The sequence below is a fragment of the Elaeis guineensis genome, chromosome 6 (genome assembly GCF_000442705.2).
Source record: "Elaeis guineensis isolate ETL-2024a chromosome 6, EG11, whole genome shotgun sequence".
NCBI lineage: Eukaryota > Viridiplantae > Streptophyta > Magnoliopsida > Arecales > Arecaceae > Elaeis > Elaeis guineensis.
This window is the reverse complement of record NC_025998.2, coordinates 21,355,716-21,427,804: the sequence shown is the minus strand read 5'-3', so window position 1 is coordinate 21,427,804 and position 72,089 is coordinate 21,355,716. Positions and strand designations below refer to the sequence as shown.

The window sequence follows — 72,089 nt, the reverse complement described above, 5'->3', positions numbered from 1 at the left end:
GGTGCATGATAAACGATGGCAAACCGAATATCCTTCGACCGATCGTAACCAAGTCAGTTTGTCGTAAGTCGAATACCCGTTGTCCGAACCTTGGTCGGATGGATAAGTCGAGGTGCATGATAAATGGTGGCAAGCTGAATATCCTTCGACCGATTGTAACCAAGTCAGTTTGTCGTAAGTCGAATACCCATTAACCAGACCTTGATCGGACGGATACGTCACGTTGCATGATAAAGGGTGGTAAGCCAAATATCCTTCGACTGGTCGTAACCAAGTTGGCATGTCGTAAGTCGAATACCCATTGCTCGGACCTTGGTCGGGCAGGTACATCGCGGTTGTCTTGGCATTTTGCCCTTCTTAGTCGAAGCTAAGTCGGTAAGTTAGCCTGCCGCATTGCTCGAGAGTCGACTGTGGAAGGAGTGCGGCTTCAACTTAGAGAGGCTTCATCGCTAGCACTGGCCTTCCGTTAGTGTAGACAGAACGGTTCTCGTAAGAGTCACGTGTCGTTGGCGATCGAGCCGTAGATTCAACAATCGAGTCGTAGATTCGGCAATCGAGTCATAGATTCCCAACGAGACGTGGGGCTCAAGTCGGGACGTCGAGGCTCGTACTTCTGACGAGGGCCGACCCTCGACAGAGAGTCAAACTTTGTAGACTCTGGAGTTTTGAAATTGTATTGTATTCTGAGCAAGAAGGGCATACAGAATTCATTGATAATACAATTTTAGGTTGTCAGCATTCCAAGTCCGGAGAGTGGCCGTCCCTTTCAGGATTTCAAGTCGGTAGATGCCCGGCCTGCAGGTGTCTGCTATCTTGTAGGGTCCTTCCCAGTTTGGGGATAGTTTCCCTTGATCCTGAGGCTTCGAGACTTCTGCCTTCTTTAAAACCAGATCTCCGGGTCTGAAAGACTTTGGCCTAACTTTAGTGTTGTAGTATCGGGCCACTCTTTGTCGGTAAGAAGCCATGCGGAGTTGAGCCTCGCGTCGGAGTTCGGGTAGGAGGTCCAAGTCAGCTCTCCGACACTCGGAGTTGCCCGGTTCACAGTATTGCTCAACTCTAGTTGATGGCAGCCCAATCTCTAGTGGGATCATTGCCTCCGTCCCACAGGCCAGGTTGAAGGGAGATTCCTCGGTCGGGACCCGGGGTGTCGTTCGATATGCCCACAGGATCGAGTGCAACTCTTCGACCCAGAGGCCTCTGGCTTCATTCAGTCGAGTCTTCAACCCATGCAGAATGGTTCGGTTGATTACTTTGACTTCTCCGTTGGAGTACGGATGACCAACCGAGGTCAGCCGGTGCGTGATATGAAATCTCACACAGAACTCTCTGAAATCATTGTTGTCGAACTGTCGTCCATTGTCGGTGATGATGGTGTACGGTAGTCTGAACCTAGAAATGATGAATTTATGGACAAAGTCTTCTATCTTGCGCTCGGTGATTTGCGCCAGAGGTTCGGCCTCCACCCACTTAGTGAAGTAGTCGATTGCGACAACTATAAACTTCCTTTGGCCAGACGTCGAAGGGAAAGGGCCAAGTATGTCGATCCCCCATTAGGCCAAGGGCCATGGGGCGACAATGAAAGTCAGTAAGCTAGCAGGCCAGTGTTGTAAGTTGGCATACTTCTGGTATGGCTCATACCTCCGAACCAAGTCAGCCGCATCTTTTTTCATGGTGGGCCAGTAGTAACCTTGCCGTAGGATTTTGTAGGCCAAGGATTTGCCCCTCAGGTGACTCTCGCAGATCCCTTCATGCACCTCTCTGAGTGCATAGTCCGCATCCATCGGTCCCAGGCACCGTAGCAAGGGAAGGGAGAACGACCTTTTGTAGAGTCGTCCGTCCATCATTACATACTGGGAGGCCGCCCACCGGAGTCGCTTAGCTTCCATGAGATTTTTGGGGCTGGTCCCATTAGCCAAATACTGAACGATCGGGTCCATCGAGCTTGGCTCGATCGTCAGTTGTAGTACCTCCTCAGCCCTATTGATGCTCGGTTGCTCGAGACTCTCCATGAGTGTCCGGCCCAAAGTGCCGTAGGCAGATATCGCAAGCCTGGAGAGTGCGTCGGTCCGAGCATTCTTCGACTTGGGAATGTGGGAGATCTTGAAATACTTGAGGTGTGCCATGAGATCTTTCACCTTCTGGAGATATTTCGCCATGGTCGGATCTCGCACTTCGAATTCGCCTTTGACTTGCCCCACAATCAGCTGGGAGTCGGAGAAGACTCTGAGGCTATCGATCCCGAGCTCCTTCACCACTTTCAAGCCAGCGAGAAGCGCTTCATACTCGGCTTGATTATTGGAAGCTTTGAAGTTGAATCGAAGGGTGTACTCGGTAACCACTCTCTCCGAGTTGGTGAGCAGGAACCCAGCTCCGCTCCCTTGGGCATTGGAAGCTCCATCTATGTGTAATACCCAGGTTGACCCGGGGTCAAATTCAGAAGTCGCAGCTTCTTTGGAGCTCCTGCCTTCCAACATTTGATCGGCTGTCGAGCATTCCGCAATAAAGTCGGCCAGGACTTGAGCTTTCAAAGCAGGTCGCGGTCGGTACTGGATGTCGAACTCGCTCAACCTCACCGTCCATTTCGCCAGTCATCCTGATATGTCGGGGCGGTGGAGGATCGCCCTCAGGGGCTGGTCGATGAGGACCACGATGGCGTGTGCTTGGAAATACGGACGGAGTCGTTGCGTGGATATGACCAAGGTAAATATCATCTTCTCCATCCTAGAGTACTGAGTTTCAGCCCCGTGGAGCACTTTGCTGATATAATATACAGGCTGGTGAGTTCGACTCTCGTTCTCTCAGACGAGTACCGAACTAACAGTCTCTGGAGCGGTGGCCAAATAAAGGTACAATGTTTCTCTGACCTCTAGCTTTGCAAGTAGGGGCGGAGAAGCCAGGTACTTCTTCAAATCTTCAAAGGCTTGCCGGCAGTCATTCGGCCAAGAGAAGTCCTTCGTCTGCCTCAGGGTTTTGAAGAACAGGAGGCATCTCTCAGCCGATCGAGAGATGAATCGGTTGAGCGCGATGATCTTTCCATTGAGCTACTGCACTTCTTTTTTGGTATTCGAGTGCCGCATGTCGATGATCGCCTTTATCTTCTCGGGGTTGGCCTCGATTCCGCATTGAGAAATGAGGAACCCAAGGAACTTCCCTGAAGCTACCCCGAAGATGCACTTCGTTGAATTTAGCTTCATCCGATGTTACCGAAGAATGCAAAAGATTTCTTCCAAATCTTGGACATGATCTGAAGCTTGCGTGCTCTTCACCAGCATGTCATCCACGTATACCTCTATGTTGCACCCGATTTGATCTTTGAAGATCTTATTGACGAGGCATTGGTAGGTGGCTCCGGCATTCTTCAGACCGAAGGGCATCACTCTGTAGCAGTAAAGGCCCTTGGCGGTCATGAAGGCCGTATGCTCTTCATCCTCGAGCGCCATCCGGATTTGGTTATATCCGACGAAGGCATCCATGAAGCTGAGCAGTCGATAACCGGACGTCGCATCCATCAGTTGGTCGATCTTCGGCAGTGAGAAGTTGTCCTTCGGGAGGTCCGATTCAAGTCGGTGTAGTCGATACAGGTCCTCTACTTTTCATTGGCTTTCTTCACCATGACGATATTTGCGAGCCAGTCGGGATATGTGGTTTTTCTGATGAAGCCCACCTCGAGTGCTTGTCCACTTCCTTGTCGATAGCCTTCTGTTTTTCGGGGGCGAAAGTCTGTTTCTTCTATCTCACCGGCTTCGCACCAGGGGCGATGTTGAGTCGGTGAGTCATTGTTTCTGGAGGTATGCCGGACATATCCGTTATCAACCAAGCGAATATGTTGGCGTTAGCTTTCAACAGCTTTATCAACTACTGTCGCTTCGGGTCGGACAGCTGCGACCCGACCCAGATGACCTGTTCAGGATTCTTTATCATCGGGATGGAAATCAGCTGTTCAGCCGGTTCACCCCGCTCCTCCTCTTCCGTTGGTCCAGCTTATCGACCATCAGGGAGTCTTTCGATTCATTGCTTTGAGTAGAGATTTGGAAGAATCGTCGGGCGAGCTGTTGATCCCCGCATATTTCTCCGACTCTATTTTTAGTTGGGAACCAGACCAGCAAGTGGTATGTCGAGACTATTGCCCTGAGGGCGTTTAGTCCGGATCTTCCAAGTATGGCGTTGTAGGCTGAAGGTACTTGGATAACCGTGAATGTCATATGGATAGTGCTTTATCGTGGTTCGGTCCCAGCTGTCACGGGAAGAGTAATTTCTCCTTCCACCGTGATGGCTTTCCCGATGAAACCCATTAGGGGCGTAGAGACTCTCCTGAGTCGGTCGGTCGACAGTCGCATTCGGGAGAAGGTCGAGAAAAATAAAATATTAGTCGAGCTTCTATTATCAACAAGAATCCTTTTTACATCATAGTTCGCTATTGTCGTCGAGACAACAACAGTGTCATCATGGGGAGTTTGGATTCTCCGAGCATCCTCATCTGTGAAGATGATTACATTGTCTTGGCGTGGCCTCTTCGTCGACTCTCCTTCAACAGTCATTCCTCGATCCAGTCGTCTGGAGATCATGTTGATGACTCCAGCAGTAGGCTGGTTATTCACTACCTCTTCAGTCGGTTGGGGTCGTTGGTCGGGAAGGGGTCAAGCCGGCAGATCCCTTCGGTACTTTTCGAGATACCCTCGTCATATGAGGGCCTCTATCTCATCCTTGAGTTGGATGCATTACTCGGTGGTATGACCGTAGCCCCGATGAAATCAGCAATATTTTCTCCGGTCGAGGCTCTTTGCCTTCAGAGGCGGGGGCCGTCGCAGATATTCCACTCCTTTGATCTCTATCAGGATCTGCGCACGAGGAGCAGAGAGAGGAGTGTAGGAGTCATACCTGCGATGCGTCGGTCTCGGACTCCAGCGTCGGGGCAATCTCAGACTCCGTCGTCGGGGCGAGACCCGTTTATCAGTCGGGGGCTTACTGGGTTCAGCAACAGCCCAATTTTTCTTCCGCTTCTCCTTCTGGCCTGCACCTTCGGTCAGGCATCGGTCGGAAGCTCCCTCGTCCGCGTGCATGTATTTGTACGCGTGCTCCAGCAATTCGACATATGTCCGGGGGAGGGTCTTGTCCAAGGAATACATAAACCGGGACCCCCTAAGCCCCCTCTTCATGGCCGAGATAGCCATGTCTTCATTGAGGTTCCGAACCTTAAGTGTGGCTGCATTGAATCGGACCACAAACTATTAGAGCATCTCATTTTCTCCCTGTTTGAGAAAGAAAAGACTGTCCGAGGTTCGTGGTGGTTTCCGGCTGGTGCTGAAATGGACCACGAAAGAATGCTTGAGCTGTCCGAAGGAGTGGATACTCCCTGAGTGGAGGCCGGAGTACCAGGTCCTGGCAGCTTTACGAAGCATGGCGGAAAAGTCGATGCAGAGGAGGGCATCGGTTGCCCCTTGAATTGTCATGAGAACCTTGTAGCTCTCTAGATGGTCAACTGGGTTAGTGGAGCCATCGTAAGGCTCCACGTGAGGCATCTTGAACCGACTAGGGATCGGTTCGTCGAGGACAAATCGGGAGAGAGATTGGGTGGTCCGAAAGTCGACGTCGTTCGAAGACTTCTGATCGTCCGCCTGGAGTTGGGCAAGCCGACGGTCGATTTTTTCAAACTTACGTTCGTAGTCGTCCAACCATCGGTGTTGTGAAACCCTAGGGGTCGAACCTTCCGACGAACTTGAGAGTGAGGCGGATGGTGTTCGCGGTCGCTTCTCCTTCCTCCCCGCTCTAGCTGGGAATAAGAAGGACGTCGAGATCGATGGGTGTCGCGTCGTGGCCGCCTCGCCTCTTCTCGGTGGGAGTGCTGAGATGGCTGCTCTTGAGGAGGAGACGGAAGTTGACGCGAACATCGACGGCTGCTTCTGAATGGCATAGGGTGCGCCACCGGTTGTTCCGCCAGCGGTTGCGGCAACTGAGTCGGTTGCTGTTGGAGGTTTTTGACCGCATCTGTCAAAACGGTTATTTGCCGCACGATCATCGCAATCTGCTCCTCCGTGGTTACCACCGGGTGTGGAGAGCTGGGTTCCGCCATGGAAGGTGAAGGAAGAGCCTCTTCCCGACGGAAAGAGCGCCTCGTCGATCCGGTAGCTCTCGATCGCTGAGTCCTGATTTTCGTCATCTCGAGATATTTTTTTCAAGCTCTGTGGAGCTCGCTGGCTTACCTCTATCGAATACCCCCTACCTGGCATGCCAAATCTGTTGCGGCCAATCCCTCTGTCGTTCGATCGTCGGTGTCGCGCACCTGCAAGAAAAGTCCTCACAGACCGGAGATGCCTCCGGCGGGGACCCTCCGACGGTCAAGTCAGAGAGGAGACTAGGCAACAGTAGAAAATCAGGAGCTCAGCGGGAGAGAGAGAGAGAGAGAGCTCAAGAGCTTAGGGATACTTCAGAGAGCTTGAGGAAGCTTGCTCAAAACTTACCAAGACTGTTGCCTTACCCCATTTTATAGTAGAATGAGGTATGGTTCCGTCATTAATGGTGCAGACAACTAGGGAGTTGTCAAATCGTCGGGGACTGTCAAATCACCGTGGGTTGTCAAGTCACTAGGATTAATCCATGTCTTTGGCAGGACAATGCCCAAGATGGCCATACCGCATGTCCTTGACAGGACAACTGTCCATAGCGGTCGTACTGCGTTTCGGTGGACTGGCCGACTATATGTCGATATTCGACTGTCGGGATGTCGGGTGATGACTCGGAGATACCGTCGGCTGGTCTGGTGCCTTGCGGAAGTCGAACGTCACTGCCACCTCCGACAGTGAGGCGGTGATTTGAACTCGACCGCTTGGCCGGTCGGAAACAGTATGAGCCATTTCGGCCGACATATTTTCGGTCGGATATCGTCGGCAACCATTGTCGGCAGTCATCATCGGAGTCGTCGTCGGAGTCGTCCGTCGGTCCGATCGATAGAGTCGGATATCAGTCGGACTGATCTGAGGGTAAGTCGGCGTATAGAGATCGGTCGATATATCCCAATACAAAGAAAGTTAAAGAGACTTGCATTCACCTTGAATCTTGGGTTACTATGAGCACCAAACTTTGTTTCATCCCAGTGATTAACTACTAAAGAAAAACCATCTCCTCGAATATGCCCAAGAGCTACGAGAGATTGCACCACTTCATTTGAAGGACAAGCTACAAAGAAGGAATTCTCCTTTGCCAGCTTTTTGGTTTTCCATGAACCCACAGATCTAGCTTTTTTTGACAGTGTACAAGCAACATCATCTTCTTTCACAGGATGGCCATATGCCTCAACATAGGCAGCACGAAATACATAGGAAGAGGTATTAGCCATTGTAGAGGTATAAGCCAAGTACACCTTCGAAGTTCCAGACATGACTAGAGAGTGATGATTGGCTGCAGTATGTGCAGAAGAACAGAGAGGGTTGGAGCGAGGCTTTGGGAGGTTTTCAGATTTTTGTGGTGAAGAGGACCGAATACAGGCTTGGAGATCCTTCCTACAACTTTTGTAAGAATGCCCGAACTTGAGGCAAAGGAAACATTTGAGTGGATTCCTGCATGCTTGTTTGAAGTGTCCTACATCTCCGCAACGGAAACATACTCCCTTTTTAAAGAGAACCGGCGAGGTAGATGGTCGAACGGTCGAATCAGCTGCCGTAAGAGAGGACAGAGGAAAAGTAGATCGGCGATCATACCTGTTAGACGGCGCTCGAAGATCAAAGCTAGCAGCCGGCATAGTGCGAAGTACTTCGGTGTATGAGTGGCGGAGATTTTGCTTCTTCGTCTATATAACAGGATTTTCAGGGATCTCTTTTCGACGAGACGTGACTTGCACCTATTGCCCGGTCGGTGCGGAGGACGACGGTTTAATGAAGCGAACACGTTCAGCCGCTCCTCCTCCGGTGGGGTGGCATTCGCCCTGTCAAAATGAGGTGAGGTCGTGGCACACGTCCTTTCCCAGCATGATCTGTGGGTCTCCTCGCGTCATCACTGCATGGTCGAGCGTCTGTCGCATCGCCCGAAGGCCGCATCAACGATTCCAAACCACATCGACGATTCCTGGTGTCTGGAATGGTACAATATTTAGTTTGTAATTAAAATTAAATAAAAATAAAAATTAATATAATTAAAATTAAAATTAAAATAATTAAATTTTTTGAAATATTTGACTCATGATTTCGAAAATAAAAATTAAATTTTATATGAATTGATCCATTTCGTTTCATCTCAGAATCAAAATCTAAATGATATTTTCCTAACAAATAGTTGAAATAAAATTATCTATTTAGATTCTAGACCACTCCCCAGCCAAAGTTCTTAATTTTCTCCTCATCAATTGCTTCCCGAAAAGAAATTAGAGTAATGGTGAGTTTTTTTTGGGAAGTGAGTTTCGCTCCTGAGATCGATGTTCTCTTCCCGCTTGTTTTTGCACCACATTCTCATGGGATCCCGGGTGAGTGGTTGTTCTGCCACTCGAGCACTTGCTTCCTTGTAACCAGGTCGTGTTCCTTGCATCATTTGCCACCGGATGCCGTTGACGAACGGGAAATAACGGTTAGATGTGGTTGACAGTGATTTGGGATGAGTTTGGTGGAGGGTTAAGGTGGGAGGCTGCAATGGGTGATGCAGTGGGAGGTGAGGGTTGAGTGATAAACCGTTGAGTGGTAGAACGTTGGAATGTAGGGTGATAGAACTCGTGGAAACATGCTGCTGAACTTCTATCGCCGGAGCTTCTCTCTCTAGAACCCATCCTCCCCCCGGCCTTTTTTTCTATCGGCTTGAGAACTGGATTTCGTGGGCAAACGGTGGAAGGCCTCCTTGAGAACTTGCTCCCATCCACTATTTCTCAATCTTGCCCAGAATCTTAGCATAATCTTTGGTCCATACTGCCATCGACTTATGGTTGAGATGCATGGTTCTTTGAGATATAGTCTTGAAATCTCTACCATTGATTTACTAATAAAATATTTTGTTTAGCCTTCAATCCAATTTATCATGCTGGCGCAAAATATATAGAAGTAGACTTCCATATTATCTCTGAAAAGTCATCCATGGGGGTATCAAATAGATGCTTTACTGGGACCATCGATCAAATTGCTGATTTTTTCACTAAAGAACCTTCCAGTCGAAGAATTTGGCTTTAACAGCAAAGTTCGATGTCACCAAAGCACCGTTTGGATGAGAATATGTGTTAAATACCTTTCCAAATCAAGGCATATTGTGATGTCGAATATAAAGATGGTAGTGAGGGTCCTCATCACGCTTGCTTTGTTGTGCCATGGTTGGGTGCAACTATCAACAACGACGTCATAGAGCTTTCAAGCAATGCGTGAGCGAACAGTACCTGCATGAGCTTACGTGGATGGCTCAAGAAAATAAGCAGCCTCCAACCACATAAAATGGAATGAATAGAGAGCAAAGAGGAACAGAGGTTTTAGAAGCGCGCAAGTCCGCTACTATGTGGCCCTTCAAATGAGCAAATTTTTGTTGCAACGGTGATACCACGTCACCGTTGTAACCAACCAAATGGGTGAAATACTGGAGGTAGTGTAAGGTATTATCCATGGAAACCAATAAAATACATGGCAACCGATAAAATATAAAGATTTTCATTGATTTGTTATAGATTTATCGTGGTATCACCGTTGCAACAAATATTTTTTTCCTTCAAATGGAGAACATCCTTTTCGGATGGGTTTTATGACATATCAAAAGGACTCCCAGCCTCGGACTAGATGGCTGGATGTGATCCCCGAAGATTCCATGAGACCACACTGGAGTAGTAGAGGGCAAGCAGCGCTGCAGCCCAAGCAGAAAAAGTTTGCCACCACGCGATAGGTCAAATTATCTAGATATCCTCATCAAATGGAAGTTTATGTGAGGAGACGGTGTCATGGACCCAAATTGGGGTATGAATAAACTTGTTGCTGGAAAATTCTGGATGGAAGTGGATGTGGTTGGGGCTGGACACGACTCGAAGTGCAAAAAGAAGAGCCTGCAAGAGCAGTTTATACTCATCGAGATTTTTTCGATGAGAGATTTTTCAATGTTTAAGTTAGCTGGAACTTAAGAACCATAGAGAAAAGAGAATGAGAGAACAAAAAAATTATTTGGGATTTAGCTTATCTGGAGGTCTTTTTGTTACCTCTTTATATAGAGATGGTATAACAAGTTATCATATTGGAATCCAGTAGGCCATTTGGTCTCAATCATTTAGGCTGGTAGGCTACGATCTATTAGACCATTAGGGTGAAGAATCTGTCTACTAACTCAGAGGTCAGAGTTGTTAGTCGTGATTATCATATACTGATTGTGCCTATATTTTGCTAGGAGATTTCAAGGATCTCCCACGTGGATAAATGGTATGATGCTTCGAGTTCCGTACTGACCGAGGTCTTATCTTAGGTCAGCGCTCGCGTAGTAGGTTTCGGGTTAGGAGGTCAGGTAGAAACTAAAACCGACAATGTAGGATCGCCTCATTGCGATTCTTTAGGTCTCTCCACAGTCCCCGAAGCCTCCTCATCGGTAAATACTCAATCGTAATTTGAGGAGAAGATATCGGATCAGACGGCATATAACCTCCACAAATAAAAACAATCCAGACATGGATGCATTCGTACGAAGAAAAAGTGGAGCCAAAGTCATCACCACATCAAAATCTGCTGCACAAAAATTAAGGATACAGATTATAAGCTATGCTAAACAAGGAAATCTGTTTTAAGATGTTCCACTTCACAATGCATTGACGTGATCTTCAAATTAAAATGGAACTTAGAGCCCTCTACGGTAGGCACTTGGCTACGAATCAGAAGCTAAGTTGTTATTGCTTATTTGGACCTTGCTTGTGTCCTAGAATTAGATAGCTAAACCTGCAAAATATATCAAGCCACGTTAGCCAAAATCCAGAAATCTATGAGGCCATCAAGTGGATGTGATGTGAGAAAGATATGTGGTCTTTGTTGGATCAACCTGTATTTTATATATAGAACAGAAAATTTTTTCTTAGATCTTTTTGTTTCTAGTATTGCGAGGCATTCACAATTTATCCTTGGATTCTTCTTAACTTCTATTTTCTTCATTGCCGCTGGAGTTTTTTTGTGGCAGTTTGTTTGGACCATAATGAACTTCTTTTTGTTTCTTGAAAACATGATCTGCTGATTTTTCTTTTACGAATCTACCATGATGTCTAAACCGTGATAAAATAGGTGACAATGAGATAGCAAGAGGTAGGAGTGGATGTGAAATAAATTATTAGCTTTCTATCGAGTTTCTTGCATGCAAGAAGATTCCGAACACAGCATTCCATCCTTTTGAACTCTGTTAGTCTTCATATACTCTACTTGATTTCAGAACATGTTGAAGTAAATTTGAGATTTTTTCATTTGTGCTTTCGAGCAGCTTTCCAGCACTTGCTGTCATGCAATATTGTGTATGGCCGGTTAAAACTGAGACTAAACATCTTAGAGTTTTATTTGAAATAAAAAAATTTAATTTTTTTTTATTTTTAAATTTTAGTTATTTAAAAATATTAAAATTTTGTTTCGAAATTAATTTCTTTTCTTAAAGAGATCGACCTTTCAGAAGAGAATGTTGGTTTCTGAAGAAATATGATATTTTTTAAATATCATATCTCTTTGAAATCAAGGTGCCTCTTAATTGTTTTGAAATCAATCAAAGAACACCAATATCTTTTCTCTTTTCTTTTGTGCTTTATCTGAGACACTTCCTTTTGAGAGAGGGACTACATCTTTCCTTCTTCTTTTTTCACTTCTTTTTCTTAATTAGGCATTTAAAGGAAGTCTTTTGGATTAGCCTCCTCAATGATCGTGCTCGTTAGAGGAGGATCGGACTGAGCCAAGTTATTGTACCTTGGAGATGAGATCACTGTAGACCCATATGTGAGAGTGAATCACATTCTTAGACTGTTAGAAAAAAATTATCAAAATGCCTAGAAAATTGCTCTATTATTTTTATAATTTTAAGATACTATTTTAAAAGAAATAAAACTAAAAGAAAGAGAAGATTAAAAAGAGCTTGCTTGAATCGAAGCATATGAAACACTCCTTAGATGACTCCATGTAAATCTCTTCTTTTAAGTCTTCATTTAGAAACGCAGTCTTCATATCCATTTGATGAATGATCAACTTACGAATGAAAGCAATGACAAGAAGAGTTCTAAGGGATAAGAGAATAAAGTTGTAAACTCGTTAAGTCCCTATACAACCTTAAATAATACTTAAATAATGATATAAAAAATTTGATAGAACTATCATTTTTTTTAGTTTCTCAATCAATGATCATAATAAGTATGTCTATTCTAAAATCATTGATGATGATTATATGATCCTTTATTTATGCATCGATAATATTCTGATCTTTGAAACTTCTCTTAAAATCATATTTGAAATCAAGCAGTTTCTTTCAAATCACTTTGATATGAAAGATTTAGGTAAAACTGAGATTACCCTAGAGATCACTACAGAAAAAATAGTTTTTACCAATGACTATTAGCAATGGCAAATTAGCTATTAACGATGGTAAATTTGCCGTCGTTAATAATACTTTTTATCGATAAAAAATAGTGACCAATATATTTATCATCGCAAAAAAATATATTAGCGATGGCATTTTTGACTTTTAGCGATGGCAGGTTGCGTCGCTAATAGAAAATAATTTTATTTTTTAAAATTTAATTGTAGGATTATTAATGATAAAAAGTTCTAATTAGCGATAGTATTTTGTCGTCGCTAATACTAACCTTAAAAACACCCCATCGATTTTTTATTTTCCATTTTTGCTTATCCCACGCCACAAAAAAGCCATCGCTAATACTAACCTTAAAAACACCCCGTCAGTTTTTTACTTTTCATTTTCGCTCATCCCACCACCACCCCTCTTTCCCCCACCTTCGGTCCTTCTTTTCTCCTGTCGTCGGATCCCGCTGCCTCGAGCCACCGGCCCCTCCCGAACCCTCGACCGTTGGATCCCACTTCTCTGAGCCCCGTCCGTCGGATCCCGAGCTCCTCGACCGCCTCCCACCTTTTCAAGCCCCGACTGCCTCCTCGAGCCCCCGACCCATCTCCCCCCGGCCTTGCTCCACTGTCGGAGCCTCCAAACTCCACCCAACCCCCAAGTTGTTGGAGCCACCTTGGATTCGATGTCTCCCCATTTCCCCAAGCTCCCTCCTTCTTGTCCACTCCCAGAGCCGGCATCTCGCTGCCCGGCATCCCTTTTCATTTTCTGCCCCTCCCTTGCTGGATCGGACCCCCCATCGCCTCCCCTTTCTCCCCCCGCCGCTCTCTTGCTGGATCGGACCCCTGCCACCTTCTCAATCTCCTCATGTCCCTCTTTTTGCTGGATTGGACCCCCCACCACCTTCCTATTTCTCTCCACGCCTTTTCTTATCAGATCGGACCCCCCGCGCCTCTCCCTTCTTCCCCCATCCCTCCCCTTATCGAACCGGACCCATGATGGCCTCCCCTTTCTCCCTCCGTCCCTCCCCTTGCCGGATCAAACCCCCCACCATCTCCTCCTTCTCCCCCCACCCCTCCCCTCGTCGGACTGGACCTGCGGCCCCACCTCCCTCCAGAGCGTCTAGCCACCGGAGCGTCGAGCCACCGAAGTGCCACGCCATCGGACCCATGTTGTCGTCACACTGTGAGTATTAGCGACGGCGACGGCCACACCCCATTCCCATCTTTTTAAATTTTAAATATTTAAAATTAAATTTATCTGATTATCATAAATTAATAATATTTAAATTTAATTTATTAATATTATTAATTTTTATATTATTATAATAATATTATTAATTTTAATAATATTATTAATAATATTATTTAAATTAATATTATTTTGAAGAGGCGAAACTACTCCGAGAAGCTCTCCATGAAAGTAGCCCTACTGCTTTTGATGGCAGGGGTTCAAGGCCAGACCTTCGTCGGATCGGCTTTGACCCTCTCATCTACTCCGATGGTGGCTAGAGCAGCTTGGCAATTGGATTTTAGGCCCTAGACCTGATCCGAAGGAATAAGGGAGAAGTAATAAAGATACTTTAGGTAAGAAAAAGATATGGTTGGGATAATTCGATGTGACTCTATTATTATTTTTTAGCTTTTTGATCTATTTTTAGCTGACAGCAGAGTTCTTTATAATCGATCACAAAAATGACACTCTTTTATTATCTCATTGGCTTTATATATTATATTGATGTCACTTATTTTTGCTGTAGATAATACTTTGAAGGTTTGCCAGCTGAGCTACCTAACAAAAAATTTAGACAGTCTATGATTATGATACATTTGGTATGAGATATGCTAAACAACTGATATATTAGCACGAGATATATTATGGCCTCTTTTTTTCTTCTCATATGATGTCTTAAAGCTGATGGGTGTTGATGGATTTTGATTGCTATATTCTTATGGTTGTCTTTTTTTTTTCTGATGATGATCCAAACTAAATGGATATTGATGGGACTGGTTCCATAGATTGTTATGGTCTCTTTTTTTCTATAAATTTGATGTCTTAAAGCTGATGGGTGCTGGATTTTGCTTGCTATATTCTTATGGTTGCTTTCTTATTTTTTTTATAATTATTCAAACTTAATTAATGGATATTGAAGGAAATGGCTATATAGATTGCTATGGACTCTTTTTTTTGTTTTCATATGATGTCTAAAACCTAATGGGTGCCGATGGATTTTCTTGCTATATTTTTATAGTTGTTTTCTTTTTTTTTTCTGATGATGATTCAAACTTAATTAATGGATATTGAAGGAAATGACTTCACAGATTGCTATGGACTCTTTTTCTTATTTCCATATGATATCTAAAATCTGATTGGTGTCGATGGATTTTATTTGCTATATTCTTATAGTTTCTTTTTATTTTTTCTGATGATAATCCAAACTAAATGGATATTGAAGGGACTAACTCCACACATTGCTATGGGCTCTTTTTTTTTATTCCCATATGATGTGTTAATGCTAATGGGTGCCGTTCAATTTTGCTTTTAGTTTACAATAGTAGAGTTCTTTATAATCAAAAGCAACAATGGCACTCTCTTATTACCTCACTAGCTCCTGGTGGTTGGGTTCATAGGGGAGAAGAAAATCAAGACCTACTTGTAACTAAGAAGCTAGACCCCACACATGCATCTAGAATATATATTCGACTTTATTTATATATACTCAATTATATTTTGTGAACATTACTTTTTTAATGTTGTCCTTGATCTACGATAGATGGCACACTAAGCAGACCTATCTCTAGACCCACCAATCGATGTCGATCTTTCATCAGAGAGATCAAATGTTATGTAAGATTGTTAGTTAGCATCTACAATATATTAGCAGAAAAATGATTCTCATCTAGTAGTATATGGTTACAAAGAAGCATAAGAAAAATATTACCTTTATGCCAGCATGGCTACAAAGATAGAAGTCAAACTCCGTCGGGTGACATATACTTGTGTCAACTACAGTTCTTAATCAAACCATTATAACATTACTTCCTACTCCAAGCATACAAAATACCATGTTATTTTTATGAACATTGTACAAAGTTAAGGTATCATAATGTATAGTTAAATAAATATGATATATAGTTATTTTATTCTGATACATAATTAATCTAATATGATATATAATTATTTTTATTTTCAGAGATTATAGGTTATGTCTTCTCGAGGCCAGAGCCATCACAGTCGAGGAGGAAGGGGATCTAGGGGTCAAAAGTCAATCTTTTTATTCGATGGATGGGATGGAGGTGTAAATACATCTGTATCATCAAATAAAACATATAGAAATAATCTGTTCAAAAATCGAAGGAGTATATCAAAAATATTCCTTCATACTGGTTTAGACTTGAGGCAGAAGGGATAGATACAAGAGGGTTAAAATTTAATTTAACCATCGATGGATAGGTCAAGATCTCTATAACTCCGTATCATCGAATGAAATGTATAGGAGTAATCTGTTCAAAAATCAGAGTAGTATATTAAAATATATTCTTTTGTATCAGTTTAGACTTGAGGCATATCAATTATAATAGTTTTTCAGTTTCAATTAACTTAGTTACAGATCATTGAGTTATTGGCACCCATAATTATATAATTAATTAGTGAATTTATTTATTTTTATTTTTAGAGATTATAAATCATGTCTTTCAAAGTCGGAGCCATCAAGCGAGGAGAGAACTCTCAAGAAAAGAGCTCTCATACAGTCAGCTCGCATGGTTCTGCATCAGACATACCATGCGATAAATTTTGATACTTTAGATATTCTCTTTTATGTTATTTTATTTTTTATTATCTAATATAACATTCTTTATGATGTCTTGATACTCTCAGATTTGAATGACATGAGGTCACCAGTGACCCACACTCACACGGAGCAGCATTGACTCTCAGAGTCAGCGGTATGGTAGAGGATCCACCTGACTCACGGTACCTCCTACTCGATCGGAGGATAGAAAGCTATCCATATTCAGAGCCACTCGTAAATACTATATCTTCATTGAATATGTTTAAAGTTTAGCCATTTTAGATACTAACATTTATTATTCAAAATCAATTTTGCAGCATATTTATAAAGTCTGGGGTGTCTCGTATGTTTATTGGGACTATCCGATAATTGATACCGGAGCTGGTGAATGAGTTTTTCAATTGGCCATCAGGGGCTCGTGATGCATTTTGGAAGGTATTCCTGATAAATCAAAAATGCTTAATTTTAAATTTGCAGTTGGTTTGTATTCTATTTATTAATGTATGATTATTTCTACTTGCAGGGATACTATCGGTCCAAGACTCCTCAGGATGAGAAGGCTGATCGTTGGACTTTGAGAGGTGGCCACGTAAAGGTTCCGGGATGGGCTGTATAGCCTTCGACAGTCCATCATAGAGCACTCTAGTTATAAGTCACCATCGAATTGAAAGTCTTATACAGATCATTGAATGCAAGTAGACATATGGAAGGTACTCTATGACCAGTGAAGTACTGAGGAGTACTCTGGTAGGCGACAGAGGGCACGATAGAATCGATCCGCCCAGCAGCATCTGATCAAGTATACTGATGGCTCCGTTAGCACACATATTGTGATCGATAGATTGACAAAAATTCTATACTTAAAATTAATTTTATATTGAATTAATCATATGTATATTTTAATTAATTTAATTTTATTATTTATTTATTATAGATACGGTAGCTAGATCGCGTATCAAGTCAGTTATAGATATGGGAGGCCACACATCAATCTAGGATGAGTGGTGATTACTTAGATCCTCGATCTCGACAGATCATGATAATAATTTAAAATATTATTTATTAAATTTTTATATATACTGATATATATATATATGAATTAATAAATTTTGAACTGTATAGGCAAATTATATGGAGTATGTCATATCGCAGCATGATGAAGACTCCTCCTCTCAACCCCTCCTTAACTTAAGGAATAGCTCAGGCCATCAAAGGGGTGAGTAGGAGTCGGATCATAGAATTCGATCAAAGCTTCGACCCTCCAGCAGCTAGATACTCCTCTTTAGGCTCGATGATCTAGATGTGGACTGAAGCACATGTAGAGGAGGTCGTGTAGAGAGTTTGGAGCTAGCGATCTCAGAGCTTTCGAAATGCCATCTGTGATAAGATCATTGAGATTTTTTGAGATCCACATCTACGTGATCAACTGGACTCGTTATCACAGCCATCACAATTGGTAAGTCTATTAATAATTTTTCATACTTATTTTAAATTTATATATTTAGAAACTTCACATATTTAGGTTTGAGTCTAGAAAGAGATATAGAGGGTAAAAATTCAATCTAACTATCCAAATGATGGGTCGAAATTTTTATAGCTTCATATCATCAAATAAAATGTGTAGAATAATCTGTTCGAGAATCAGAATAGTATATCAAAATATACATCTTCATATTGACATATATACTTTCGTATCGAAATTATTAATAATATTTTATTTTTCTTCATTACAGGATGCTGGGACATCTGACTCTCATCCATCAACTGCTGAAGAGGACGTACAGGAGCAGGAGGAGGGTGAAGAGGACGATGAGGAAGATCTTATATAATTTTTTTATATATATATTATAATTTTGATACTTGTAAAGCTGCATAAATTATATAATTTATATTTTTAATATAATATAATTAATTTTATATTTATAGTTATGTTAAATAATTATTATTTTATTTATAACAGGTTTTAAAGATATTATTGCTTGTTAATATGATTAAAATAGATTTTAAAATATTTAATTTTAAATTTTTTAATAAAATATTTAAAAAATTATTAACGATGATATTAGCGATGGCGTCTGCCATCGCTAATAATTTTTTAAATATTTTATTAAAATATTAAAAAATTATTAACAATGGTAGTGGTGATGACAACGACCATCGAATAGTTTTTTAACACTTTAATTAAGAAAAAAATTAAAATTATTAATGAAAGCTTTTTATTACTAATACTGATGTTAATTACTGTTATTAGCGATGGTGAATTTATCATTACTAATAATGATAATTAGCAATGAAGTTATTTTCGTCAGATTTTTAGCGATGGCGTGCCGTCGCTAATGCTATTAGCGATGGCAAAATGAGCTATTAGCGACAGTAAAATGACTATTAGTGATAGTAATTAGTCATCGCTAATAGTCTATTTTTTTATAGTGGATGAAGCTGATCAAATTTCTTAAAGAGATAGCTCTCTCTCTTTCTCATTCCACCAAGAAAATGATTAAAAAAATTGGATATTCTAATAAAAAATCTATATCCACTCATTATAATCCAAGTATATATCCATCTTAAAAAGAATCTAGGTGAATCAATTGATTAACTAGATACTCTCAAATTATAGGTTCTCTTTTTTATATGGCAAATAAGACAAGACCTGATATTATCTATATTATAGGGAGATTAAGTAAATATACCCAAAATCCAAATCAATTTTATTGATCTACTATTGAAAAGGTATTTCGATATCTTAAGAGAACCATTGATCTATTTCTCTGATATATATATTAGATATCTTGAGGGGGTTGAGGGTTACAGTGAAGTAAATTAGATTGCTGATTCTTTTGATCTTAAATTAACTATTGGAATTTTTTTTCTTCTTAGTGATGCTACTGTAGCTTGGGATCTTTCAAGTAAACTATTATATCTCAAAGTATCATGACAGCCGAGTTGATTGCTTCAGATACCACCTATATTGAGGTAAAGTGAATTATAAATTTTATCTCAAAGCTATCTTTAGTATTTAAGTCAATTCCAGCTATATCAATCTATTATGATAATAAAACTATAATTGAACTAACTAATTCAAGGAGTACTAATAAAAAGATGAACTGACATATCCAGATTCGTCTTAAATTTATAAGACAACTCAAAAAGAGTAATTTATTTTTTAAAATTTGTCAAGTCTGAGAAAAACTTGACAGATCAACTATTCAAAGATTTATTTAGAAATGGAGTCCTAAAATCATTAAGGGGGATGGAGCTTAAGCTCACTATGTCATCACCGATAGTAGATACCCAATCTTTATGATTAAAGATCCTACAAATGAGATTCAATGTGATAGAAATAAAGCTGATTGAGTGATTATGTCAGAGTACATTCTCGAGTATATCTCCTCCCATCCCTATGATGAGTATTCTTATCAATGACAAAAATTTTTTGGAAAAATTAAGTTATACTTTTAATAAGTACAAGACATGAAATATGCAGGATATTAGATCACAAATACCATTAGATTTGGGTGAGAATTATTATATAGGCTGCGACTAGGGATTTGGGCTAATCCTAATAAAATTATCATTAAAAAATCAAGATACTGAGTGTAAGGCCTTTAAATGGCACTGATGGCATAAAGATTCATTTGATCTGTACTATGTGTGTGATAAGTTGAAGTTTGAGTAAAAAATTCTAGTTCAAAATCAAATTCATTATGATTTTTTCAAATGGATACTCTCAACGCTAAATGAGGTTCAAGTCTAGAGAACACCTCACCTATTATGTAGTATAAGATATGTAGATATTTTTTTATAAAAAATTTAAATCTTTTGTGTAGGATTATTGAAGTTTTTTTAATTAAAAAAATTTAAATTTTTTTCTAAATTTTAGTTATTTAAAAATGTTGGAACTCTATTTTAAAATTAATGCATCTTTTTGAAGAGATACTCTTTAGAAAAGAATGTTAGTTTTCAAAGAAATATAATATTTCATATCTCTTCGAAACTATGGTGCCTCTCCAATAATCGAGCATAATCTATAAATAGGCTTCAAATCTGATTGTTTTGAAATCAGTGAAACAACACCGATATCTTTTATCTTCTCTCTTGTGCTTTATTTGAAACACTTTCTTTTGAGACAGAGAACATATCTTTCATTATTCTTCCTTTTCCACTCTTTTTTCCTAGTTGAGTATTAAAGGAAGTTTTTGGATCAGTCTCTTCAATGATCATGCTCAGTATAGAAGGATCGGGCTGAGCGGATCATTGTGCCTTGGGGATGAGAATGCCGCAGATCCGTATATAGAGGAAGAATCATATTCTTAGGACAATGTTTCACATGCCTCGATTCAGATAAACTTTTTTAATCTTTTCTTTTTTATTTTAATTTTTATTTTCTTTAGAATAGGATCTTAAAATCAGATAAATAACATAACAATTTTTTAGGTATTTTGATCAATTTTTTCCAATAAAACAAAGGTCTATGATTTTGTCTTTTTTATGGCATTTTCGGTACAATGAACCAGCACAATCCATGCAGTATATATAGGAAAATTTGATTACTTCAAAATAAAAGGGAATTAATGTAGAATACAATCACAACCACTTGATTAGCTTTGTTCAACTGAGCGCATGGCCACCCATCAAACAAATTGTGGCACCTTACGAGGCTCAAATGCGATTATAGAGGGGTTTGGATTGTAGCTTTCATGCGAAAGAATTATTGTGCAGCGTCAACCATTAAATAGCATAATAGCCACTTTAAAATCTAAGCAGATATTGGGGTGTTTTGTAAGATGCAATCTAACGATTATTGATGTCGTAAAAGAAGATTAATCATTTTTATAGCTCATAATCTTAATAGAAAATCTCACTGATTATGCTAAATCATCTCAAAGATATTGGTTTGTAATTCTCACCACCACCCATCTTAGTGAGATTGCTTTATTTAAATAATGATGTATTGGTATAAATATAGTTACAAAAAATTTTACAGAATCAAATACAAAAGATAATTATAGCTCATAATCTTAACAAAAAAATTTACTAATTATGCTAAATCAAATCAAATACAAAAGATAATTATAGCTCATAATCTTAATAGAAAATTTCATTGATTGTGCTAAATCATCTTTGGCTATTAAACCCCCCCTGCACGTGCGCAAGTGTAATGAGGAGGTAGTCACATTGAGCTTGGACCGAAGATGCACAAAGCGAGAGGAGACAAGGCCCTTAGTTAATCCATCCACAAGTTCATTGTCAAAACTTATGAAGCGAATGGTTAACTATTTTTGAAAGACACGCTCTCGAACAAAGTGGTAATCAATTTTAATATGCTTCGTGCGAGCATGGAAGATTGGATTCACTGTAAGATAAATGGCAAGAGATCGTCGCACCATAAAATAGAAGGTTCTCATAACGGAAAGTATAATTTCTAAAGAAGTGATTGTATCCAAATAATCTCAGTAGTAGCATTGGCTAGACTTTTATATTCAGATTCTGTGCTTGATCAAGTAATAGTGTGTTGCTTTTTGAAACTCCAGTAGATTAAGTTAGGCCCTAAAAAGGTGGCAAATTCACTTACAGAATGTCAGTCATTACGATTACCAGCCCAATCTACATCCGAGAAATCATGTAGTAAGGATATAGAAACTAGTCGAAGATAGAGGCCATAAGAAATGGTGCCCCTCAAATAACGGAGAATCCATTTTACAGCTATCCAGTGAGAAGTAGTAGGATGATGCATGAACTGACAGACCTAGTTGACGGCAAATGTGATGTCAGATCTCGTGAGTATGAGATACTACAAACTACCAACCACACTATGGTAGAGAGAATGATTCTCAAAAGTATTTCCATCATCAGCAAAGAGGTGAGAGCTCGAGGATACTGGAGTGCTGAGTAGTTTGCAGTCAAGCATAGAGGATCGAGTGAGAACTTCATGGATATATTTAGGCTGGGTGAGATGAAGGCCTGTAAAGCTAAAGTTGGCTTCTATGCCAAGAAAAAAATGAAGTGGACCCAAGTCTTTCATAGCAAATTCTTGACTTAAAGCATCTAGTAGAGATGTAAAAGGCACACTGGATGTACCAGTGAGAATAATATCATCAATATATCCAAGCAGAAAGATCATATAGCTAGGTTCCTGAAGTATAAATAAGAAATAATCAACAAGTGAGCCAGTAAAGCCAAGCTATTGAAAGAAGGCACTGAGATGTTGAAACCAGACTTGGGGTGCTTGTTTGAGACCATAAAGTAATCATCGTAGATGATATATGAACTCCAGTCGAGAAGAATCAATAAAATCTGGTGGTTGCTACATATACACTTCTTCATCCAAATACCCATGTAAGAACATATTTTTAACATCAAGTTGGCGAACTAGCCAACTGAGAGAAACAACAATAGTCAAGATAGTGTAAATAGTAATTGGTTTGATGACTAGGCTATAAGTCTCTAGGCCTTCCTATTGATTAAATCCTTTAGCAATGAGTCAAGCTTTATAGCCATCAATTAAGCCATCAGATTTTTGCTTGATCTTATACATCCATTTGTAGCTAATAATATTTTATGTCAGAGAAGGTGGCAGTAGATCTCATGTGTGATTATAGATAAGAGCCTGATATTCTTTCTGCATCGTCTAAATCCATTTTGGATCTTTTCGAGCCATAGCAAATGATTTAGGTTCCTATAGAGCAACAGAAATAGAGAAAGCTGTAGGATGTTGAGAGATTGTAAATCGAGGCAGAAGAAGAGAGCCATCATGAGAGCAGGTAATCATATGATGAGTATGCTGGGTGACCGAGCATTCTATAAATTTTTCAATAGATCAGAGAGCTGATTATTGACCTGGGGAAACAAATAAAAACATCAATAGACATCTCAGTCATAAAGGGAGAGCCAGTAGCCAGACGATCAGAGGAAGATATAGATGATGGAATAGGTAAAGTATAAGGTGGGTTAGAGAGAGGAGTGGTGACACTGGTAACATCCACGAGGATTGGGGATGATGTACTAAGTTCGATCAAGTTAGATGATTGAGATGAGCATGGAAAAGAGTGCCCATTGAAGACAACCATTCGACATATGAAGATACAACCTATAGCCAAGTCTAGACACCTGTGCCCATGATAGTGTGTAGGATATCTAGAAAGACACAGGGACATGATTGTGGTTCTAGCTTATGATGAGTATAAGGATGAAAATAAGAAAAGCATAAACAGCCAAAGATATGAAGAAAATTATAATCAGGGGAATGTCCATGAAAAGTTGATAGGGAGATTGAAAGTTAAGAGACTTAGCAGATGATTGATAAGAAAAATAGATATTTCAAAGGCATAATCTCAGAATTTAGGTGATAAGTGTGAGTGAGTGAGAAGAGTGAGACCCATATATATCAATAATGTGTTTGTGTTTTCTCTTAATTGAACCATTTTGCTGAAGAGTGTAAGGACAGGACATTCGATGAAAAATTTTATTTTCTTGTAGTTCATTTTGGAAAGTGTGAGAAAGAATTTTTTTAGCTCCATCAGATGAAGATTTTTAATTTTACAGTCAAAAAGATTTTTCACTTGAAGTCGAAAAGCACGAAAAACTCTTGTAACATCAGCAAGAGACTTTAAGACAAAGAACCACAAATATTTACTAAAGTCATCCAAAAATGTATGTAGTAAAGATGCTCAGAGTAAGAAGTGACAGGGGCAAGACCCCAAATGTCAGTATGCACAAGCTCAAATAAATCGAAGCTTTTATCATAGTAGGTTGAAAAGAATAATTAACAATATTTCCTAAATGACATGCTGAAGAAATATGTGTAGCATGAATTTTATTTAATGAAATAGTAGAACATAAAGCATGTTGAACAATATTAAAAGCAAGATGACCTAAACATTGGTGCCATAAAATGCTTAAATCAGTCGTGGAAAGAAAAATTGAGGATCAAAAGTGCACCTAGTCCTAGGTCAAAGCAGTACCATCCATCTTTAATCGATCCCCGCAGAAGCTCCTAGCATGAATGAAGCTCCATCACAACAAAATAAGTAGGATGAAGTTCAAAGAAAACATGTATTATGACAAAGCAAATTTAGATATAGATAGCAAATTATTGAAAATTTTAGGAGTACAAAGTATACTGTTTCAGTATAATGTACAGTGTGGAGTATGTAAATTGGATGAGCCAGAGGCAAGAACATGTAAATCTATACCATCACCAATAAAAACTTAATCAGTATTGGACTGATCATCTCTAAGGTTGAGATTGGCTAGATCTGATGTGACATAATGAGTGGCACTGGAGTCAATGTCCCAGTCTAGATCATGTGTGCCAGAGATAGGGCCTTGAATGGGCTTGGGCTGGAAAGAAACCCATTTGACAAAAAGGAGCCATATGGCCAGACCTTTCACACAATTGACATAAAATTTGAGGCCCAGTGTTAAATTTATTAGATCCAAAAGCATCTCAGATTCATTGAGGCCCATCAAAAATTGGACCAGTAGAGTTTCAGTCTGGCCTAGAGAAGGTCATATTTCCACCAAAGTTATGGTAGTTAGACCTATGAGAAAAGATTGGCCGAGTGTACTGATCTAATCCATGAGAAAGTTGAGGGCTCTCTGCAGTGCGACCCAAGTGGAGCTAGAGGTCCGAGATGCCATGAGAGAAGCTTCTGGAGTTGTACCCAAGTGTCCCCTACCACTTCGACCACTGCATGCCCCCATGTGGTTCGACCGCTGCGGCCATTAATGAAGTTCACAGTAAGGATCGGGGCTGGACCAAGAAGGCCAGAGAAAGATGGTGGTTGTTCCTTTGTGACGATAAAATTGCACCGTCCATTTTGCTGAAGGAAAAGAGCCTGCAAATCTTCAGTAGTCATAGAGGAGAGTGTCAGGGAAAGGCAAGGACCAAGGGTTCCCAATCCAAATCCAGACCAGAGAGAATCCGTTGATTGAGGGCGGTCAGAGTTATAGGTTTTCTGATTTGGGCGAAAAGAGTAGCCACTTCTTTGACTGATTTTAAAAATTTTATCATAGGTTTCTCGCCGTTGTGAAGTTCATGCCATTTGTCATCGATAAAGACCTCTTGAGCTATTGTGTGAGTGTCAAATAAATTGGAGAGAGTGGTCTAGACAGCATTGGCGGAGGAGAGGCCAACCAAATTCGTGTCCACGATTTGATCTATAGAGAGTAGGAGAATGGTGAGTGCAAACTAATCTTGAACAAGCCACATATCATAGGCGAGGTTGGATATGTCGTTGCCGTTCTTGTCAGGCATCGTCGGAGGAGGTGTCGGAATAGTTCCATCTGCAAATTCGAGAAGTTTGTATGTTCAGAGGAGCGGCATCTTGATGTTGCATCATAGATAGTAGTTGGATCCTTCGAGTTTGATGGGTATACTTGGAATGGTGGAGGAAAGAGTGGGTGTTTTGTTGTGGAGGAGGAAGTCTTTTGTGCTATTTTGGTGAGAATAGATTGAGTGATCAAGGAGGAAGAAGGCCGGTTTGAGTTTTTAAGAAAGTAGAGATTAAAAAAAAAAGAGAATATGTCCAAAGAGGTCTGATACTATGAAAGGTTATTGGTTTGTAATCCCCCCACCATCCATTTTGATGAGATTGTTTCATTTAAATAATAATGTATTGGTAGTTACAAAGAATATTACTGAATCAAATACAAAAAAAATTATAGCGTATAATCTTAACAGAAAATCTTATCGATTATGCTAGATCAAATCAAACACAAAAAATAATTATAGCTCGTAATCTTAACAAAAAATCTTACTGATCAAGCTAAATCATTTTTGGCTATTACATTCTTTCACGCGAAAGATCCAAGCCGAACACATTGTATGGACGTGGCTGGATGGACGAGCTCTTATCTGGCCAACCACTTGGATTCGGCCCAAACAGGTGCCAGCGGTTCTGTTTATTTTAGAGCCATATAATTTTATCTGTTTTTTTTGAGAAAAAACCTTCGATTGGTTTGATTTTTTTTTGTTTTTAAGAAAACGGAACTCTTAATTTGGATGGCGGATAAATCTTTAGGAGTAGCCGAAACACGTCAGTCGTCTTTATGTGTGGACCAGGATCATCATCCCGAATCCTCCACCTCCCCTCCTAAGCTTCCATGTGGCCGTACATAGCAGTCAAAGGAAGAGCATACTACAAAACCCTTCTAGCTTCCGTTCTTTGTTCCCCTTTTAACCCCAATATCCCGACGAGAAGAATCGGAAGAAAGAAAAAGAGGAAGAGGAAGCGGCCGTTTCGCTTCTTTTCTTTTCTCTTCTCTCCCTTTCTTGCTGGGTGGTGGCAGGCGGGACATATGGCCGCTGTCAACAGCGTAGCCTCTCCTTCGAGGTTTCTACCCCTTCCATCCCGGCCCCGGCCTTCTTCCTTGCCCTCCACCTCCAAGCCCTGCCTCTCCTCCTCTAGATTCCACGGGACCCTCGCCCCTCCTCCTTGGAGGCCCGACCGAGCGCGGAGGGATCTGGCTGTCGCCGCCTCGGGGACGGCGGCGGAGGACCTGGACGTGATCCCCGTGAAGAGCCCCGACTCAACGGACCGCAGGACGGGGTCGTCGCCGTGGGTGCGGTGAGAGAGCAGGAGGACGAGGACGGCGGTGGGAGCAGCAGTCACAATCAGGTTGGAGGATTCGCCTTCGAGAACGGCGGGGTTGGTGGAGTGACTGGCGGCGGCGGCGGAAGCTTATACTCTTCTCCGTTGTCTTCGTCTCTGGAAGAAGGTGAGGATGTGGAGCGGCTGGTGGATCGAGCGATCAACGCCGCGATCGTGCTTGCAGCGGGGACCTACGCCATCACCAAGCTGCTTACCATCGATAGGGACTACTGGCATGTCGGTGATCTCTCCTTCCCTCTTTTGCCCAGTTGGGCCTCTTTCTGTATAATTAAATAAAAACATGGATAAAAATTGTGCTTTGAATTGAGTCGGCTTTATTTGCTTGTGCTGGATTATGTGAATGTGACTCGGCTTTCTTGATTTCTTGTGGTTCCGAGTTTGGGTCACTGGTTCTCGGATTGGCTGGTTTTGATTTGGCTTGCTCGGGTTTTTGCCGGATACCTTGGTTTGCGGACTTTGTGCTTTGTTTGCTTTGTTTTGTTGGACTACGAGGTTTTACTTTCTTTCTTTTCTTGATAGTTTTAACTTAGACCCTTTTTTTTGGATCTTTTTGGATCGTTTTGCATGCATATCTGCCTTTGAATGAGCACAAGACTTGGTTCAATTTTGTATCCACATTGAGGTATTGTGTAGGGAAAGCTTTGAGGATCTCATAAGCAGCTAAACTGAAAATAGGAGATGAATATCATTATCAAGATTGATAGCTGAGAGATCCTCTACGTTGGATGTTTCGTTTTTCTTTTTCTTTCTTTTTTTTTTTTTTTTTTTTTAAGTGAAAGGGAGTCTTAGCCATCCAAAAAATTTTTTATTCAAATGAATATATTTAGAAGGTCGGAGACGAAGAAGTAAGAGAAAGAAACAAAATAACAGAAGATCTGAAGGGGTTCCAGATCCTGAACAGTTCAAGAGAACAAACAAAAACATCAGGACAAGCTAAACATCTGCAAGCTCCTTTATCAGTTAAGTTTACATAAAAAGAGTACTAGTAGGGATTTAGTGGTGCTGTGGGAGCATATGCTTTTGAAGCAGGTGCTTATACAGGCCTGTCAAGCAAAGCACAGGGCTTCCAAAGCATGCCTGCAGAACCTACATGTTTGCTTGAGGCATGCAGGTGGCAGGCTCAAGGGTGAGCTGGATGCACAGTGAGCAATATGTGCCAGCTGACAGTGGCTTCACCACCTCGTCTAAGTTGATTTTACGAAGATGGCAGTTGCTTATGTCCTGCTGTTTTACAAATACATGCTTAGGTGAATATTGAGATTTTTTTATATGCAAACTATAAGGTTGACAAGGTTATGGGTCTGTCATGTTGGACACTGAAAACAGTATGAGTAGGTATATTTTTAATAGCAAAGTTCACAATATTTGTTGAGTCTAGTTATTTTACTAGACTAGACAAGATGATGTGAGTTCTGATTTAGATGATCATCTATGTGCAACAATTTCAAGTTGAGGCCCTTATAAGAGGAGCATCATGTACATGTGTGGAAGAGTACAGGGAAATTTAAAAAAAAAAAAAATCCATTTTTGAAGTTAAAGAATGCCTAGTCATATTTAGTGGTCCAAATGTGTGGGCATTCGACACTTGCCAAAAACCGGTGTGCATTTCAGAAAGAACCATATTCCTTATTGTTTTTCACATTATCTCCAAAAATTGGACCATACCTTGTAAGATATTAGACAATCATAAATATTCAGTTGTTTTGTCATTAAAATATGCATATTGAACCAAATTTTGGAGCAAATACTCCAACTTAGGTTAGCTGTTCCAGGTGCAGAATAAATATATCAAATTTTATTTTCTCCAAATAAGGAGCTTTCAATTGTGACATTTCTTATTTGTCTTCTTTCTTTTACTGTTTGAGATATGCAGTGATGGTTGCTCTGTAATTTTGTATGTAGAAACATCTATGACATGTTATGCCATGGACATGTATGGGCCGTGTATGTTTATGCCAGCCTTGAACCACTTATTTGTCATCTCACCAAACCTGATTTTTAAGCCCAGTTATTCAGTACCATCCCAATCACCTCATCTTCTTTCCATATCATTGATATTCTTCATTTTCATGCTGTAATTGCTCCCCATTATATGTCATTCCACTTTGTTTATTGAGAAAAAATTAAATTCATTTTTTTTTTCACTTATATTTGTGAAAAGAAATCACAACTTCCATAAGTTCTCATTCTCTATGTTTTCTTCAATCAAAAACAAGGTGTTTTATCAGCAGCAACAGGCTTATTTAATAAAATACTATGTTAACGATACAAGGTCAAGAAATTCCTGATCAGGGAAAAGGCAAAAGCGATGGCATTTATGTATCATATAGATGTGTCCTGACATGTTCCAGTTCTTAATTTGCATGATTGTTTGTTAAAGTAATTTGCTGTTTTGTTGTCCTGACATTTGTAATTTGACATGAGTACTTACAATTATATGTTTATTTTTTTATCTTAAGCTACCTTGTTGGCATCTTGTTGATAAACTTCCCGTGGATGCTAGTTATGATTTTAATTGATTTATTATTTATAAGGCTTAATGAATGTTAAACATGATATACTGATATTCTTATGAACATGTGATTTTTATTGTTAGGGTTCAATGTATTATTTAGTTTAAAGCTTAGCGGTTACTTTAAATATTAAACGTAACATACTGATATTCTTGTGAACCATGTGATTTTATTGTTAAGGTTCTATTGTTTTTAGGAGCACTAATATTGCAATTGTCTTGGATTGCTAAACTTATGGCCTTGTTCATGTTTCACCACATTACAGGGGTGGACCCTTTATGAGATCCTAAGATATGCACCCCAGCACAACTGGACTGCTTATGAGGAAGCTTTGAAAACAAACCCTGTTCTGGCCAAAATGGTGATAAGTGGAGTAGTTTATTCTCTAGGGGATTGGATTGCACAGGTGGATGCTGTTTTAGGTTATCAATTAATCATAAAATTTGTTGCAGTTTCATTGGCATCTAAATTGTATTTTTTTCGTATCCGAATGCAGTGCTATGAAGGGAAACCACTTTTTGATTTTGACCGTGCTCGCATGTTCAGATCTGGTGTTGTTGGTTTTACTCTACATGGGTCCCTTTCTCATTACTATTACCAATTCTGTGAGGTTGCTAACTTCTAGTATTGTTTCATATGTCTGATAACAATTTCTTCTTGTTGTCGTAACCAATTTGTTGTATGGGCGACTGAGACAGAACTACTCTTTTGCAGTCTCTTTTTCCTTTCCAGGACTGGTGGGTGGTTCCTGCTAAAGTGTTGTTTGACCAAACTGCTTGGGCCGCAATATGGAACAGCATTTACTATGCAGTCCTGGGATTTTTGCGTTTCGAATCACCAGCTAACATATTCAGTGAACTGAAGGCTACATTTTGGCCAATGTTAACTGTAAGCGATGTTCTTCCTTGATTATTTATGCCACTCAATCTTATTATCCCCCAATTTTTTATGAATTGAGGCTGCTTTTCCCTCTCCAATGGTTGAACACTTAACCTAGCAGACATGCATATCAAGTTTGAGCACCATTTCGGTTGACCACTAGCTTGGCTGATTAGTCTGGCAGTGTAACTCTTGATGCAAGCATTGGTACGATAGAAAGCAAGCTTAAAATGATTATATCTTAACCTGACAGTCTTGCCACTGGGAAGTAAATTGATCTTGTGGAAACTGAGGAACTGACTGTTGCCTCAAACTTGCAGAGGATACCAGACTGAGTTGTTGGATATATGAGTCATTTTGTGGATCATTCTACTATGTTTTAAATTAGTCACTTTTTAGGGATGGTCTATTGTGGACATTCTGGAGAGGGTAATATGTACAGAAAGTATGATGTGCATCATACATTTTTTGAATTCATCATGATAAATTTGTTTTGTCATCAATTGTAGTTTTTTTCTAGCTTCATCATGCCATTTGCATGATGCATCAGCATTTTTGGGTTGACAACTTGGTGTTTTGTCTTGACAGGCAGGTTGGAAGCTTTGGCCCTTTGCCCACCTGATTACTTATGGTGTTATACCAGTAGAGCAGAGACTTCTCTGGGTGGATTGTGTGGAGCTGGTTTGGGTGACCATTTTATCAACGTAAGCATCAAACCAGCCTGCTTAACATAATGATTATAATTCTCTATCTTGTTATTTTTGGCATTAATCACTTAAACTGTTAATAACATATTTTTATATTTTACGAGTATGCATGAGATATTGTAGGTCACAGAAATTTATGCCCTTTTCTTTCTTTTTAGTTATTCAAATGAGAAATCTGAAGCAAGAAATTCAGAGGCGATGTCTGAGTCAAATGCTACTCCACCTGCTGTTCCTGAGGTAATGTGATTACTTTCCCTGCTAAGAATATTTTCCAAGTCTTGACGGGGAGTAATAACCATCAATATTGATGTTTCTTCTTTAATATTTCCTGTTATCCTTTGTTACAGGAATCGATAAAGTAGATGGAAAAACTGACCATGTATTGGCTGGAACGTTGTGGGAATTAGCACCACAGATTTTTGTTGGCTGGGAAATGCAGCTAAAGCAGCCCCAGGATCATCAAGTGGGTATAAGTTCCTTGAACCGTGGCAATAGTTCTTTAATGAGAACCGGTTTTGCCAGTTACAAGTCAGATAGTAATGCAGGAGTGAGCTGTTACGAGTGTAAATATTACATGGCTTGTTGTAACAGTCATACAAGGTTCATTCAAATAAGTAATTTTTACAAGGTATGTGTCTAATAATTATCAAAGCTTCATATGGTTATATTGTGAGCTTGTTTTTTCTTTTCTTTTCTTTTTCCATCCTGTGTGTGCAATGAACAGGAGATAAAATTAAAACAGCTCGTCATGGCTCGTGGGGTTTGAAATTTTGGCCTTGCGGAGAAGAGGTAGACGAGTCTTCAGGCTATAGCTGTAATTCGAGAAAAGCGACCCATATGTTCAGCCTGTGGTTGTTGGGCCATTACGCCATACGTGTACTCTGGCTCCGTTTGGTTTGTAGTTCTGCCATCATTAATTACCAATTCTCGATTCATGGTGGATGGGATGATGGATGTGGAAGTTGTTAAGGGAGCACGTTTTGTTAAAAGAATTGGGAAGCTATTCTGATGGAAAGTAGAGTTTTTTTTTTTTTTTGTTCTCTGGGTAAGATCTGTTTCTTTTATAGCAAAAGAAGTTTCACACGTTCTTAATAACCCCAATCCCGGAGAAATTCTTGGGTAGTCACAAAACCAACAAAAACAAAAAAAAATGCCGCAGCAGCTGCCACCAATAACCGTGGAACCAAAAGTAAGCTCTACACCAATAACCGTGGAACCAAAAGTAAGCTCTGCAGTGATGGGATGCAGGTGAGGGGGGAGGCATCCACAGGTCATTGTCGCACGGTTGATTTTGTAGAATAAAAGAACCAAACCCCTTTGGACACATGGTAGCTGGGCTTCTTTTGGTTACCAGGGTTGGACCACAGCAATTCCTTTCCGCCCAACAGAACGGGAGGCCATTCAATGAGCCGATGATTTTTCGGTGGCATAAACTTATCGTCATTCAATTGGACCGGCTCAGATCTCAGCTACTTTTCCCTCCCTCATAGAACTGAGGAAGCTGAAGTCACACCTTTCTTAGTGAAGTCACCCCTGGAAGGGAATTTAATGAATCATAGCCGGTACCATTCTCCACGGGAAACAAGTTTTATAGCCTCCTTAGCGTTGGGATTCAGTTCTTTCCCCTTCTACCCATGCCGACAAACTTCCTGTCTTTGTTATCAATGTCCAAACATGATTTTCCCTGAATCTGGATGTCCTTAGAATATAAATTATTTTGTCATCAAAGACCAAAGATGAATTGTAGCTTCTCCTAGCCGTAGGGTAATGCCTAACGTACTTTTATCAATCTTCTATAAATTCAATTCTCCTTTTTGCTTTGCAGTGATGCTTTTAGCAGCGAGTGGCATATTAAAATTGTCGTAGTGACAAACAATTCTTTATATTTTCACCTCAAAAAATAAAAATAAAAAAAAGGAAAACATCGTTCGAGATGCTCTCTAGTACATGTGCACCTTACACCTGATCCATCAGATAGAAGGAAAACTAGTTCAGACAAGATGGAACTGGAATAGTGGTAATTATATAGATGGCAGTAACTTGGATTTATAGAATATACAGGCCACACTGTTTTATTGAAGGTAAAAGTAACACTGTCACGATCCGCTTCCAAGTTCCAACACCCCAGTAACTTTTAGATGAGACACCGAAGCTAAATAATAATATTATTGAAAACAGAAACACGACGACATAGCATCCCTTGGACAGCTTCCCAAGAAAAGTATTCTTCGCCAAGCACTGAAGACAGCAAGGGCAAGACCATGTAAGTCGTGGCAGATGCATCATAAAACCGATCTAAGGATTTGATCCACGATAGGGATTGGGGACTTCGAAACCGGGATTTGGAACAAAAGTGTCATCAAATCCTGGGAGATACCGGCTGTTTCTTGCAGCTGGGCCACTGTGGTCTAGATCACCAAAACCGGGGAGCCGAGGGAAACTGCCAATCGTGAAGCGCCCGAAGCCAGGAAACCGTACAGTCTCCTCTTGATCGAGGCCTTGGGGACTGTTCTTGTCAGAGGGAGCTGGAACCTGACGTCCAGCAATGATGACTTGTGTGAAGCATAGCAGAACCAAGAGGATGAGAAGGAGAAGGCAGTGGCAGGACTTTGCGCGGATTGCCATTGGAAGAGGAGGGCAGGAAGGATTGGAGAATGAATGATATTGGTTTTCTGGTGGAATTGCTAGAATATTGTTTCCTTATATAAGGGAAAAAATTTCTGGTGTTGGATGGGAAAGAGGCGGTGCATTAAAAGACTGTGATTTAGTTGGAGACCTTTACCTCTCATGTTCTAGGCTTTTGTCGGTGTGCGTACCGTCTCAGGAGTGAATATCTTCACGGAAGAACTAGGTATGACGCTCTCGCATACCGTAAACTAAAAATAAAGTAGCTTCAGTACCGAGTACCGATTTGCTTTTCACTTTCTACGAACTAGGAATTGAATAGCCTTTAATTCTTTCAACCGAAATTTATTAGTCCTACTTCTCCAACAACTTATGAGGCTCATTATATCCGACTTCAGCTCCGTGAATTGGTCGCAAAGTATTTTTCAAGTCTTCTGAATCTGTGTTTTTTTGGGGGCACAAAGGATAAGTCATCTGAATGTAGAAAATGGGAATTATAGCTTGTTACTTTCTTGGTGAAGAGTGAAGATTCCAGACTATTTTATGGTGGTTTTAATGCCCATATAGTTTGAAGTGGAACTCGTAAGTTGGCATCTCAATGATTTAATGTCTTGAAGTGTCTTGTTTTAGTAATTGCGTGGTTGTTAGAGAATATTTTGGCACTGTAGTCGATTAGTCATGGTCTGATTTATATCATATGATAGATTTGTCCTTTGTTAGCAGAACAAGGGGAATCATGATAAGATTTGTAACAATTTGATACCAGGCTTGCATCATTAAGACCCCAGGAAACCATGAGATGAAGGATACTGAAGGCAGCTTATGAACCGTAGAGCCAGCAAATTGCCATTGCATGTTTTTCAGTCGAGAGAATCCATGAGAGGTTGCCATAGCATTACAAAACTCGCAGATATAACTAAAACAGGGGAGCCTTACTTAAATGACCAAAGGTGATGATCCCGCAAATAAGTTATTACAAATTTTAACCTTAAAGTTCTAGTCTAGGGCCTCTAGGCAGAGATTTTTCTTTTCTTTCATTGTTGTCCGAGCACTGGCTGTTGATTTTTTTTTTGGCTTGGTCCATAATGTTAGATGGCACTTTTTCCCCCCTTTTTCCCTCATTTTTGCTCCATAGGAATTACTCTTACTTGCTTTAACATGGGGTCTTAGCAAAGCATACGCAAATTGAAAGAAAAACATAGAAGGTTGGCCATAATGTGCAAGAAACTCAAGCCATATCTATTACAGCCGAGCTGCAGTGACCTCATAATGTAATGTGGGCGCTTGGCCAGGCATAATCAAACATAAACAAGGAATAGAAGTTGAGATGCAGGTACTCCAGTCATTGCTGCTACAGGTAACCTGGAATGGATCTCGTTATATGAGGTGGAAAGGTTATTAGCCAATCCGCTTGCCTGGACCTTAACCCCACCTCATGATTCAGTGCTAAAAAGTATGGCTGGCAGATCCCTTTTAAATGCCGAAAGCTTTTGGGCTGGGGAAATCACTCCATATATTTATGGTGAAACTGCAGTTCCAACTCTTTGTTTCTTGGTGAAAAGGTGCCGTTTCTTTTATTTCTAATACATCTAGTTTAATAACTACAGTACATTCCAAATGACCAGTCTATAGTCCAGACCAATATACTCTAAGCACAATCTAAGACAATGCCGACACTGGAAGGATCTCCAGTGGAATCACTGAAGCCAAATCCTTATTCAAACCAAACATCCTACCAATAGACATTCCTTCTACAGCTCTCAGGAAATACTACAGCACCACAACACCAACAATAACAGACGGATAATGCTGCAGAAGGTGAGTTGGATTGGGCTAGTTCAAGGAACCGACCGATGAAAGGGATTTGGAACTTCAAAACCGGGGTTTGGAACAAAAGTGTCATCAACTCCCGGGATATACCGTCCATTGGCAGCTGCTGGTCCACTGTGGTCTAGACCAACGATCTCAGGTTTCTCGTGGCTGCCAATCGTGTAACGTCCGATACCAGGAATTAAAACAGTACCTTCTTGATCGAAGCACTCGGGCTGTTTCTTGTCAGTGGAAGCAGGAACTTGACGTCCAGCAATGGTCAACTGGGTGAAGGATAGCATCAGCAAGAGGAGAAAGGAGAGAGAGAGGCAAGAGGAACACGCCATAGGAAGATTATGGAAGGAGTGGAGAATAGGCTGTGGTGATGATGAATGGAATAGTGGAGTATGGACTTCTTATATAGAAGTATTGTTTCAAGAGTTGGATGAAAAATTGCGGTGAGTTATGAGATTTTTCAGTCAACTGCCGACTTCTCTTTCTGTTCTATTAAGTCTCTGTTTGGTCACTTCAGTGCAATCTTTGAGGATTTTTTTTACTTTGCTTGAAGAACTGCCATGTACTTCCAAATTTACTAGCCTCCATTTCTCGTGGTTCAATTTATCACCCCATGTTATCTAACAACATAGAACACTCAATAAATTTACTATTGGAGGATCCAATGTGTTTTCTTACATGGTGCATCCTTACTAGTTATGTTTTAAAAGGAGGAGAAGAAGCTCATGTCTTTTTTGATGAAGCTGGCGTTGCGTTGGCATAAGAAGTTCATGATATCTAATGTGACACATGAATGTTCAAGAGTACATTCACGATTAGTAACAATTCAGGAAGCACATATCATATACTAGGAGGTATTAATATAACATGTCACCTAAATAATTAGAGGTAATGAGTGAGTTTTAGTAGGACTTCTACATCATAATTCAGAATACCAATGTCATGATATTGATTCAAGTTCACATCACTAATAGAATTCACAGGAAGTATGTCATGTGTGCTCGATCTTTCCCTTATTTTAAATTTTAATTAATTCCACGACATGGTTTAATTGCAAAATATCCTGCTGAAAGATATAGGAAAATGATGTGAGGAAATCTCATAATAGTTGGGCAGGAGACACGACGTTGCGATGGAGGTGGGAAGCACAAAGCCAGAGCAAGTGATCTTCCATTGCAACAGATAGGTTCAACAGCCAACTACTTTTGCAATGGAATATGAATACTGTCATGCAAAAATAATTGCAACTTTCTTTCTTTCTTCTTTTGCTTTTTCTTTTTTGAGCATGCAAAATACAATTGCAATTTTATGCTTAAGTTCTCAATGGAACGGCTTCATTATGTGAAGGGAGTAATGGATGTTGTAGTGCAATCATAGGAAGAACTACAGCATTCTGGATTTAACAATACAGGCTAGTCTTAGATTTGGGTTGAGCTTTATTATCATATCAACATATCTAATTTTCACGGAGATCAACGTATCCCTGAGTTTAGAGGATCCTATGAACCCAGCTGCCAGGTTATTCTTAAAGAAACTTTAGTTTTGGGGAGTAACCTGAGAGAAAAGGGACGAACTCCAATGCATGTTTTTTGCTGGGCTCCACAAGTGTCCCTCTTAACATGCTTCTCATAGAGACGGCTCTCATGTGCAATAACTGTCCTTTTAATGAGATCGTGTCCCAATTTTTGGTGCTTGTGAAGCTAGCTCGGGCACAACAAGAAAGCAGTGAAGTGTGCTTGAGCCCACCAGACATAACAAAAGCTTCACATTTCCCTTCACGCAAGCCAGTGAGTGCCCGGGTCAGAACAAGTAAATGGATAGGCGTAACCAAGCTGGCTGTTCCTCTAATGGATTAGCTGGATAGGATCCGACCGCATCAATGTTTCACCATACTCTCTCGGACTCTGGCAACCTAACCCAGCCTGCGGCAGGACAAATAATCACGTGCATTCTTGCCAGCAAGCAACTCTTTGAATCGAAGAATTTCATGTGTTCAGACAATCATCCTATTGTATTTTTTGAGTTTCGGATCCTCTGCAGTATAACTTTTGTGCAACACCTATCATATTATCCATTGAGAAGATGGACGGCTTTCATTCATTTCCAGAGTGAGTTATGGTGATGAAGAACTGTTTGTCTATGCGATGAATGATGTAGTGGTTATTCATGATGATACCGTGTTCTGCGGTGCAAAATTCACACCATGCCTTTTCTTGTTTCGTGTTCTTGGCTCTTCAATTGAAGGCTCCAAAAGCCCAGTCTCGTTAGGTGGGACCACCATTGTAGATGTGTGAACATATTGTAAATAGAATATATCAATAAAACTGGGAAGTATCCCACCCTCTCCATTTCAGGATAAAAATTGAGGGCTCAAAAAATACGCTGTTCGCCTTCCTTATGACTCCATCTTGGGTTTACTGCTTTGACAAATTGACCGGTAGCCCTTTGATTTGGTTTCCACATTACTGGCATTATGTATCCTTAGTAACAGAAATCTCGCTTAAAGGAATCACTCAGTCAACATCTGTCCTATCAAACAAGTACTGCAGGGCAGCCTAAGCAAGGAGCTAGGGAGGGCAATTTCTTTTAGCGAAATTTCTGAGGCATAAACTTATTCCCACTATATAGAAAGAGAAAGTGTAAAAATAAAAAAAAGACAAGAAAGATGATTCGCTACTCATTCGGATGTCATGGGAATGTAGTGATATCCATGAATGATCGGCAAAGATAAACCTTGAGTTTCCTGAGAGTTTCGGAACATGAATGCCAACGAGAACAGGGCAGACCTGACGTCCCATAGATTATTGATTGCCAATGGTCACCTCTCGCTTTATGATGCATGATGTACGAGGTGCAAAAGCGGATAAAAATAGACTGTCTTCTTTTTTTCCGAAGGTAAAGTACGCAAAAGCGCCACCCGTCATTTACTGAGTAGATAGTATAATAACAGAGGATTACAAAAGAAAGAATAGAAAAATAGAGAAGTGGGAGAGCATTCAGCTTGTCCGAGATATATATATAACCTGATCTGAAACAAAGTGAGGAGAGCCCCCCTTCCTGAGATACAGATACCGAGACAGAGTCGATAACAGAGGAATCTGACCTTACCATCAAATAAATAAATAAATAAATAAAATAAAACAATAAAACAAAAAACAAAAAAGAGGAAGCTGATCGGAAACAACGAAAACAAGTGCAGCACGAGTAAAGTACAATATCTGTAGTGCAAATTAACGTTGGATTTATCTACTCGAGTAAATTATTCATTCGCTTGGTGCTGCGCTTTTCGCTGCTGAAAAAGGCAGAACGAGTTTTTCTTTTTTTCCCCCTCTTCCAATAGACATGGATAACACTTCCAACATTTTCCGAGAAGACAATCAGTGATAGAAATTTAATTTTAGAATAAAAAAAAGGGAGACATCGCCGAATTCCTTCATTTAACAAATTTTGTTATAGCTGATACAAAAAGAATGAGTGTTTTTCAAAAAACAATTTAATGGAGGAAGCAAACACTTGCATCCGGTTGCTTTGTACACTTAACAAAATAAAATATGTAAAAAAAAAAAAAGAATGGGAAAAAAAAAATCCCATGGAATATATCTAATGATACAAGGACATGTTCGAGAGGCGACTGGGCGTGGAGCGGAAATTCCACCGCCTCAGGCCACCACTCGGCGGAGCACGTGGAGAACTTCCGCGACGGACGGGAGGCGACAGCGCTCGCTTCAGTAGCTCTCGGCACCCCGATTGCCGGCTCAAGATCCAAAGCCTTGCCGCCGCCGCCGCCGCCGCCTCGTTTAGGTCCGCCTCAGACGACCACCACCCTGGCTTCACCCGAAGCCTCAGAGAGGAGGAGGGCACGAGACGGTTCGGCCGCCTCGGGATGGGCGGCCTTGCCGGAGCCTCCGCCTCCGCCTCAGGCCCCTGGTGGGGAGGCGGTCTAGCTCTCAGTGGCTCGCTAGTGCTGCGGTGATTCATTGACTGTATTTCCTCTTCGTTTCTTGGCTATTTGGAACTTGCTTGCTTCTTCTTCTTCTGGTATATATATCTGTTTGAAACTTGTTACCATCCATCGGCTTCTACTATTTCGTGGTAGACCGGAAGAATCCGGCATGCAGCTTCCTGCTGGGTTATTCTGACCAGGCCCGCTGTTTGACCATTCCAGAGTAATGGAATTCTTCCGTGGAGGATGGCCCGAGCAACGATTTTGACTTTTCTGCACGTCGCCACTCGCTTGGTCTCTAGGATTTACCTTTCGGGCCTGACTTCTGCGGAACTAGGTCCAAACCACGCGGAATCGGACCCCTGCCACTCGTTTTCAGAACAAGTCTGGTGGTGGTCTCTCCAGCATCTCATCCCAGCGTCATTGATCTGATCCAAAATATTTTTAATATATATATATATATATATATATATATATAGAGAGAGAGAGAGAGAGAGAGAGAGGGGGGGGGGGGGGGGGGGGGGGGCGGGGGCTGGCTATTGTATGGTGCCTACAATCTAGCCCAAATAAAGGTGTATCTAAGGCTGAAAGCAGTTCGAATATGGATCGAATACGATTATATTCATATTCATATTTATTTTGTTTAACGAATATAAATATAGATATAGATATTATTCATATATAAAAATTTATATTCATATTTATTTTAAATAGATATAAATATAATTCAGAAATTAAAAATATAGATATAATTAAATGTATGACTCACATAATTAAACTTTGTGACTACATAATCAAAAATATTACTAAATAGATGATAAATTAAGTTACTAATATATTTATATAGTTGTATATTTTTTTAAAAATTAATAAATACTATATAAAATTATATAGGATTACATATATATTCGGATATTCGAATACAGGTTGGATAGTTGTCTATCTATATTCATATTAGTTTTCTTTGACGGATATGGATATTAATCAAATTCTTAAATTTTCATCCATATCTGGATTGATTTGGATATGAAAAAAAATCCAAACGGATAATATCCATGCCACTTTCATTCTCAGATGTATCATTATTTTATTAAATAATAATAATAATAAAAAGTATATCACTGTATCTCACCATTGACTTATCTTAAGATCCATGTTTAGTAGGAGTATTATAGCTGAACCCATTAAGTTTAACAAGAACTACATAATTTCGACTTATCCAAACTCATCCCCCGGGCCTTGTCCATGTAGCTCAGCTACCGGTTAAGTTGTTGGAATAGGATGTAAATAAATATATAAAATATATATTAAAAAATTTTAAATTATATATTATTTTAATAATAAGTAATTTAAAAATCATAGATTATATCCAATAATTTAAACCATCGATATTAGATTCTCAATCACCAATTTTACTTAGATTGTTATGTGAATGTCAGATTTTTTTTTTTTCATTTTTTTCTAAAAATTGTTGGATTGGATATGGTTGTGATACTGGATGAAGGTTTATCTCGAACATATTCAATATTTTTTGAACCTCGGTCAGATGCTGATCTAGTCAGCTCGGATCATATCGAGCCAAGATAAGAGATCAAAATTTACAGCAGAAGGTATATATCGAATAATTATCTTATCTATTCTATATTTCAGATGTGCTCTAAATCACTCACCCCGTTCAAATAAGATAGAAGCAACATGGCGCTTTCCACTACTCCTGCTCTTCTTTTCAAAATTGGTCAAATAGGGAATCTTCAAATAAACTCTCAGGCTCCAATCTCTTTCCTCTTTCCACAATTCTCTGATAACTAAATTGAGTCTCGTAAGATCTCTGCTAAAAATAATTCTAATAAAAAATTTGATTTACATATTCTCCTCCATCTGGTGCGGTGTCAAACTTCAATCACTATAGAACCGCTCACTTCAGTACCAGATTGGCTGCCAGCAATAATATATTGCAAGCAAACCCAACTTATACATATGGCCGGACATACGAACATTAAGATGGGATCCGTTACATGACTTAAAATTAAATTATGGATATAAACAAATAAGGGTGGATAAGTATCGTACCGAACTACGCTAAAGCTGTTAACCTTGTTCGACAGAACTTGGTCATCATAATTGCTATAGTTCTGTAGAACCTTTTTTTATTTTTTTGACACTTTGCCAAGCAATGAACGATGATGCCTATGAACTTAGGTCACACTTTGTCGTGCTGCTTTGTGATCTTTTAAATATTATTTTATTTGCTGTTGCAGACCAAGAAAAATATATTACATTTGCTATTATCTGATTCCATTTATCACATCTGGGATCTAATTGCGACCATGCGGGTCGGTAGATTCTAGTTGCGTACTCACCGAAATAAGCCGACAAATATCTAACGAGTTGTCGTTTTCTTATGTTCTGAAAGCCACCTCGATGCAAGTGCTCAACCCAGACCTGAAAAATATAGTGTTGCCGTCTAGGCCCAGCAAAGTATCCTTGATATGTGGGTGCATTGGTGGAGACAGGCTAACCCAACCAAGGTAGTCGAGTAGTTTTTGTTGAACCAAATTTCAGTAAATGAGGCTAGCTGGTCCTGGTAGGATGAACCTTGGACCTGGAGGAACCTATTTAAAAGCTCTAAACCTGGCCCTGGTGTTTTCAGGGCATTGCTGAAATCAACCACAAGGAAATAAGACTTGGCCAACTTATGGGACCCGACTAACTCTTATTTTGAGTCAAAACCTTGTTAAAGGGATCATCTTATTATGGACTTGGCACTGCTCCAAAGTGTTTCCTCTGGCTTTCAGATTCGTGCATGGTATATGATGACCTTCATCCATTCATATCCACCAATAGTTTTTATTGCATCTTCTAAGGTGCATGAATCTTAAGATCAGCCATGAAGGACATCCCACAGGAGGAATCTTTCTCTTGCTGAAATATAGGGGACCTAAACCATGCTCATTTTTCTTAATGCTATAATAATCATTTATTGCAAAAAACATCATCGACATATGTCACCGGAACCCATCATACCATTTTGCATCCCATGCCTGTTACATAGTTGAAAATAGTTACAGTTTGTAGGAAGGCCCCCGAAACAACGGGGTAAAGTAGTCCCAGGATTTACCTCAAAAAGAATTAGTCCTTCCGGGATGTTTCACATCCTTGATGTCATTTTTAGACTAGCGTGCAGATTTGAGGGCTTGACCATGGTTTTCCTTCCTTAGAATTCAACTGCAGCTAAATCGTCTGGCACGAGGATGAGGTTGAATTGGAAAAGTGGGTCACGACACGTGCCATCGATCAACGGTGTTGAAGGACACTCAATCATGTAGGTGGTTTTGGAGACCACTCATACGTGTCAACGTGAGGCTCACATACTCTGGGACCAGTTTACTTGACTGATTCATCCAGTGGACGCAATCAGACAAACAGCAGCAAAAAGTTTTTCCAGCCTACACAGGTTTAACGTTTCCCATGAACTAAGGCGGACAAAACGTTCTAACAAAACCTCCGCACTGCTCAATAATTGTGCAAAATTTACAACTCAACTCCATAAGAGGAACTAAGGTTGCATGGTGATGGATCAAACAGAACTAGGAAATTCCCAACAAGCATCAGACAGTCGCCTTCTCATCCAAAAATCTTGGAAGCTGAACAAGGGAGTTGACTCGTGTTACTCCCTCCAGACCTGACCAACTCTGGTCCTCCATGCTATCTGCTTTGTTTTCATCAGCCACAACAGATATTCTAGTGTTTCCTGCTGACCTCACTGTGAAATTTCTATCCAAGGTGGGTTCTTGGTTGTGTGCTTCGTTCAATTCGACTACGGAGCCCTCACAAGTGCAGTTGGCCATACTAGTTGTGCTATTCTCCACAGATTCAGATTCAGAATATATTTTTCCATCAAAATACAAGCAAACCACTGCACAATCATCCATTTTTGAGGTAGGGTATTTAAGCTTCCATTCACGAGCAGCAGCTTCAACCACAAACTTTGCAGCTGATGATCGAGTGGGAGATGATGACACAATATCCACAACTTCTTTGTTGCTAAGCACATCCCAGACCTGCAATGTCCACTCTTAGAGCTGGTTTAGTGGATAATCATATCTGGGATTTAACTATGAACGTTACTGTATCATATCTTCCTTCAGGTAAAAATTATTCAACTAGTACTTAAGAAAAATATTTAGTGATCAAAGTGCTTGAACAACAGATAAAAACAATTTCATCAACTCCATAAACTTATAAAAATACATCACAAGAGAGTCTTATCTCCTTCATAGAGTCGATTATAACTTGTGAACAAATCCTAACAAATGGGGCAAAGAGCAGTTAAAGGGAAGAACTAAACGTAGTTGTAAAGACATCTGAACTCCTTTGGCTTCTGATTCTTTTTATGACCAAGACTACAATAGACAGGGCTTCTTTTTAATTGAGATAAACTCAACCAAGTTGAATAGAATGCTTGCCTATCAGATAGAATAATAGCTGGATATATCAGTAAATACCACTAAAAAGACTCCGCATCATGGTACTGTTCCAGCCATCATGATTCTAGTCACTAACTCATTTGTCAAATTTATATTTAGTAATCAGAGAAGTGATCTGCATTTTGCTTCTTTTATATGATGTATAATAATATAAGTTTAATCTACATTCTTTGATTAAACCAACTATGGCATAAGCCACATGCCTATCCCACTAAAAGCAATTATAACACCATAAATTTGCATACTGATTATGGTTTGTCATGAACATCACTTGAAAAGCTGCTCTTGTTAATTGGAGGAAAACAAAGTCACTCCTGTCTATGTACATATAATTAGGATTCAAAGCAGATATAACGCTGTTCCATAGGTATTCATCACTGTTAAAGTTCCAATATGTCAGCCACTTGGCTTTTTCAACCAAGCAAAAACAACACATCCACTCTTTAAGTATCAACACTATAATACAGCATATTAAAAACAAAGATGAACAAGGGCATGACAATTAGAAAACAATGCACAGAGGATTGGCTATACTGTTATAGCAAAAGCATAGTCACAGACAGTAGCAAGGAGAGAGGCATTGGTCATGTAGAGAAAAACCCATTAATTTAGCATCACACACATGGAAAACCTGGTGAATATAAGTGTTCTTAGCTGGTTCAGTTACCTTGCAGAAGAATAGAAATCGGACATTAAAATCTCTAGATTATACTATTTTTTACGGTTTTTCCTATTTAGTACTTAAATGTTCTTGGGCAAATTTATCATCGACTCAATATCTTCTCATTTTGCTACCTGAGGACAAAACTATTATATGAATTAACAAGACTCCCTCCCTGCATTCTCTCTATATTGTTAGTCAAAATGCCCATCTCTGTTCAAGTCTGATAAGATCTCAAGCATCTTTCTTTCTTGCATATCATGGGATTGTGGCTTACTATTTTTGCATTATCTCCACATAAATATTCTTAAAAATGAGGAATTTGTGGCTGGTGAGAGTAAAACAAGCACACCTAAATCTCCTGAATTCAAATAGTTAACTTGTAATTTTACAACTCTTGACCATAACAAGCAACACATTGAGTTTATAAAAGGGTTCCTTGACAGACCAGAATATATTTCAATGATGGTTAATATGGCCTATATTTTGTATTAGAAATGAAATTCACTAGTATTAGCCTGCCATGTTTACAAATCATCATGCCTATTTTTGATCCTAGTGATTGTAAAAATTGTGTAACTTGCAGCCTAGTAAACCCTGTTCTAATGCATCTGTCAACTAGCAATGCTAATTCTTACAATGCATCATATGATCTAGAAGTTAGATGATAGATTGCCACGTGCATTTCCTAGATCCTAGCCACAAGAAAAGCTAATTGGTCAATCAAACCTTTACATTCCCAGAGAAAATCTGAACATCAATGATCATTTCAGAACAAGAATACTTTCAGTGTTAAATAACATGATGCAGTGGTGAAGGACATCCAATTAATGTAATATTGGATAGTGTTAACAAGCACCTAAGAAGATCTGTGTATGTCATTAAACAAAGAACGGACTTGATTGGTCACATGACTTTGACATTTAATCATAATAAGGAAGAGAAAAATGGTTCAGTGATGTGGGCAGGATTGCAGGATCCTTTCTGTCATTGAATTAGATAAAAGAAAGGTTGAAAGCTATTTCAACAAAGGGTGTCTAAAAGGGTCTAATGGAGCCACCAATTAGTACCAGGCATGTTAAAGGCTCAAACCTAAGGAAAATACCCTATAAACTAGTCTACCAATCAACAACTGGTTAAGATAGTGGAAGGTCATGCGGACACTACCTATCCTCCCTGGATAAGGGCATCTTCTCCAGATCATAAGCTTATATTCTAAGAAAAATTAAGGAAAAATGAAAGGAGAAAAGGAAGGAGGGGGTAAGAAAGTTGATCATGCTTGCCACTGCTGTTCATTCACTTGGCCACTCCATCCACCTGATCTCCTTGGTATTTGAACCTACACGAATACAAGAGAGAGAGAGAGAGGAAGAAGGAGAGGGAGAGGAGGGTGTGGGGGATGGTCTCTCTTTGCTTAGAGTTAGATATAATATGGCCCGTTACAAAGAGGCAGGTTGATCAGCTAAGCACTATGGCTAGGAGAACTGTTTTCGGGGTTAAATATGGTAAAACAGCATTCCTTGTAACAGTTGCCCCATCTTCAAACTTTTAAGCATGGATATCACTCTCAATGGCCTACTGAGGATACTCTGGCTGTGGTGCTTCTTACTGTCACTAGATGCATTCCAAAGGAGCACAATCAATGCTATGCATCAGTTCAAGAAGTCTGTGGTATCTAAGCTTAATGGCTAGACGCATGCATCAAAGTCAAATTAGTTTCCGCTTCTTGTGATTTATTGAAATTTAAGCTAATCTCTGAATGAAGTTTCTTGAAAAACTGGGTTCTATGGAATTTGTAGAGTTTTCTACGTACTATTCATTGATCCTGTAGATCTATCTGAACCAAACAGCTAGATATTGTCAATGTCTAAAACATACATGATAAAGTCGGCTGTGGCCCTACCAAGCTCATCCATTCTTCTGTCCAACCAAAATTTCTTTCACAAGCCCCATTATCTTGCAATGGCTCTTATCATCTCCTATTTAGTCATAGGTTTCCACATATTGCAGTTACATCTCATCTGCTGCCAAGACTAGACCATAACCAATATCGTGTATAACTTGGTAGTTTCTGTGTGCTACTTCTCATGGACTGGTGCCATCAGCGGCTGAAGGCATTCCATGATGAGATTTCATGCCCAAGTTAATTAATAAATAGAATGCATGTATGCCAGCAAACAGAGCAGTGAGCACTATATCCAACGCTATTATTGTTTAGACAAATGGCCATGTGAGATGACAGTTAAGCAATCAAGTTGAAACACAAGCGAATGGTCAAACATTTGTTTAAGACCACTTGTTCCTTCCATGTAAACTCGAAGTTTTTACAAGCTCTTTGCATCTGTGAGCTTGAAGTTTTCAGGAATGCTAACTTCACTTAAAAGCAAGTTCAAAGGCATGCAAATCAAAGAGAATAATGCTGTGTTGTCATCTACTAGCAATGCAATTGTGTGGTTTTCTGTATGTATATTTGAAGCATCGATACAAGAGCATATGTCAACGATCGAATGGCAGATATTCAATAGAAATTAAACATGAATGGCAGGATTCGAATGCCCATCTACAAAGAAGAGAGAGGCAACTCACGCCGTCAGATGCAAGAACGACAAACTGGTCCCTTTCCGTGAGCGTCCAGTGGAAGAACTCCGGCACGGAAATCACTCCATAATCCTTCAAGCAGAAATCCCCAAAAGCTCTAGCCATAGCCAGACCAGGAGCGTCGTCAAATGGCAGCCATACCCTCGGCACCCCGGGCTCATCCTGCAGCGCAAACACCCTGCCCCTGCACCGTTTGATCCTCTCGGCTTCTCCTGCAGCAGATGGACCGGCAGCAAAAGTTGGCACACAGCAGAATCTAACAAAATTCAAGTCAACCAAGGAGAGGAAAAGAAATGGATTTCATACTTGGGAGATCAGGCTTGAGGTCGACCGTCAATTGCACAGCGACAATGGAGCCACTGCTGTCATCCTTGGACCCCAAGACCGCACGAGAATCGCCAATGTTGCCAATATAAAGCTTGGAGCCCTAAACATACCAAGCCAAGAACCTCAGGGTATCAGGAGGGAGGGAGGGGAGGTAGGGTTGAAGAAGGTTAAGATGTGGGGTAGAGTGGAACGCACCAGCTTGAGCAGGGTGACGGCGGTGGTGCCGCTGCAGAAGCAATCGAGAGTGGGGTGGGAACGGAGGTCTTTGTCCACGGCTTTGTACGACCTCACGAACGCCTCTCTCCAAGCTGAGAGCAACAACTGCTCCTCCGCCTCCTCGTGTTCCTTCCCCGCCTCCGCATCGCCGGCAGGAGCCAGAGGAGCGCGCCTCCTCCCGAGACATCCGAGTCCCGTGCGGCGGGCGGCGGCGCCGCCGAGGGGAAGAGAGTAGAGGAGCCTAAGAGGGAGGGCATTCCGGACCTTGCGCGCCACGAGGTGGCCCAGCGGACCGTGGCCGTCGAACACACCGCAGAGGACGCCGCCTTCCACGCCGAAATCCTTCATCGACGAATCAATCAATCAACGATACTTCAAAAAAAGAGAAAACGAACAAAGATAGCAGTGGAGGAAGAGAAGGGAAGGAGTAATGGAAGGGCTTTGGTCGTTGTTTCTTACTTCCCAAAGGATCATGGCATCCTGGTTGATGCCCTTGCGGCCCTGCTGGGTGTAGATGGAGGAGGTGCTGCTCCTGCCCTCGTTCGAGAAGATCCTACCCGGCACCAAATACAGCTGGTCCTCCCGCAGCAACTTCGACCAATTGCTCCCTCCTCTCCACCAGCCGGCGCCGTTCCTCCTCCTCCTAGCCGCGACGGAAGTACCGGTGTCGCTAGTGGCGGTGGCCACGGTAGTCTGGCAGTTCCCCATCAGGAGCCCCAATGCCACCACATCTAACACTGGCACAAGGAAGAATGAGAGAGAGAGAGAGAGAGAGAGAGAGAGAGAGAGAGAGAGACGCCTTCCTCCTTCCCCGCTGGTCCCCCGATATAAATAAATAGGGGAGGGAAAACAGAAAGAAAAGGAGAGGAGAGAAGGGAATGAGTAAAAGGGAGGAGAAGAAGAAAGGGTAGTCTTTTGTTTGTTTCCCTGGGGGCGGTGGGCTGCGGGTTATCTCAGTGAAGATGAGAGCGGACTGGGGGCCGTACAGGAGAAGAGACGACTTTGGGGTAGAGGAGACGAAACAAACAGAGGAGCATGCAGACGAAAACATTAACTGCACCGATGCCAACAACAGCGATACGTTGAAACCAATGGAGTGCGAGGGCTAGAGAGAGAGAATCATCTAGTGGGACGACTTCGACCAAGGGAGCAGGAATGGCGGATGCTGTTACTCTTTACCATATTATTTTCTGAGGAAAAAAAAAAAAAAAGCATCATGTTGGAGACCACAGCGCTCTGTTTGTCTGTTTCTTTGCTATTTTTTTCTTTTTTAAACTTCCCCTTGTGACCGGGTCGGACTGGCCATGTTGGTATTTAAATCTCTGCTACAACTACCGCAAAGTAAAAAATAGTCCAGAAAAGCATAATGCATATCTTTCCAGAAGGCAGGGGTGGATTATTTCTTTAACAGAGGAGATCGGACCGGATAAGGAGCGATACGGGGATGGGAGAACATGAAGCAGGGGCAGAAGCGAAAGAACTTGGTTTGAACGTGGACAACGACTCGGGGTGGTTGTGACAGCTCGACTAGTAAATTATCGTTCTAATTCAGCGGGAAGAGGTATAGTCATTGAATGAATTGGATATGAAGGGGAGACTTCATATTTTATTTCTTCAATGCTGCGAAAATTATGGACGTCTACGTTAGGTAGGTCGTTATGAGAACGAAATTTCGAAACAGTAAAGTCAATCAAGTTGCTGAGGATATTTGAGTGCATTCCTTTAAGGATGTTGAAAAAAAAAAAAAAATCAATCCACGAAAAAAAATCAAACCACGAACCTGGCTCGAACAACACCGTTTAGATCGGTTTATATTGACGTTTTCTAAAACTTGATTTGATGTCAGTTTGAGAAATGCTCGAATCTAAAAGAAATAAGTCTGATTTTAATTTTAATTTTTAAAAAACTAATTTAAATTGATCCGATCTATATATATATAGAAAAAGATAGACTATACCCAAGTTTATCAGTTTTGGCATGGATCATAGAAGTCCATGAATGCGAAGGGGTGATATCAGGTGTGTATTTATTCTATAATATTTCTATTTATCATTATAAAATTTATATTTATTCTGAAGTATTTCTATTTATTCTGTTTTTGTTTATTTTAGACTCATTTATGTTTATCTAAAAAATATTTATATTTATTTTGAAGAGATTTATATTTATTTTATTTGAAATTTGTGTTTATCCAAGGTTGCTGTTTATTACGGGAAAGATGTAAAATGATGTTCCTCGGACCATTAACATAAACCTTCGGATGAGATAATTCACTTTACGTATCCCCTACAGTAAATAGTAATAATAGAGGATAAACATAAACTTTGGATGAAATAAAGATAAATCTCTTCACGATAAATATAAATCTTTCTAAAATAAATGCAAATAAGTTCAGAATAAATAGAAATAGAAAAAAAATAAACACTTCAGAATAAACATAAATTTTATAAATAAACAAAAATTGTAAAGATCCATGCAAGTGTGTATTTAGTCCTTAATTGCTTATTTGTTGCGAATATCTTGGATACTTATATAAGATCTAGAAATCCAAATAATATCTTTCAACTAGCCTTTTTGTGTAAGATTGTGAGTTGTAACAAATGGTATCAAAACTAATTGAATCTATAGCCTATGTGAACTAGAAGATACTGCAGCACAAATTCATTGGGTGGATCATTAAGCTTATAAACAAATACGAAGATGCTGGGATTTAAATGGAGAAAATATATAATTTGTATGAGCATATATTTAATCCTATATCAAATAAAAAAAATTAAATAATATCTTATGATTAGTTTTTTTAGATAAAGTCATGGATAATGACAGAAATGTTCCAGAAAAAATATAAACTCGACCACCAACCCTTGATATGCGTAGACTTCTGATCTATCTGTATTAATGATCTTTTTTATTTATAGTTTTTCAAGCCCATATAGATGAAAAAGTGCCCATCAACTTTTTTTTTTCTATATAAAAATCCGTACAGATCAGATGGCAGGAAACCTGACGAGATTTGGAATTAAATTAGATCAATCTAAGCTTTTATATATATATATATATGGATAATGACAGAAATGCTCCAGAAAAAATATAAACTCGACCACCAACCCTTGATATGTGTAGACTTCTGACCTATCTGTATTAATGATCTTTTTTATTTATAGTTTTTCAAGCCCATATAGATGAAAAAGTGCCCATCAACTTTTTTTTTTTCTATATAAAAATCCGTACAGATCAGATGGTAGGAAACCTGACGAGATTTGGAATTAAATTAGATCAATCTAAGCTTTTTTATATATATATATATATATATATATATTCAAACCAACAGACTTGGCCCATGTAAGTATGTATGTCAATTTTTTAATTTTTGAATTTTATCTTATACATAAAATGAAATATTTATGTTTAGACTTAGCATAGTTAGGGATGGTAATTGGGTGGGCTTGGATTGGATATGGATCGGATCAATGTGGATCGAATCAAAAAATTATCAACCTAAAATCTGATTTGTTTGTTAAACAGATCAAAAATTCAGATCTGAATCCCACTTATTTATTAAACAGATAATCTGATTCGATCCATGTAATCTGTTTATTAAACAAGTCAAATGAAGTTAAATGGGTTAAACATATTAACCAGATCAGTTAAATAGGTCAGAAATAGATTAAATAGATTAAATAGATCTTAAATAAATTAAATAGATTAAATGGGTTAAACATATTATTTGACTTAAGCTAATTTAAATATTAAATAAATTAAATATGTTAAATGGATTAGATATCTGAAATTCAAATTCGATCTAAATATTAAACAGGTTAAATAAGTTGATCTATTTATAATTCAAATAGTTTTAGCTTAAATCCAAATCTATTTATGATGGATCGAATATGGATTGGATTGATAGATCGAATTATATTTTGCTAGTTCTAAGCATAGCCCATCCAGTCTAATCCATTGAACATCAACTCTATATAATATTAAAGTTTTTTGTTTAGATGTGGTCCAACCCATTTAATCCAATCTACTGAATATTAACCAAATAAACTGAACCGAGCTTTTGGACCAACTCTAATTAATTTTTGATGACGACAGGTTTGATTTTGATTTTAAAAAATCAATTTAAATGAGTTTGTTTTTGCATTTAATACCAAATTGACGCAACTTGACTATCTGACCCACCCTTACACGCTATTCTCTCGGACAACTGGGCTATAAAGCACTTCCACTAAAATTGCTTATGCTTCACGTACAATCTCGAAAAATGCTTTGTGCACCACACGCATCATCCGTGATGATTGATCCATACATAAGGTCAAAAGAAAAAATTTTTTTTTTAAATACATATCCGGCCCACATGTGAGCCAACCACTATGAATGATACGCACTGCTCACGATGCACAAAACACTTCTCAACAATCTGAAGTCTTTAAACATAGAAGGTCCAGCAAGACGATCTTTATTGCAGGATAACGTAGAAAGGCATCCTCACCACCCAAGGACTCATTTGATTTACAATTTTTTTTAAAAAAAATAATTTTTTAAAAAATAATTTTTTGAAAGTATAATTTTGATATGTTTAATTAATCATAAAAAAATGATTCATAGCAAAGTGACTTATGTTTGATTGAATATCTATTTTTTTTAAAAAAAAATATAAAATATTTATTATATTCTTAATAGATATATATAAAATACTTATTATATTTTTAATATATATAAAACTAAATCTCTGTACTCTCAAATTTTATATAAATAATAATATTATATTTATATTAATATAAATATAATATTAATATATTATAATATAATATTAGATCATAATAATTTATTATTTTAATATAATACTAATATATATTTATATTATATTAATATTTTAATATAATAAATTTATTAATATAGATATAAATGTAATACTTAACATAATATTATATTAATATAAATATTAACATATTAATATAAATATTATATTAATAACAATAAAAATATTATATTAATAAAAATATTAAAATATTATAAATATTTATATTAATATTAATTTTATGATATATTAATATAAATATTAAAAATATATCATTATTTAGTATTTCATCCTAATCATCTATTGATATTTTGTAAAATTTCAGTTATATATTTTAAAAAAATATATTTATAAAAAAAATTATCAATTTTTATCTTACAAAAAATCTCAAAATTTATATTTTTCATAAATTTTTACTTTCCATAAAACATATGGAGTATCTTTTAATAATTTTTTTATTTTTTTTAAATTTTAATTAAATAATTTTTTTTTTATTTTTTAAAAATTATTTTTTTCTTCTCTACGGCACACGAAACAAACGAGTGCTGAGAAAACTTAGAGAAGTCTGAGATGTTCTCTGGGTTCTAACAGAAACAATTTTCCTTCTGAATCCAATTTTCGCATCTAACACATTGAGAAACAAGGGTCGGTCCAGTTACGTCAAATCAGTTGAATTATTTGGAGGATGTTAAAGGTGCCCAGGGCGTGGCTTCAGATAAAGAAGAAGAATAAGATATCAGGTGGCTTTGTTTTGCCGCACTCCGTTGGTACGTCCAAGTCACATTTACTTTCATTTCCACAAGGGACCTCTTGAATCTTGATTTGCAGAGTTTCCTCTGGTAATGTTTCGGTTGGCTTCCTTACTTCTACGTGCCAATACCCCCAACAGAAGTTCTCAAAGATGGGCAATGATTCTTGTTGCCGCAAGATTTTAATTGAAGTAGATATGATTGAGGATAGATATCGATTTGAAAATTAAAATATTATTTATATTAAAAATTTTTTAATAAATTTTTTTTGATACTTAAATCAGTTGAAGTTTAAAAACAATAAAAAAAAAAAAAAACATAAAAAAGATAGAAGAGACGAGTGCACAGAACATAGGGATGTTCTCTCTCTCTTTGGAATTAAGCTCACTTCAAAATTCTTCTCATTATCTCTCCGTATAGAGATGGAGTTGTAGGTCATTAGGTTAGATCACGATCCATCGAGCCGTTAGGATAGAAAATCTGCCCACTAGCCCACAAATCAGGATTGTTAATAGTGGATGGTACCTATATTCTGAGAGTTTGTTAGAAGATTTTAATTAGTTGTCCACGTGATAGAATAGGCTAGTGGCCTGAAATCGACACACAACCGAAGCTTCTTGTTAGATATATATGTATTGGTATCATCTGTGAGACCTCATCCCAAGTTTGTCGGCAAGATTCCAACTTTGCAGTCGGTAAGCATTCGAGCCAAAGGTCGGACGGAAGCTGATAAGAGCATTTTGTCCTGTCTCTCTATGGTGGTCTTAATGAGTCATCAACAAAAGTCATCGGCACTAGTCCGACCACTGAGTCAATGGTAGTGCATTGATGTCCTCGGCATATAGCCGAGGATAATGTCCATGAACAATCTAATAAAGTCATCTACTTCTTTATCAGGACATCCAAACGATGTTCGTCATTGGGAGTCTACCTTGGTATTTGTCTCAGACAAAGGAAGTAGCATTCCTCGAAAATAGTCCTCGACACTGTCCGAGCTAGTGAATCCAAGCTACTGGTGTTTTATATAAATCATCTTGTCGCTTCATAGTTTCTGCAAGTAAACTGATGCATCGCTTCATGGATTTCGATGCTGATCCGATGTGTCGCTTCGTAAATTGTGCCTTAATTATTAGTATGATTCGACATCGCATGGATTCTATCGCATCTATGAGGGATGAGTGGCTTGAGGCAGGTTATCATTTCGGCTTGGGAAGGCAGATTTTGACGGTTATGGCTTAACCAATTGGAGATTGTGTTAGATGGATATCCTAAAAGTCAATATGGTCGACACATTGTAATAAAGCTAGGATACAATTTTGTACTTAATACATTTATTTGATCAATAAAAGGATAAATTTATTTTTTATTCAAGTGTGATGTGTTCTTGAATCGCCCATGAAATTTATATTTCGATCCATATTCTCAAAGTATTGAGAATTAGAGACATATATTTAATTTCTAAATACTTCCGATCATAATATTATCATGAGGATGGTGATCGATCTGAATAAACTGGCATACAATCGCTTCCTTCAGGATAGATGAGTCTCTGGTCTACAGTGTAGAGACACTGAGCGACGAGTGTGGATAGTTATTAGAGAACAACTAGTACTGAGCGTGACCATATGAGAGATCACTTGAATTTCTACTCGATCATCAGTGATTGTCTCGATGTTGTAGTTATGTGAATAATCTTTTGATTTACGATGGTATGACTATTTGCAATGAGGCTGCTGAAGTTTGACTGACACATAAACATGATCTCAATGAGCCCTTATAGTGGATGTTGGCGATAATTGATCCACTGTAAGAGTAGGATGCACATCAAGATAAAATCTATCGATCTTGATAGAAAGGAGTAGTCCTATGAAATTTGAGAGGCTAAGTCCGAGAGTCTGTGCCACAATAGTATGATTGATATAAAAGAGTTTCTATAACGATCATAATTGGACTTGAGCTGATCGAATCTATCATATGACTGATGATGAGGTTTGATAATTTATCCATGACCTATCATCTAGTCGGAACTCACGATAGAATGACTGAATCACACGTGAACTATACCTTGAGATTTTTTTCGATTTTACTGGGTTGCTACTATATATTGCTAGGTGTCATTGATAGATTGTGAGAGCTCACTAGGATTGCTCAGGATTAACAATCTTTGATGAGTTAGAGTAGAATTATTTCGACTTATTAAAAAGAGTTTCAATGATATAATGATATAGATCATTGTATATCTCACTATTAGATAGAATCGAACTTACGGAGTCACACAACAAAGAGATTAGATTTAGAATAAATGATTGGACTTATGAAGTCTCAATTGGGTTTAGAAAAATTCTATTGGATTCAGAATAACCTTACTAGCACATGGTTAGATCCAATTTTCTGTTTATATTTGAATTTTTTATTTGATAAAATTAATTCAAATTTAATTATCTACTAATAACCTAAATAAATTAGATTCATTGGACTCCAATTATTGGGTGCCTAAAGTTTTAGATCAAATAAATTAAGGATTCAAATCCTTAATTAATTTTCTTGATAGTTTTGATTGGACGCCACTTGATTTGATCAAGTCGGGTGTGTCCACCCATTAGAGGGCGTGTGGATCCAGTATGGGGTGTCCCATGGGTGCAAAGTGGGGTGTATTTTTGTGAGTGCAAAGGCTCCAATAGTTGGTGTCTAATGGATTTCCTAAAAGGAGTCAAATAACTAAAGAAATAAAGATTCCTAATGCAAATAAGAGTTGTATTAAGTGGTTGTTTGATTTTGAATAGGATTCAAACCTTATTTCTATTTGAAGGAACTTTATCTAAGGTCTCTAGGCCCTTCAACTAGCAGCCCCATGCCCCCTCTTGGAAAGCCCACGCCCCCTTTTCTCTTCTCCCTCTTTTCTCCCTTGGAGTTCCAACATCCACCATATTGGATGTCCTTCATCCTTCATGCCCAAAGGGGTTTGGGCATTCTTCTTGTTTGCTGGTTGCTACTCTTTAATTGCTTCATAATCTAGGAAAGAAAAAGTAAGAGAAAAAGAGAGAAAAAAGATAAAAAAAAAAAGGATCAAAAAGTTGATTGTGATCCAGGCTTCGTTCAGATTCGTAAGCTGATTTTTCTTGGAGAAAAAAAATTAATTTCAAAGAGAACTGTTCCAGACTGATCCTGAGTGGATATCCATAGAGGCCAAGTACTTACATAGCTAAGAGAAAGTCTCTTCTTTTTTAGATCCAGATTTGAAGAAAAAAATTGCAAAATAGGTATGTGATTTGATCACATATTCAATTTCAGCATATATTTAATTTCAGCATATGAAGTAGATCCTAGTGGTTTATGTTTTATGCATGCATGATGTATATTAAAAGATATTTTAATCTTTTATTTCACTGTAATATTTAAAAAAATTTTTTTGAAAACATACATGCATGCCCCAACATTGAAATTCCAATAGTGGTATCAAAGCCTCGAATTTCATATGCATGAAATTGACATATATGTTTTGAAAAAAAATTTAAAATTTAATTTTTTCTTAATATATGAGATGTATAGATGAGTATTTTGAATCTAAAATTTATTTTAAATTTAATTTTAGAATATATAGTTGATATATGAAAGCATGCATAGATCTGAATTTTATTTTAGAACGATTTCTAGTTCATAATCATGTGACTTGTAGATGCATGTATGAATCTAAAATTTAATTTGACCTAATTCATGATTCATATATGAGATATATGATTGTATATTTAGATCACAAAATTATTTTCAATATGATTCATGATTTATATATGAGATATATGATATCATGTTAAGATCTGAATTTTTATTTAGATCTGAATTTTATATACATATATGAGATATATGTTTATGTGTTAAATCTGAAAATTAGTTTAATGATTTAAAATTTATTTTTTATATAAAAAATTTAGATCTAAAATTTAGTTTTAGAATCTAAAATTTGTGTTTATGCATGAGGATTTTGGTTATGAAAAAAATTAAAAATTAGATCATATAATTAGATTGCATCTAGAATTTTTAATTTAAACGTTATGAGTTTAATTTGATTAAGTAATTGATCAAACCGAATCAAGCATTGATTAGGATTAGATCAATTAAGTTATAGGATCAAGCAATTATTGTTGATCAAATTGATTGAATCCTATATGTAAAATCAATTAACCTAAGGACCTAATTTGGCTCGATGGCTTAAGCTTGATTCGCTTGAGCTAACTTATTTGGACTAATTGATCTATTGGTGTTTAAGGCAAGTAATTGAGAGGTGGTTATTTAATTGATTTCGTTAGCTGATCTGATCAATTTATTAGTGTCTAAGGAAAGCAATGGGGGGATCCCAACTGATCTTTACTTATCTAACCAATTTAGAAGATTGAGTCTTGAATAAGATTGTTTGACATTTTAGTTTAGTCCATACCAATTAGATCGGCCATATGATGACTGATTAGATGAGATCTAAACCTAAATTTTTTCATAAATATTAAGTCCATAGGTCTTTCACCGATGTAGATATGCGGGCGTGCTACTGGTGTTGATTGTTCTCGATTGATTACAGTGGTTCAGTTGTACTAGAAACATACAAGCAATCTATTAGCAAAGAGTTGCTCCAGGATAAGGATGGGATTGGACCCAATAACTATTAGGTGAGAGACTCAATGATGGCCTTGCACCTGCTTGTGAATGGTGGGTCGGACTTAACTAAGGAGTATGATCAATAACTATTAGGTGAGCCCACATAACTTAGAGACTAAATCATTGCAACATGCTTAGAGAAGCATCTGGGCAAAGAGTTATCCACGCATCAGTGTGCATATTACCAATAACTGTTAGGTGAGGTACATAGCATCGGTGGGACTACAACACCCACAAGAAATCTATTTGCTGCATTAGGATTTTTGTTTTCCATCCAGAGAGTGGAGGGATCCAAAAAATTAATGAAAGTCATTATTTGCATATTAAAATTTCTAGAAGTAAATATAATTTTAAAGTACAAAAGTTTAACTTGAAGCTCTACTCTCGTAGTTAAACAATATCAGTCTTTAATTCTTTAGTCTACATCCTTGAATCTAATCGTTTGATTAAAACAAACTATAAAGACTGGCTAAGAAACCTCAGGATTGTCCTGATTTCTGAAAAACTAGATCATGTACTCGATCAAAAACCCTTAGTATTACCAAACTGTCCTACTGTTGAGCAAAGAGCTATTTATAAAAAGTAGATGGATGAAGACAGTCGGATCAAGTGCTATATGCTGGCATCCATGTCAAAAGAGTTGCAGAGCTAGCATGAGCATATACCCACTGTTAAAGCTATGATCACTCACCTACAAGGGTTGTATGGTGAGCAGAGCATACAGTGCACTTTGAAGTATCCAAGAGACTCTTCAATTTGAAGATGCATGAAGGACAGTCAGTCTATGAGCACTGTATGATAGTAATCAAGGACATTGAGAAGTTTGGGAAGCTCGGACTTGATATGCAAAAAAAACTGCAGATAGATTTGATCTTTCAATCCCTTACGAGTTCATATAATCAATTTATTATAAATTTTTATATGAACAAATTTGATTGTACTATACCCAAACTGATCAACATGTTGGTCACTATGAAAGGAACCTTGAAGAGTTCAAGGGGCACTGTTCTCACTATGGAGCAGATTTCTTCAATCAAGAAAAGTCTGGTTGGAAGAAGAAGATTAAATCCACTAAGAAGCAGAAGAAAGAGAGCAAGCCAAACAAGGATGTTCTAAACAAGGCTGAAGCAAAGAAAAAGTGTTTCCACTTGATGCTGAAGATTACTAGAGGAGAAACTATCCACTCTACCTTGAGAGCCTAAAGATCAAGAAGGGTGATAAACCTTCAGAAGGTATACTCGTGATTGAATCTAACCTTATGATTTTTTCTACTTCTAGTTGGGTATTAGATTCTGATTCGAGTGCTCAAATATATACCTCAATGCAGGGTCTAATAGAAAGTAGGAAGTTGAGGGAATGTGACATGATCTGTCGGATCGACAATGGAGCAAAAATTATTGTAAAAGCTGTTAGTACTTATCCTCTTCGATTATCATCGAATTTTAGATTAGATTTAAAAGACTGTTATTTTATTTCTGTAGCTAGTCAGAATTTAATTTTCGTATCTATGCTAGCACAAGAAGATTTTAAATTTAAATTCAATAAAGACTTTTATTTTATTTATTTATGAAATAAATTAGTTGCACGAGATCTTTTAATTGATAGTCTATATCATTTGCATGTTGATGCGAATGTAAATTTGAATGAGTAAATAGTGAATACCGTAGGTCAAAAGAGACCCAAAGATGAAATTAATCAGAAGTACTTGTGGCATCATAGACTAGACCATATTGGAGAGAACAGAATAAATAAACTAAAAAAGGATATGATCCTTGGCTCTTTTCATCTAGAGTCATATCTACCTTATGAATCTTATCTTCGAGAAAAAATGACCAAGTTACCCTTTGTAGGACATGGGGAAAGGGCCACTGAGTTACTTGTCCTGATACACACTGATGTGTATGGGCCATTTGATATGCAAATCAGAGGTGGTTACAACTATTTTATTATCTTTACTGATGATTTATCTAGGTATGGGTATGTATATTTTATGAAATACAAATCTAAAGCCTTTAAAAAGTTCAAAAAATTTAGAAATGAAGTAGAAAAATAAATAGACAAATCCATTAAGATTCTTCGATCTGATCGAAGAGGTGAATATCTTAGTCAAAAATTTTTAAAATATTTTAAAGATAATGGTATAGTCTCTCAATGGACTCCTTCTGAAACATCTCAGCTCAACGGGATATCTGAAAGAAAGAATAGGACCCTATTAGATATGATCAAATCTATGATGAGCTTTACTGATGTACCCTTATATCTTTGGGGATATGCCTTATTAACTGCCATTCACCTATTGAATAGGGTTCTATCAAAATCTGTTTCTACCATACTTTATGAGATATGGTATGGTAAGAAGTTAAGTCTAGATTATCTTAAGACTTAGGGATGTTCGGCCTATGTCAAAAGATAAATGGCTGATAAATTGGAGGATAGATCTGTAATAGCTTGTTTTATAGGGTATCCAAAAGAATCAATGAGATACTACTACTTTTTACAAGATCACAATGTGATTTTGAGTCAGAATGCTATATTCTTAAAAAAATAGTTTATCCAGGATGGTGGTAGTGGGAGGTTAGTTAAGCTTGAAGAGATTTCTGAAGAATAAAGAGCTATAGATCCTCAGAAACTCATTATTCATGAGCCAGTAGTTGACGTTCTTCAACCACCTCGTAGATCTAGCAGGATCTCCCGACCTCTTGAAAGGACATAGGTATGCTTACAGAGAAAGTAAAGAAAATATTCCTTATAGGAGATAAGGGTCATGGTGATGATCCTAATTCCTTTGATGAAGTGACGTCTGACATCGATTTTGAAAAATAATTAGATGAAATGAAGTCAAAAATTGACTTGACGTATTCGAATCAAGTATGGACCTTAGTAGATCCACTTAAGGGTATAGTGTCCATTGGGTGTAAATGGATCTACAAAAAGAAAAAAAGTATCGATAGCAAGGTAGAGACCTATAAAGCTAGGCTTGTGGCAAAATGCTATAGTCAGTGTGAGGGTATTGACTATCAAAAAATCTTTTCACTTGTAGTCATGCTGAAATCCATCCACACTCTGCTTGTTATTGTAGCTTATTTTGATTATAAGATCTGATAGATGGATGTGAAAACTACTTTTCTGAATGGATATCTTGAGAAAGATATCTATATGGAGTAGTCTTTAGGTTTCACATCTGGTGATGGTGATCACAGAGTTTGTAAGCTGCAAAAGTCTATATACGGATTAAAGCAAGCTTCTCGAAGTTGGAATCCTCATTTTGATGATGCGATCAAATCGTTTGACTTCATCAAGAATGAAGAGAAACCTTATGTATACAAAAGGGTCAGTGGGAGCATAATAACATTCTTCGTATTGTACATGGATGATATTCTCTTCATTAAAAATGATATTCCTATGTTGATCATGATCAAAAGATGGTTGTCTAAGAAATTCTCCATGAAAGACCTAGGGAAAGCATCATATATTCTTGGAATAAAGGTCTATAGAGATAGATCTAAAAAAATGCTAGGCTTGTCACAAAAGCTGTACATAGAGAAAGTGCTAAAGAGGTTCAGCATAAAAAACTCTAAAAGAGGACTTTTACCTCTTAGGCATGGTATTCATCTTTTCAAGACAGTGTCCGACCACGTCTGAGGAAGTTCAGCGCATGAGTAAGATTTTTTATGTCTCAATTGTAGGGAGCTTCATGTATGTCATCCTGTGTACTCGATCTGATATTGTCCTTACTGTGAGTGTCACGAGCAGGTATCAGTCGAATCTAGATGAAGAGCACTAGATAGCTATGAAGAACATCTTTTAAGTACTTGAGAAAAACTAAGGATTTGTTCTTGATCTTTGGAGGAAGTTTTGAGTTACGAGTCGAAGGATATACTGATTCAGCCTTTATGTCTGATCCTAATAATAGAAAATCTACATCTGGATATCTGTTCGTATGCAATAGTGGCACAGTTAGCTGGAAGAGTTTCAAGCAACCAATCATAGCAGATTTGACCATAGAGGCTGAATATGTCGCTACTTCGGATGCTGCAAAGGAAGGCTTCTGGTTCAAAAAATTTATTACGAACTTGGAGTTATGACATCAGATACCATACCACTTTACTATGACAACAGTGGAGCTATAGCACTTGCTAAGGAGCCAAGATCTCATCAGAAATCAAAGTATATCAAATGACGGTATCATATCTGTTATGCAAGGTTCCAGCAAACATTTGGTGAAACCCAGGGAGAGATTGGTAGCCGAAGAGGACTCGATAAGACTCTGGGAGAGAATGGTAGCTGAGGAGGTTCGGTGATATAGCCGAAGAAGACTCGATGAGACTTTAGAAAAGTATGGTAGTCGAGGAGGTTTGGTGAGACTCTGGCTGGGGTTGGTAGTCGATGGTGGTTGATGTATTGACAACAATTATGAAGGTCGATAAGAAGGGTCGACTGGTGCTTGGTTGGTAAGATTAAATGGGTCTAACCATCCAGTCTACCGATTGAGGATGATCTAGCTTGATACGGATCAACTCAGGTGTGAAGCTCCTGTGCCTAGTGGATAAAGGCTAATAAATTCTGCCTCTCAATGGACATTTGCCTTTTGAAAAGTTGGTTAGAGGCTACGGTCCTAACAATTGGTATCAGAGCATGGGTTGTGTGGAGAAAGAAGGAGACTCCAGAAGTTAAAGATCTTCAAAAGCTAAAATTTCAGCAAAGATCCTGTCAAGGTATTTCTCAAATCCCTTCGAGTTTTGTTGTGTTTTTGATTTGGATCCAGCCATGGGAAGCAACATGAAGGTTGATTTTGAGAAGTTTGATGAAAAAAAAATTTTTCATGTGAAAAGTTTGGGTAAAAGATTTTTGGTTCAAGCAGATCTGGATTAGACATTGGAGGAGAAGTCTGAAGGGATGACGGATCATCAATGGAGGTCCCTAGAGAAGAAGGCTTGTTCTGTGATTAGAGGATGTTAGCGGATGTGGCACTTATTCTGTGTTAGAGGAGAGGACCCCAAAAGCTTGTGGTCGGAAGTTGCACACATGTATATAGGAAAAATATATGTAACAAGCTAATGTTGAAGAAGAGATTATACAGCCTTCAGATGCCGAAAGGTGAAGATGTCTTGGGTCACATCCAGAAACTCGATCAGATGTGCAATGAGTTACTGAACATTGGGGGTGAAGATGGAGGAGGAAGATAAGTCGTTGCTACTGCTATGCTCATAGCCCCTTTCCTATGATCCATTGGTGATGAAACTGCTCTATGGCAAGGAGACCTTGGAGTATGAAGACATGGTCTCGGTGCTATGGTCCAATGAACCGTGAGGGAAATTGACCAAGGAAGGTGCTCCCCAGGAGGGCTTGGCCATGCGGAAGAGATTTGGAAAAGAAAAGGAAAGAGGCAAGTCAAGAGGACGGTCAAAATCTCGGAAGAGCAGGAGCAAGAAAGAAGTTAGGTGCTACAAGTGCAACGAGATCAGACACTTCAAACGATATTGCCCGCAGTAAGAACAAAAGGGAGATAAGGAAGGATTTGATGCATTGAGTATGGTGGCTGATAGTGAGATGGAGGATGACTTCTTGGTAGTATCAGATGTATTGGATTTATGATCTAGAAGCCAATTGTTGACTGACACATTATGTAATTCTTGGGCCTATACTTGTACTTATAATTTTTTATTATCAATAAAGGTTTTTTCTTTTCAATCATGTTTATGTGTCCATGATTTGTCTTAAAATTAACAAGATAATTTTTGTATATTCTTAACAAGTTAAAAATTTGAGACATACATTAATTAGTGATTAATTTCTACATGCTCCTGATCAAAGTATCATCACAGAGGATAGTGATCAATCCATTTGAGATCGGTGCACGGTTCACCTCCCTTGTGGAAGATGAGTCTCAGGTCTGCAGTATGGAGACACTGGGGTGAAGGTGCAGGTGGTTGTTAGAGAATAACTACACTGAGCGTGATCAACACGAAAATCATATGGATGTCTACTCACTCGTCAGTGATCTTCTCGATGCTGCAGTGGTGTGAGTGATCTTTTGACCTGTGGTGTCATTGGCTATTCACAGTGAAGCTACTAAGTTTGATTGCACATTCTCTTGGTTTCTAGCCATTTGGATCCTTACTGTGTATATTGGCTTTAGTAGGTTCAAGTTTGCTATTTGGAGTAGGATGCATCTAGATGGGATCTATCGATTTTGGAAGAAAATGAGAAGTCCTATGTGATTTATGAGATTGAGTTTAGAAAGTCTTTGACCAAAATAAGTGTGAAAACTGAAAAAAACTTTTTACGGGATTCACAAATAAATGTGAGTCGAGCTAATCTAGCATATGACTGACGATGGGGTTTGACGAGCTCTCCATGATCTCCGTCAAGTCGGGACTCACGATAGAAGACTGAATCATACGATAACTGCATCTAAGAGTTCATATTTTTATTCTATTAGATTGCACTACATACTTCTAGATGTCACTGATGGATTGTAAGATTCATCGGACGTCATCTTGATGATCAATGGCCCTCAAAGGTAGAATTGAAAATATTTCAATCCATCAAAAAGAGTTTGATGATGATATTGTGATAGAGAGATAATATATCTCACTACCAGATAGAATGAAACCTATGGGGTCACACATTAAGAGATTTAATCTCAAATTTATCATTGAGCTTATGAAGTTCCAATTGGGTTACGATTTATTGAAATCCTATTAGGTTTATGAGAATCATGCTGTACACGGTTAAACTTAATTCTTCTTGAGACTTTGATTTGATCAAGTCCATAGCCTTGAACTAACTAAATTTATTTGATTTAATTGGACTCTTAATTGTGAGTCCAAAAGGATTTGATTAAGTCAATTAGTTGGCATAATTATCTAACATTATCTCTTCTTTATCTCCTAATTATCTCTAAGTATGCATGGAATAGATGAAGAATATGTGTGCATCTTTTTCTTTTTGAAAATTATTGGGCATATATCCTAGAGGGGCCCACCCCTCTTATGTGTCATGGCATGGAGGAGAGAGAGTGGGGTCCATGCCCCATCTCTTTTGGCTAGAGATCCCTTTGTGGGGCGCCAAGAGTTGGTGCCCCAACCACCTGACATGTATTCTATGGATGCCTGTTGTACATACTTAAAAATTAATTAATTATTATTTATATCTGATTTTATTTGGTAAATCAGATTTAAATGAAAGAATTTTATGAGATAAGAATCTACCTTTTTAAGTTGATTGGGTTCCTAATATGTGTCAGGGTAGTGTCTATATATAAAGGGTGGTCTCTAGGGTTTCAAGAATGAATTTTTATCAACAAAACTCTCTCTCTCCATCTCCATGCCTCCTCTCATCATTTTCTTCTTTTTACATCCAAAATTGGGTGCTCTCTCTTCCACATGCTAGAAGAAGTTCTGGTGACTTAGAGATCAAGGATCGAGGAGAAGAAGAAGAAGGCTGCAGATCAAGGAGTTGATCTCGCAGTTAAGATCAAAGGAGTTGATCAAAGTCTTCAAGGTCAAGTTTTTCTTGAGAAGAAGAATCTCATACGAGAAAAAAAATTCAGATCGATCCGATGGATATCCGTAGAGGTCGGACATGTGTGCTCAACCTTCTACAATCCGAGATCATCAATGGTGAATTTTTACCCAGCAAAGATAATAGATCTATCTCATAATTTTTTTAAATTTTAGATTGATATATATGTATTTTTTGAGCTTGGATAGGTTTAGATCTGGTATTTGCATGTGGGGTTAAAGGGTTTAACCTATTTATTTTTGCTGCCTGTTTTTCAAAGTTTTAAAATTACACATGCTGCCTACCAATTTTCTAACAGTGGTATCAGAGCCACAGATTTTGAAAAACACATATGATCTGATTTTTAGATTAGATCTAAAAATTTTAATGATTTAAAATCTAATTTTGTGCTGATATAAGATTATCCTGGTATAGGTTTACCTCCTATATTGCAAAGGTTGTCCTAGTACAAGATTGATCGATTTTGAAAAATTATTTTCAAATAATTAAATCAAATCTTTTAGATCTAAAAATTAATATATGATATATTTATTTTATTTAGATCTGAAATTAGAATGTTAAAAGCTTCACATCAAACTGATATAAGGTTGTCTGATATAGGTTTACCCCCTATATTGTAAAGATTGTCCTAGTTTGATGTAAATCAATTTTTGAAAAGATATTTTTAAAATATTTTATCATTATTTTAGATTAATTTTATATATTTTGATATGTGTAAATTTAGTTTTAGATCTAAAATTAATATATTGTGATGCATATTGATTTAGATCTGAAACTACATATATTCGATATATGAAACTAGGTTTAGATCTGAAACAGTTTCAAGATCATAAGCCATTAATTGCATGAATGAAAATATAATCTAAAAATTATTTTTTAGATCTAAATTATATTTTTGCATGTGGGTATGGTTGAACAAATTAGGTCTAAGTGAACAAACTAAATTAGGTCTAATTGATTAGATCAGGCTAGAACCATCTTTCGATTTTGAGCAGTTGATTGAACCTAATCGATGGATGATTAGGATTAGATCAAAGAGGCTCAAATTCAACTTTAGTTGTAGTTGGTTGCATCGATTCATATTTTGATGTGAGTTGATTGACTTAAGACGAATTTGGCTCAGTGGTTTGGGTCCGTTTCAATAGATTAATCTAATCGATTCTAATCGATCAATTTGTGTCTAAAGTAAGTATTTAGATGGTGGTTATTTAATTGATTTTATTATCTGATTGATCAATTTTGATTGTGTCTAAGAAAGCAACGGGGGATCCCCATGCATCTTAACTTATCTGCCATCTTGAGAGATTCAGTTTCTATTAGGTTACTTTTGACTCGAGTTCACCTTGCCAACTAGGATGGTTAACATATTGATGTGCTGACCTAATTTAATCAGTCAGATATTAGATCTGTTGATTTAGAAGAGATCTAAACTCTAAATCTTCTCATTAAATATTAAGTCTAGAGGTCTTCCATCATTGTAGAGATGCGGTATCCTTCTGAGTTGATCGTTCTGGCTGTTATCAGTGATTCATTGCATCGAAAAGGTACAACCACTCTATTGATATTTGATGTCCCGGGTAGAGATGGGGTTGGGCCCAATAATGTTAGGTGAGGATCCCAATGACGGCTTTGCATCCGCTGGTAAACGATGGGTCTGACTTAACTAAGGAATGTGCCAATAACTGTTAGGTGAGGCCATAGGACTTAGAGACCAAGCCCATTGCATCTTACTTAGTGAAGCAATGGACAAAGTATTCTACTCTTCGATCTGTACTCATCAATAACTGTTAGGTGAGATGTGTATAGATTAATGAACCGCAGTACCCACTTGAAATCAATTGCGTATAGTTTTTGTTTCTCCACCCGAGGAGTGTGGGAGATTTGAGAAAATAATGGAAGCCTTTGTTTATTTTTAAATTTTTAGAACAAATAATATTATAAGTATAAAATCTAACTAGAAACTATTCTCTCTGTAGATAACATATCGAGTTCAAATCTCTTAGCCTGAATCCTTGATACAAATAGGTTGACCAGCACCAATTACAAAGATGGCTCCAGAATTTGAGAATTATTCTTAATTTGAAAAACTCACCCATATTCTCGATCAGAAAGCACTTGCATTACCTGCTCATCCATCTGCTGATCAGCGAGCTGTACTTGAGAAGTAATGGACAAAGATAATAAGGCAAAGTGCTATATCTTAGCGTCCATGTCCAATGATCTTCAGTAGCAGTATGAAGATATGAGGCTGCCAAAAAGATGCTGATTTACTTGTAAGAGTTGTATGGTGAACAGAGTCGCATAGCTCGCTTTGAGGTCTTTTGGAGATTTTTAGAGCGAAGATGCATGATGGACAGGCCGTCAATGATCATTGTTTGACAATGATCAAGGAATAGAGGAGCTTCAGAAGCTTGGTATGAACATGGAAAGAAATTGCAGGTAGATCTGATCCTCCAGTCTCTTCTTAATTTATATGGGTAGTTCATCATGAACTACTATATAAATAAGATTGATGCTGCTTTGTCAGAGTTATTGAATATGTTGGTGACTGCAGAGGGCATCTTGAAAAGTTCAAGGAACCAGTTCTGGCTGTGGAGCGGGCTTCCTCCAAAAGAAGTCTTCTTTCAAGAAGAGGAAAAAGCCCGTAAAGAAGTAAAAAAATGAGGTCAAATCCAAAAAATAGGTTCCGAAGAAGGTCGATGATAAAAAAAATATTTTTATTGCAATGTCAAAGGCTACTGGAGAAGGAACTGTCCGGCCTACCTGGCGACTGTCAAGAGCATAAAGAAGGATGGACTATCTGAAGGTACATCTGAGTTGCTCGTTATTGAAACTAATCTAACAATTTTCTCTTCTTCTAGTTGGATTCTTGATTCTCATTTGTGCACTTCAATGCAGGATCTTGAAGAAATCAGGGGGCTGAGAGAAGGTGAGATCACTCTCCGAGTCGGCAATAGAGTAAGGATTGCTGCTGTGGCCGTCGGAACCTACCCTTTGCGACTACCATTAGGATTTAGTTTGCTTTTGAAAGACTGTTTCTATATACCTGTAGCCAGTAAAAATTTGATTTTTATCTCTATGCTGGCACAGGATAATTATACTTTTCATTTCAATAAAGTCGTATTCTATTTATTTTGGAAATAAACTTGTAGCACATGCTTTCTTGATTGATGGTCTTTACCATTCACATACAGATGCAAGTGTAAATATTAACGTGCAAATGTGAATAACATAGGGTCTAAGAGATCTAGAGATAGGATCAGCCAAAAGTATCTATGATATTTTAGGCTAGGCCATATTGAAGAAGACAGACTCATCAAACTAGAAAAAGATGGTCTTCTTGGATCATTGACTTTCGAGTCTTATCCAGTCTGTGAATCGTATCTTCAAAAAAAATGGTCAAGCTGTCTTTTGTAGGACAAGGAGAAAAGGCCACTGAGATATTAGCTCTGGTACATACTGACATGTGTAGTCTATTTGATGTACAAGCCAGGGGTTGCTATATCTACTTCATAATCTTTATTGATGATTATTTATGGTATGGGTTTATGTATCTGATACACTGAAAATCTAAAGCCTTTGAAATATTTATAGAATTCAAACATGAAGTAGAAAAATAAACCGAAAAACTCATAAAGGTTCTTCGATCAAATCGAGGAGAAAAATATCTTAGTGGAGAATTTCAGATCTATCTCAAGGACAATGGCATAGTCTCACAGTAGACACCTCCAAAGATGCCTCAACTCAATGGGATATCCGAAAGGAGGAATCAGACCCTATTAGATATGGTCCGATCCATGATGAGCTTTATAGACTTTCTTGATTTTCTCTGAGGACATGCTTTGCTTTCTGTGATTCATCTCTTGAATCGAGTTTCCTTAAATCCGTTCCTACCACACCATATGAATTATGGTATGGTAAAAAGCTAACTCTTGAGTACCTCAAGATTTAGAGATATCCGGCCCATATCAAGTGACAGCAGGCGGATAAGTTAGAGGCTAGGTCCTTTAGCACTTGTTTTACAGGGTATCCTAAAAAAATTATGAGATACTACTTCTATCTTTCTGAAGATCACAATGTAATTGTGAGCCGCCATGTCGTCTTCTTCAAAAAAGAGTTTATCCAAGATGGAGGTAGTGGGAGGAAGATTGAGTCGAAGAAAAATCTTTGAAGAGCATCAAGTCTAAGGATCTGAACCCAATAATAAGCCAATAGATATGATACCTCCTCCACCTCGTAAATCAAGTAGGGTCTCTCGTCCTCCTAAAAGATATTTGATATTCTTACAGAAGATTTAAAGGAAGTATTCTTTATGGGAGATAGGGACATTAGGAATGATCCCAAAAACTACGATGAGGCAATGTTAGATATAGACTTCGAGAAATGGATGGATGCGATGAAGTCAGAAATTGACTCCATGCATTCCAACCAGGTTTGGTCCTTAGTAGATCCACTTGAAGGTATTATACTTATTAGATGTAAATGAATTTACAAAAGGAAGATTGGGTCAGATGATAAAGTAAAGACCTATAAGGTAAGGCTAGTCGTGAAAGGTTATAGTCAACGCAAAGGCATCGACTATCATGAAATCTTTTTATCCGTAGCTATGCTGAAATCTATCTATACTCTACTTGCCATAGCAGTTTTTCATAATTATAAAATCTGACAGATAGATGTGAAGACCTTTTTAGATGGATATCTTGAGAAAGATATCTATATGGAACAGTTTCTGGGTTTCATGTCCAGTAATAGTGATCACAAGGTCTGCAAGCTGTAAAGGTCCATATATGGACTCAAGCAAGCATCTTAGAGTTGGAGCACTTGCTTCAATGATGTGATCAAAATATTTGATTTTATCAAAAATGAAGAGCCGTGTGTGTACAAAAAGATCAGTGGGAGTGCTGTCACATTCTTCGTATTGTACATGGATGACAGACATCCTCCTGATTAGGAATGATATTTCCATGCTGATGTCAGTCAAAGTATGATTGTCGAAAGAGTTCATCATGAAAGACTTAGGAGAAGCTTCTATATTCTAGGTATAAAGGTCTATAAAGATAGATCCAAGAGAATGATAGGACTCTCATAGCATATGTACATAGAGGAGATGCTGAAGAAGTTCAGCATGAAAAACTTCAAGAGGGATCTTTTGCCCCTGAGATATGGCATTCATCTCTCTAAGAAGATGTACCCTGACATACCTGAGGAGATCCAGTGCATGAGCAAGATCCCTTATGCTTCGGTAATAGGGAGTCTCATGTATGCCATGTTATGTAACGCCCTGATATAGCATTTGCCGTGAGTGTCACGAATAGATATCAGGCAAATCCAGATGAAGAACACTAGATTGCTGTTAAAAATATCTTTAAGTATTTAAGAAGGACTAAGGATTTGATGTTGGTCTTTGGTGGAGGATCGGAGTTGAAAGTTGAGGGATACATTGATTCAGACTTTATGTCTGATGTTGATGATAGAAAGTCTACATCAGGATGTATCTTCTTGTGTAATGGTGGTGCGGTTAGTTGAAAGAGTTTCAAGCAGTCGATCATTGTAGATTCGACCATAAAAGTCGAGCACATCGCCGCCTCTGAAGCTACTAAGGAAGCCTTTTGGTTTAAGAAGTTTGTTGCAGAGCTAGATGTGATGCCATCAGATGCCATTGCACTGCACTGCGACAACAACAGTGCTATAGCTCTCGCTAAGGAGCCCAGGTCTCACCAGAAGTCTAAGCACATAGAGCAGCGGTTTCACATCTTATGCGAATATCTCGAGAAGAAGTTTATCGAGATGTAGAGAGTCAACTCCATGCTGAATGTGGTGGACCCGTCGACTGAGCCTCTCAGCCAGCAGAAGATCGAAGCTCACCTTGAGTAGATGGGTCTTAGGTATATGGCTAATTGGCTTTAGGTCAAATGGGAGTTTGTTGGATTTGTGTCCTAGAAGCTAATTGTCGGCTGACACATTATGTAATTCTTGGACCTATACTTGTATTTGTAGTTTTTTATTATCAATAAAGGACTTTTTCTTTTCAATCATGTTTATGTGTCCATGATTTGTCTTAGAAATTAACAAAGATGATTTTTGTATATTCTTAAAGAGTTAAGAATTTAAGACATACATTAATTAGTGATTAATTTTTAAATATTTTTGATCAAAAGATCGTCATGGAGGACAGTGATCAATCCATTTGAGATCGATGCATGGTTCACCTTGCTTGTGGGTAGATGAGTCTCAGGTCTGTGATGTAGAGACATTGGAGTGAAGGTACAGATGGTTGTTAGAGAATAACTTGCATTGAGTGTGATCAACACGAGAACCACGTGGATGTCTACTTACTCATCAGTGGTCTTCTCGATACTGCAATAGTGTGAGTGGTCCTTTGACCTACGGTGTCATTAGCTATTCACAGCGAGGCTTCTGAGTTTGACTGTACATTCTTTTGGTCCTTAGCCATTTGGGTCCTTGCTGTGTATGTTGGCTTCAGTAGGTTCACGTTCGCTGTTTGGAGTAGGATGCACCTAGATGGGATCTATCAACCTTAGTAGACAAGGAGAAGTCCTATACAATTTGTGAGACTGAGTTCAGAAAGTCTTTAAACAAAGCAAGTGTGAATACTAGAAAAGAGTTTTCACGGGATTCACAAATGAACTCGAGTCAAGCTAATCTAGCATATGACTGACGATGGAGTCTGACGAGCTCTCTATGACC

The 72,089-nt window shown here is 38.5% G+C and overlaps 2 protein-coding genes and 1 non-coding gene across 3 annotated transcripts; 1 reads left to right on the top strand and 2 right to left on the bottom strand.

The window, feature by feature from the left end:
* Window positions 1-26,385: 26,385 nt before the first annotated feature.
* On the top strand, window positions 26,386-31,619 carry LOC105046999 (uncharacterized). The gene is made up of 7 exons (XR_012142081.1): window positions 26,386-27,093; window positions 29,656-29,796; window positions 29,887-30,000; window positions 30,105-30,278; window positions 30,858-30,973; window positions 31,135-31,213; window positions 31,324-31,619. It is a non-coding gene; the product is annotated as an uncharacterized protein (transcript).
* Window positions 31,620-34,471: 2,852 nt separating this feature from the next.
* LOC140858694 (putative cell wall protein) lies at window positions 34,472-36,005 on the bottom strand. The gene has a single exon (XM_073260007.1). It carries the CDS (start codon window positions 35,755-35,757, stop codon window positions 35,440-35,442), a length of 318 nt encoding a protein of 105 aa, XP_073116108.1. The 5' UTR covers window positions 35,758-36,005; the 3' UTR covers window positions 34,472-35,439.
* A 6,625-nt stretch (window positions 36,006-42,630) lies between these two features.
* LOC105047001 (probable protein phosphatase 2C 64) lies at window positions 42,631-48,502 on the bottom strand. Its single transcript, XM_010925763.4, has 5 exons — window positions 48,117-48,502; window positions 47,637-47,999; window positions 47,421-47,541; window positions 47,103-47,326; window positions 42,631-43,429 (listed from the first exon to the last, which is right to left on the bottom strand). The coding sequence occupies exons 1-5, from the start codon at window positions 48,363-48,365 to the stop codon at window positions 42,977-42,979; spliced, it is 1,410 nt and encodes a 469-aa protein (XP_010924065.2). The 5' UTR covers window positions 48,366-48,502; the 3' UTR covers window positions 42,631-42,976.
* Between the last annotated feature and the right edge of the window lie 23,587 nt (window positions 48,503-72,089).

Bases quoted from the DNA above. Each gene is read 5' to 3' on its own strand.
- LOC140858694 (XM_073260007.1), bottom strand. From the start codon at position 35,757: ATGGCGTGTTCCTCTTGCCTCTCTCTCTCCTTTCTCCTCTTGCTGATG.
- LOC105047001 (XM_010925763.4), bottom strand. From the start codon at position 48,365: ATGGGGAACTGCCAGACTACCGTGGCCACCGCCACTAGCGACACCGGT. The intron at 47,327-47,420 runs GTATGAAATCCA...CATCTGCTGCAG, and splicing joins CCTCAAGCCTGATCTCCCAA to GAGAAGCCGAGAGGATCAAA. The intron at 43,430-47,102 runs GTGAGTTGCCTC...TGGACATTGCAG, and splicing joins TCGTTCTTGCATCTGACGGC to GTCTGGGATGTGCTTAGCAA.